The sequence below is a fragment of the Coregonus clupeaformis genome, chromosome 14 (genome assembly GCF_020615455.1).
Source record: "Coregonus clupeaformis isolate EN_2021a chromosome 14, ASM2061545v1, whole genome shotgun sequence".
Lineage (NCBI taxonomy): Eukaryota > Metazoa > Chordata > Actinopteri > Salmoniformes > Salmonidae > Coregonus > Coregonus clupeaformis.
Genome location: NC_059205.1, coordinates 9,562,793 through 9,634,881, shown reverse-complemented (window position 1 = coordinate 9,634,881; position 72,089 = coordinate 9,562,793). Strand labels below are relative to the sequence as shown.

At 43.2% G+C, this 72,089-nt stretch overlaps 2 protein-coding genes across 2 annotated transcripts; both read right to left on the bottom strand.

Moving 5' to 3' along the window:
* Positions 1–5,498: 5,498 nt before the first annotated feature.
* On the bottom strand, positions 5,499–12,183 carry LOC121581679 (dentin sialophosphoprotein-like). Its single transcript, XM_041897162.1, has 2 exons — positions 12,158–12,183; positions 5,499–8,431 (listed from the first exon to the last, which is right to left on the bottom strand). The coding sequence occupies exons 1-2, from the start codon at positions 12,181–12,183 to the stop codon at positions 6,595–6,597; spliced, it is 1,863 nt and encodes a 620-aa protein (XP_041753096.1). The 3' UTR covers positions 5,499–6,594.
* A 5,895-nt stretch (positions 12,184–18,078) lies between these two features.
* LOC121580696 (ephrin type-B receptor 3-like) lies at positions 18,079–65,915 on the bottom strand. Its single transcript, XM_045224665.1, has 15 exons — positions 65,276–65,915; positions 57,497–57,561; positions 54,693–55,365; positions 51,530–51,685; positions 49,765–50,100; positions 49,170–49,294; positions 44,452–44,608; positions 43,355–43,463; positions 43,013–43,065; positions 41,736–41,858; positions 38,014–38,261; positions 28,408–28,623; positions 27,745–27,894; positions 26,238–26,431; positions 18,079–20,068 (listed from the first exon to the last, which is right to left on the bottom strand). The coding sequence occupies exons 1-15, from the start codon at positions 65,331–65,333 to the stop codon at positions 19,954–19,956; spliced, it is 2,778 nt and encodes a 925-aa protein (XP_045080600.1). The 5' UTR covers positions 65,334–65,915; the 3' UTR covers positions 18,079–19,953.
* Positions 65,916–72,089: the final 6,174 nt, after the last annotated feature.

Below are 72,089 nucleotides of genomic sequence, written 5' to 3'. Positions count from 1 at the left end.
TTTTAAAGCACTATAATAGCGATACAATGCAATTATTTATGCAGCATTACAAAGAAACTATTACCATGGTATTTCTTTCACCCACTAAAGCAGTATTGTCAGTATGAATGAGGAAGAGAGAGAAAAATAGGAAACAATCTAAAGGATGAATATGACCCCTCCCCCCTATATGTTCTAAATAGGCCTCAATGTGTTTGTTACTCCCTAATCTACAGGTAAGGCCTCAATGTGTTTGTTAATCCTTAATCTACAGGTAAGACCCATGGGGCGGCGCACAATTGGCCCAGCATTGTCCAGGGTAGGGGAGGGAATGGCCGGCAGGGATGTAGCTCAGTTGGTAGAGCATGGCGTTTGCAACGCCAGGGTTGTGGGTTCGATTCCCACGTGGGGCCAGTATGAAAAAAATAAAAAAATAATGTATGCACTCACTAACTGTAAGTCGCTCTGGATAAGAGCGTCTGCTAAATGACTCAAATGTAAAAGGCCTCAATGTGTTTGTTAATCATTAGTCTACAGGTAACTGCCAAAATAAAATAAACACTTCAGTAAATGTGGGATACAAAGTATATTGAAAGCAGGTGCTTCCACACAGGTGTGGATCCTGAGTTATTTAAGCAATTAACATCTCATTAAGCTTAGGGTTATGCATAAAAATGCCCAGTTGCCCATTATTTTGGCTACCCATGGCTAGAAGAAGAGATTTCAGTGACTTTGAAAGAGGGGTCTCAAAGGAGCATAGAGGGTTTAAAGAGAGTTTGTGTGTGTGTCTGTGTGTGTGTGTCAAAGTCACCAGATCTCAATCCAATTCAACACTTATGGGAGATTCTGGAACGGCGCCACCATCAACAAAATACCAAATGATGGAATTTCTCATGGAAGAATGGTGTCGCATCCCTCCAATAGAGTTCCAGACACTTGTAGAATCTATACCAACACCTATTAAGACACATTATGTTGGTGTTTCCTTTATTTTGACAGTTACCTGTACCTGCATCTATTTAGGAATAGTTATGTGGTTAAAAGTTTCAAACATTCATCAAAGTTAAGATAGTAATATTAAGTTAAAATAGTACACACAGTCAGTCTTCTTTTTATAGTTAAATTGTGTGTTTCTACCATAAGTTTTTGCAGCGCCTATCCCATAACATTTTATGAATTTAAGATACAGGTCCTCGTAAAATCCATCTCCACCCTCCTCTCAGCCCAAAACCCCTTCCTGGACTGTCTCTTAGGCTACGTCCCAAATGGCACCCCTATTCCCTACATAGTGCACTATATAGGGACTAGTGTGCCATTTGGGGCATGGATCTCTTTACTGTCGAGGGCTTTGTTTACACCAACTCCTGCAAAGGCTTCTTTGTGGCTCTAACTACAAAATCAGATTAGAGAGGATTCTAGAACACGCCAACACCTTGATGACAAAGATACAAGAGATGCAAAGAAAATGTCATCTTCCAAGAACCCCAGCGCCAACCGATTTAACTTGTGGGGGTTCAGTGGAAATGTCAGTTTTTGACATCTGTTTTCTGTGAAATGTGGGAGAAGCGCATGCTATCTTCTGTCAGCCCTAAGAAGCTGTGTAGATGCATCCTTTGAAAATGAAGCATTGAATCATTCATAGTTTTGTTACTCAAGTTCAACCCACCAGTAATCCAAAGCATCTAATCATCTCCCTCTTTAGCAAACATGAAAGTTATTTTAAGTATGCTATTTAAATATGTATATTTAAAGGCCCAGTGCAGTCAAAAACATGATTTTCCTGTGTTTTATATATATTTCCACAATATGAGGTTGGAATAATACTGTGAAATTATGAAAATGATGATAACCCACTGGACACAGAAGTCAATTCATTGTCTATTCCACGTTGGGTCAACGTCATTTCATTGAAATGACGTGAAAACAGTTGATTTAACCTCCCACTAGGCACAAACTGGTTTAATCAACGTTGTTTCAATGTAATTTGTCAATGTATTGTGACATGGAATCGACACAAGAAGCTGTTGTTTTGAGGGTTGAATTTCAACCACAGGATTATTCCATCATTGTAACCAATTTTCAACATAGACAAATCTTGTATAAAATATGTTGAATTTGTAACTTTGAAACAATGTCAGATCTTCAACGTTATATCCACTATCAGAAAATAAACAATAGGCTGGGTAGCACTTCCTACTACTAGAGAGTTGATCTATCTACAGCTATCCATTTGGTCTCCCATCCAGGGTTTTAATCAAGCCCAGCCCTGCTTAGCTTTGATATTTGTCACTGACTACTACCAATGTGCTATCGTGAGAATGATTATTGAGAGATCTCTTAATAACTAAATAGATTCACTGTTGCTATTGAAGTCATTCCTAAGGGGAAGTTTAACAGAGCAAATTAAATGTACTTTATAAGTCATACATTATATCATCAATTATACTATTAAGGCCTACAGTGGGGAGAACAAGTATTTGATACACTGCCGATTTTACAGGATTTCCTACTTACAAAGCATGTAGAGGTCTGTAATTTTTATCATAGGTACACTTCAACTGTGAGAGACAAAAACAAAAATCCAGAAAATCACATTGTATGATTTTTAAGTAATTATTTTGCATTTTATTGCATGACATAAGTATTTTATCACCTACCAACCAGTAAGAATTCCGGCTCTCACAGACCTGTTCGTTTTTCTTTAAGAAGCCCTCCTGTTCTCCACTCATTACCTGTATTAACTGCACCTGTTTGAACTCGGTACCTGTATAAAAGACACCTGTCCACACACTCAATCAAACAGACTCCAACCTCTCCACAATGGCCAAGACCAGAGAGCTGTGTAAGGACATCAGGGATAAAATTGTAGACCTGCACAAGGCTGGGATGGGCTACAGGACAATAGGCAAGCAGCTTGGTGAGAAGGCAACAACTGTTGGCGCAATTATTAGAAAATGGAAGAAGTTCAAGATGACGGTCAATCACTCTCGGTCTGGGGCTCCATGCAAGATCTCACCTCGTGGGGCATCAATGATCATGAGGAAGGTGAGGGATCAGCCCAGAACTACACGGCAGGACCTGGTCAATGACCTGAAGAGAGCTGGGACCACAGTCTCAAAGAAAACCATTAGTAACACACTACGCCGTCATGGATTAAAATCCTGCAGCGCACGCAAGGTCCCCCTGCTCAAGCCAGCGCATGTCCAGGCCCATCTGAAGTTTGCCAATGACCATCTGGATGATCCAGAGGAGGAATGGGAGAAGGTCATGTGGTCTGATGAGACAAAAATATAGCTTTTTGGTCTAAACTCCACTCGCCGTGTTTGGAGGAAGAAGAAGGATGAGTACAACCCCAAGAACACCATCCCAACCGTGAAGCATGGAGGTGGAAACATCATTCTTTGGGGATGCTTTTCTGCAAAGGGGACAGGACGACTGCACCGTATTGAGGGGAGGATGGATGGGGCCATGTATCGCGAGATCTTGGCCAACAACCTCCTTCCCTCAGTAAGAGCATTGAAGATGGGGTCGTGGCTGGGTCTTCCAGCATGACAACGACCCGAAACACACAGCCAGGGCAACTAAGGGAGTGGCTCAGTAAGAAGCATCTCAAGGTCCTGGAGTGGCCTAGTCAGTCTCCAGACCTGAACCCAATAGAAAATCTTTGGAGGGAGCTGAAAGTCTGTATTGCCCAGCGACAGCCCCGAAACCTGAAGGATCTGGAGAAGGTCTGTATGGAGGAGTGGGCCAAAATCCCTGCTGCAGTGTGTGCAAACCTGGTCAAGACCTACAGGAAACGTATGATCTCTGTAATTGCAAACAAAGGTTTCTGTACCAAATATTAAGTTCTGCTTTTCTGATGTATCAAATACTTATGTCATGCAATAAAATGCAAATTAATTACTTAAAAATCATACAATGTGATTTTCTGGATTTTTGTTTTAGATTCCGCCTCTCACAGTTGAAGTGTACCTATGAAAACAATTACAGACCTCCACATGCTTTGTAAGTAGGAAAACCTGCAAAATCGGCAGTGTATCAAATACTTGTTCTCCCCACTGTATATATCATTTGCGATGTCATGAAAAGCTATTGTTTCAACTCAACCCAGGGTTCAAGTAAAAATAGGCAATACATATAGGCCTATGGTTTCAAGCTTTGGTTGATTTCAAACGTAATATTCAAGTTAATAATTAATATGTTGGATTCACCTCTCCATCTCAACCAAAAATCAAAATTAAAGAATAGAACTAAATCAAAACTAACTGTATTTAAAGTGCATTTAAAGTTTTGTCCTATTTTTTTTATTTTTGGTTTGTAGACAAACTGGAATTAAAGCCAGACTAAGTCAGTGGCACAAAAGATACATCTCCTTCAAATGTTGATATTTGGTTGCGTTGACAACCAAACACAAATCAATATCTCTTCCACAATACAGTAAGTAGCCAAACTTGTCGACGAGTTAACAAATTATATGTTGGATTCACTTCTCCAAATAAACCAAAAATAAAAGTTCAAGAATAGGATTAAGCCCGTGGCTCAGATGAAACTATCCAAGCATTAGATACATCTCCTTTAAATGTTGATATTTGGTTGTGTTGTCAACCAAACACAATTCAATATGCCTTTTGTAATACAGTAAATAGCCTAAAGTTAAGGCTATCTTACAAACTAATGTGACAGTATTTATTCAACCTTAACATGAGTCACACATCCATGGCCACATTGAGGTTAGTGTAACTATAAATGTCTTCTTATGTAATCATATAAAGCATGCATGTTAAAGATAGCATGCGCTGGTCATCGCATGTCTGTGGAGATCTTCACAATCGCTGTAATAATATGCTCAGAATCTCAAACAGCATTTATAACTTGCACCATGTACTTTTAATGTAATCTCAACTGCAATCCAGGTCATTTGGTTGTGCTATTAGATGAAGCACAGTGATAACCCATTAAGTTGTTGTATAAATACCAAATATCTGACATTTTATTCCCATTTGAACTTTGTTTTGCTTTTAAATGATTGAAAGCACAGTGATAACACATTTAGATGACAACTAAACCAAAAATCAGACATTGTTTTTACATTGGAATATGGTTGTGCTTCTAGATGGTTGAAAGCATAGTGATAACACATTGGGAATTCAACAAACTTCTGGCTGTCTTTTTGAGTGTGCGAATAAAGGTTGAAATCTCATTGATCAACATCTCAACCAAATATTATCCACATTTCCACGTTAAAATGACATGGTGTGCCCAGTGTGAATGCCCTTTTAGTGTAAGAGCTGTTTGAAAAGACAGCTTGAAATTTCAGCCTGTTTTGGTGGGATGGTGTTTAGGCCTGCCTGGTAACATCACCAGCCGCTAAATTAGTTAATAGACCAAAAGGAAGAGTTCCAAACCTCTCTGCCAATAACAGCTACTTTTCAGTTTTCCCCTCCCCACTCAGACCACTCCCAGACAGTCCTAGCAAAAGTATTGCTTGAGAAATTGCTCTTTGCTAAGAAGCTATTTTTGTTTCTTTTTGACAATTTTTATTGAAAACAAGCACAGTACCGTACTGTATTGTTATCCAGAAATGAATTCCTATTGAGATTTAAAAAATGGTTGCATTGGACCTTTAATATAGCCATGTTTTAAAATAATCCCTTCTTCATTTCTATAACAAATATTTTATTCAAATGGGAGTTTTCAGGGCAGAAACTCGCAGAGTAGCAAAATATACTTGCAGCACTGAGTTGTTCAAGCGAATAGCAAACCCCAAAGTACAGTATCCCTCCCTACTGTACTCCAGTCTATTCCCCAGCACTCATTATTCGTACAAATCTCTCACGGTGCTAACAAGAGGAATAGAAGAATAGAGGATGAGTCTCGGAGCTCGTAGTGTTTTGGGGAAGTACTCACATCTCGTTACATACAGCTGGAGCTCAATTAGCCATTTTGCCTAGTTAGGCACACTCAGCCCGATCCACTGCTGCGAAAACAAATGTTGTTTGTCCAATCACGCCCCACATCTGTCAAGCTGCCTCTGAGGCAGCCTTTAGGCCTGACTAAATACTGAAGGATACAGGCAGCTTCTTTGGCAGTGTGAATACTAAAATAAAGAAGTGAGGAGCTATAAGAATTCCAGAGGCTTCTAAGCCAAGGTAGTTTTGATTTTGAGTTTAAAAGTTTTTGGTATACCCACATTTCCCTCACTATTTTGTTGTTGTTACTGTTTATGAACTGCAATTATACCAAGAGGAGTGAGTCGTATCATGTAAAGTAGGTTGGCTTGCAAAGAGTGTTTCTAATAGTGCGTGAGCGAAAAACAAAGTAGTGGCAACTTCACTCTCAATTAGTAAAGTGAGAAAGACGCACCGAGAGAGACTTGTGTTAATTGCCTCAGAAGTGTCTGTATAGTTAACGAACTTGAAACACTGTGTAGTTAACAATCTTGTCTCATGATATGTGTTAAATTGCCCCCCGAGGGAGTTTGGGGACACAAACTGTCCAGCTCTATACTCCAACTGCATTCGGCATTAATTTACCAGATGAGACAGGTCCTCGGCAGAAGGGTCAGTCTTCTCCAAACGATCTGTCCACCCCTTCATCCCCTTCTCTCATCCCTTATCATGGGCACTCTTTCCTCCATCTAGCTGTTGCCATGGCTACTGGTCGCAGGGACGAAGGAATTAGAAGCACACTGGCGTTTAGAGAAGAATAACTACTATCACTGAAGTTTAGAGAAGAAGAACTACTATCACTGGAGTTTAGAGAAGAAGAACTACTATCACTGGAGATTAGAGAAGAAGAACTACTATCACTGGAGTTTAGAGAAGAATAACTACTATCACTGAAGTTTAGAGAAGAAGAACTACTATCACTGGAGTTTAGAGAATAATAACTACTATCACTGGAGATTAGAGAAGAAGAACTACTATCACTGGAGTTTAGAGAATAATAACTACTATCACTGGCGATTAGAGAAGAAGAACTACTATCACTGGAGTTTAGAGAAGAATAACTACTATCACTGGAGTTTAGAGCAGAATAACTACTATCACTGGAGTTTAGAGAAGAATAACTCCTATCACTGGAGTTTAGAGAATAATAACTATCACTGGAGTTTAGAGAAGAAGAACTACTATCACTGGAGTTTAGAGCAGAATAACTACTATCACTGGAGTTTAGAGAAGAAGAACTACTATCACTGGAGTTTAGAGAAGAAGAACTATCACTGGAGTTTAGAGAAGAAGAACTACTATCACTGGAGTTTAGAGAATAATAACTACTATCACTGGAGTTTAGAGAAGAATAACTACTATAACTGGAGTTTAGAGCATAATAACTACTATCACTGGAGTTTAGAGAAGAATAACTCCTATCACTGGAGTTTAGAGAAGAATAACTATCACTGGAGTTTAGAGAAGAAGAACTACTATCACTGGAGTTTAGAGCAGAATAACTACTATCACTGGAGTTTAGAGAAGAAGAACTACTATCACTGGAGTTTAGAAATAAATAACTACTATCACTGGAGTTTAGAGAAGAAGAACTCCTATCACTGGAGTTTAGAGAAGAAGAACTATCACTGGAGTTTAGAGAAGAATAACTATCACTGGAGTTTAGAGCAGAATAACTACTATCACTGGAGTTTAGAGCAGAATAACTACTATCACTGGCGATTAGAGAAGAAGAACTACTATCACTGGAGTTTAGAGAAGAATAACTACTATCACTGGAGTTTAGAGCAGAATAACTACTATCACTGGAGTTTAGAGAAGAAGAACTCCTATCACTGGAGTTTAGAGAAGAATAACTATCACTGGAGTTTAGAGAAGAAGAACTACTATCACTGGAGTTTAGAGCAGAATAACTACTATCACTGGAGTTTAGAGAAGAAGAACTACTATCACTGGAGTTTAGAGAAGAAGAACTATCACTGGAGTTTAGAGAAGAAGAACTACTATCACTGGAGTTTAGAGAATAATAACTACTATCACTGGAGTTTAGAGAAGAATAACTACTATAACTGGAGTTTAGAGCATAATAACTACTATCACTGGAGTTTAGAGAAGAATAACTCCTATCACTGGAGTTTAGAGAAGAATAACTATCACTGGAGTTTAGAGAAGAAGAACTACTATCACTGGAGTTTAGAGCAGAATAACTACTATCACTGGAGTTTAGAGAAGAAGAACTACTATCACTGGAGTTTAGAAATAAATAACTACTATCACTGGAGTTTAGAGAAGAAGAACTCCTATCACTGGAGTTTAGAGAAGAAGAACTATCACTGGAGTTTAGAGAAGAATAACTATCACTGGAGTTTAGAGCAGAATAACTACTATCACTGGAGTTTAGAGCAGAATAACTACTATCACTGGAGTTTAGAGAAGAACTATCACTGGAGTTTAGAGCAGAATAACTACTATCACTGGAGTTTAGAGCAGAATAACTACTATCACTGGAGTTTAGAGAAGAAGTACTATCACTGGAATTTAGAGAAGAATAACTCCTATCACTGGAGTTTAGAGAAGAAGAACTATCACTGGAGTTTAGAGCAGAATAACTACTATCACTGGAGTTTAGAGCAGAATAACTACTATCACTGGAGTTTAGAGAAGAACTATCACTGGAGTTTAGAGCAGAATAACTACTATCACTGGAGTTTAGAGCAGAATAACTACTATCACTGGAGTTTAGAGAAGAAGTACTATCACTGGAATTTAGAGAAGAATAACTCCTATCACTGGAGTTTAGAGAATAAGAACTATCACTGGAGTTTAGAGAAGAATAACTATCACTGGAGTTTAGAGAAGAACTACTATCACTGGAGTTTAGAGAGAAATAACTACTATCACTGGGGTTTAGAGAAGAAGAACTCCTATCACTGGAGTTTAGAAAAGAAGAACTCCTATCACTGGAGTTTAGAAAATAAGAACTATCACTGGAGTTTAGAGAAGAAGAACTCCTATCCACACACACCCTCTGTTATTCCGGACTAAATCCCTTATTTTGATCCTCCTTTGATGGAGCCATTAAGGATGTACCTTGTGTACAATTTGACTAGCTGAGGTATTCAGCTCAGAATGTTGTAGGCAGGTCTATATCCAATGGTTATTACTCCCTCATTTTCCACACTTTGTGAATGGGTACATCCATATGCAATTTTTTAAGTTAGGGCGGCAGGTAGCCTAGCGATTAGAGTGTTGGGCCAGTAACTGAAAGGTCGCTAGTTCGAATACCTGAGCCAACAAGGTGAAAAATCTGTTGATGTGCCCGTGAGCAAGGCACCTAATATCCCTAATTGCTCCATGGTGGCAGTTGATAATAGTAGACCCTGGCAGTGATCCCACTCTCATAGGGTGTCTCAGGGAGAGTGGGGAATGCAAAAAACACATTTCCAATTCATACTTGTACATGTGTGAAATAGGACAAATATAAGCACCCACCAAATCATTATTATTATTACACACACTGGGGACAACGAACTCTGCAGAGGTCTATGAGAGAGCGTTGTGCACTACTCACTGCTACTACTCTTACAAAGAACAAGCTCAATTCAATTACAGAGGTTAGCATCAACATATATTGCACTTCAAAACTGACAAATATAGTTTACGAAGGTTGAATCAGGAAGGCTGGTCTGAATGGCTTGTCACTTTTAAATTAATCTAGTAAACACAATATAATTCACATCGCTTCCTATCGCACGGGCATAGCAGGTATCCATACGGTAGTGTTTATAATGTTACCTCATCAGCATAGCAGGTATTTACATGTATATAGGGGTTCGATGCCAGCTGCCCAGCATAGGACAACCTGTCATCAGCATCTGGCTCTGAGGAGCAATCCTCGGAGAAGAGGCCATACCCCAAACTATTCAATAAAATGCCATATTGCATTCTGTCCTTGTTGTCATTCAGTTAAGCCTGTACTTGATTGAACAGAACTGAATGGTCGTCATGGGTAACAGTACACTAGAAAATCAAGAGAGGACATTCATATTCATCACATGCCTCCTGGCACAATCATTTATAACCGCTCATGTCTATCATACGCAAACTAGCTGACACGTTAACAAGGTCGTTGTGATTTGATTGGACTAAGCCGTATGCATCGTTATACTCCCGTGAAGTCATTTGTCAGCTAAGGGTTATAAAAGTTAAAACAGGTGTCGTGTTGTGTATATGCTAGCTGGAGTTTTATGGTGTGTGTGATAAATCGTTGGTGTCAGGTGTTTCCAAGGGGATGATTACTTGAGAGTAAGACAAGGCAGTATAAGCATGTGGGATTTGGAGCCAGCCTATCAAACGCTCGACAGGCCCATCTATTTCACATATACCAGGTAGTTTCAGATAAGACTCTGCCACGGTATGCCTTTATGTTTATTCGTTTCGGACCAAATGTTCAGAATATGCCGAAGGTTGCCTATAAATACCTGTCAGAACCAAACAACAACAAAAAAAGTAATTTGAGGTGGTTTTGTTGCTATGGTAAACGCGTTTCTACATCAATACTTTTTTGTTGGTTCGGTAAATCTGTTTGCCTGTCTCTCCTCGTATTTTTAATATAAATCTTGTTGAAATGGTTCCCAAAGCCATGCCAGTCTGTTCACCATGCCCTCTGGCCACAACAAGCCCACTCTTGAAATAACCTTTAAGATCTACGACTGCCTGCTACGACTACATTGTAAAGATATTTTTTTTTGTGTGAAAGATTCCCAGGCTTTAGATCTAGCAGTCTCTTTCACTTTCTCTCTTTCTTCCTCAATTTTCACCATCTGTTCAGAGACCTCATCACCCCAGCATCAAACAAAGTTTGCTCAAAGGCCTATGTTGCCCATCTATCTCTCTTTTTTTCTTTGTTCTATCCTTCTCTTTCCCCTCTTTCTTTTTTCGGGGTTTGTAATGCAAGCAGGAGGTTTGTGAGACCTTCCAATCCCATCAGCAAACACACAAACGCATAATCTGGCTAAATCTGCCATGTCTCCCTCACCCATTCACATGCAAGCTAATTGTCTCGGTAGGCTCTTCTCTTGAACCAATGTCCATCACTGTGATTGGATGACTGCTGGGCACCACAAGCCAGGAATCAGGACTTCTTTGCTAGGATGTATATTGGTTAACACTTAAAGCTGACAGGTATAATGGGTTATTACTAATTTGGTGGGTGCTTATATTTGTCCTGTTACACACTTGTGTGTAATGGAAATGTGTTTCTTGCATTTCCCAACGTAATAGGTTATTATTTGTTACATAAGCATGTACTGTATGTTCAAAATGGCTATTATAGTTATGAGATGATATAGGACTGTATAATGGGTTCATACATGCTTATGACTTGTCCTAAAATGCATTATAATGGCACAATACATTATACCTATCGGGTTTAAGTAAAGTGGTACTGTATATGCAAGAGCATATTTTGTGGAGTGAAATGTAGAAATCACCACAGAAATATATTTGCGGAACATTATCAGAATGAGAGTGAAAAACAGAGATTATGATATTTTACTTTGTATTCAAGGGTTCAGACCTGTACTTTGAAAGCCGAAGACATGGACAGTACAGTATTTGAAGAGTAAAATAAAATAACGGAAATTCAGTGAAATATACAATATTTTTGACTGTCGCCAGTAGCTTTGAGGGCTTTGAGCTTGCATGACTCCAATTAAAGGGCATATTTTCGTTGAGTGTTGTCAGACTCAATAATCTCAAACTCACATCAGTGGATTGGCATAATTATGATTCAGCTCCACGTGGTGATGTGCAGATCAGTGAATTAGTGTCATCCCCCGAGCCATGATGAGCAACCGTAAATTAACAAACCACATAGGTTCAATTAGAATTACAGACTAACGACTTCAGATTGATCTATGTTAGAATACAAATTCACACACACACACACAGCTGTGGGTGGCACAGACAGACAGACAGGCAGACAGACAGACAGGCAGGCAGGCAGGCAGGCAGGCAGGCCTTGGGTAGTTGAGCAGCGTATTGGAAGAGCGAGGCTCTCTGTTTGTGAATGTAGCCAGGCCCATTCTGATGCGCATCCTGCCCATCAGACTCAGGCCCTCGGGTATTGACACCCATTTAATCAATGGCAGGCTTTAGGCCTTTTAGTGGATCGCACCACACTGATCTATACAAAACAGACACACAGGCCTTAACCTCCTCAGCCTCACCAGCCGCACACAAAGTGCACTGTCATGCTAATCTCCAAAACACTGGAAACTAAAGACATTAATGACAAAGACTGCTGGGAGTTGCAGAGTTGACTTGGAGACAGGGAAATGTTTAGCTGCGTTGCTTTGATTATTTTTGTTAGTCTTAATTATATAATTGTAAGAATTATTTGAATGAATATTGGGGTATTTCTAATAATAAATAGCCTACTAAACTTTTACACTGTCAGGACACAAACCGTGACTCTTGTAAATTAGTCTGCAGTATGTTGGCTCACCTAAACATTGTGATGCCTTCACTATAACAGCATTACGTAGATCATTGATTGCACAACATCATTTTGTCATTTCCCAACATCTTCGCCTGTCAGCTTTTCCCATCCTCCTTGATAAACCCTTCAATCTGTTGACGTTTCCTCCGATCGAGAGATAGCAGGCACAGTTGAAAGGCAGATCTTTTTGTGACTAGCCCAGCAGTTTTCAGCCCAACAGCCTTTCCTTTTCTACATGAAGGGGGTCGTTTTCCACTGATGAGGACAGACAGCATCGGCTGTCTCACCGGCAGCAAATCATTACTCTGTTAAAATGCCCTGATGCATAACAAACTGCCAAGCCTCGCTTCAAATCTGCCTTCTAGCACAGCCTCCAGTAATTGGAGGCATTCCACTAGCTTTGGACAGAATAGCAAATGAGAGCTATGAGCTTAGGCAGAAACCGTACCGATGGAATCATAAGAGTGTACTGAGATATAGAGGGGGTGGAATCAGAAGAGGGTACTGAGATATAGAGGGGGAGGAATCAGAAGAGGGTACTGAGATATAGAGGGGGTGGAATCAGAAGAGGGTACTGAGATATAGTGGGGGTGGAATCATAAGAGTGTACTGAGATATAGAGGGGGTGGAATCATAAGAGTGTACTGAGATATAGAGGGGTGGAATCAGAAGAGGGTACTGAGATATAGAGGGGGTGGAATCAGAAGAGTGTACTGAGATATAGAGGGGGTGGAATCAGAAGAGTGTACTGAGATATAGAGGGGGTGGAATCAGAAGAGGGTACTGAGATATAGGGGGTGGAATCAGAAGAGGGTACTGAGATATAGGGGGGTGGAATCAGAAGAGGGTACTGAGATATAGAGGGGGTGGAATCAGAAGAGGGTACTGAGATATAGAGGGGGTGGAATCAGAAGAGGGTACTGAGATATAGAGGGGGTGGAATCAGAAGAGGGTACTGAGATGTAGAGGGGGTGGAATCAGAAGAGGGTACTGAGATATAGAGGGGGTGGAATCAGAAGAGGGTACTGAGATATGGGGGGGTGGAATCATAAGAGTGTACTCAGATATGGGGGGGTGGAATCATAAGAGTGTACTCAGATATGGGGGGGTTAGGGGATGTATCAGTGTGAATAGTGTGAATAGTGTGTGGCATGTGTGTTTTGTGTGTGTGTGTGTGTGTGTGTGGCTGTGTGGGGGGGAAGGGAGTGTGTGTGTGTGGCTGTGTGGGGGGAGGGAGTGTGTGTGTGTGGCTGTGTGGGGGGGAAGGGAGTGTGTGTGTGTGTGTCTGTGTGGGGGGGAAGGGAGTGTGTGTGTGTGTGGCTGTGTGGGGGGGAAGGGAGTGTGTGTGTGTGTGGCTGTGTGGGGGGGAGGGAGTGTATGTGTGTGGCTGTGTGGGGGGGAAGGGAGTGTGTGTGTGTGTGTGGCTGTGTGGGGGGGAAGGGAGTGTGTGTGTGTGTGTGGCTGTGTGGGGGGGAAGGGAGTGTGTGTGTGCGTGTGTAAGCAAATGTGCATGTGTACACGTCGGATGTTTACATACACTTAGGTTGATTTTTCAACCACTCCACAAATTTCTTGTTAACAAACTATAGTTTTGGCAAGTCAGTTAGGACATCTACTTTGTGCATGACACAAGTAATTTTTCCAACAATTGTTTACAGACAGATTATTTCACTTATAATTCACTGTATCACAATTCCAGTGGGTCAGATGTTTACATACACTAAGTTGACTGTGCCTTTAAACAGCTTGGAAAATTCCAGAAAATGATGTCATGGCTTTAGAAGCTTCTGATAGGCTAATTGACATAATTTGAGTCAATTGGAGGTGTACCTGTGGATGTATTTCAAGGCCTACCTTCAAACTCAGTGCCTCTTTGCTTGACATTATGGGAAAATCAAAAGAAATCAGCCAAGACCTCAGAAAAAAAAATGTAGACCTCCACAAGTCTGGTTCATCCTTGGGAGCAATTTCCAAACGCCTGAAGGTACCACATTCATCTGTACAAACAATAGTACACAAGTATAAACAACATGGGACCACGCAGCCGTCATACCGCTCAGGAAGGAGACGCGTTCTGTCTCCTAGAGATGAACGTACTTTGGTGCAAAAAGTGCAAATAAATCCCAGAACAACAGCAAAGGACCTTGTGAAGATGCTGGAGGAAACAGGTACAAAAGTATCAATATCCACAGTAAAACGAGTCCTATATCGACATAACCTGAAAGGCCGCTCAGCAAGGAAGAAGCCACTGCTCCAAAACTGCCATAAAAAAGCCAGACTACGGTTTGCATCTGCACATGGGACAAAGATCGTACTTTTTGGAGAAATGTCCTCTGGTCTGATGAAACAAAAATATAACTGTTTGGCCATAATGACCATTGTTATGTTTGGAGGAAAAAGGGGGTGCCTTGCAAGCCAAAGAACACCATCCCAACCGTGAAGCACGGGGGTGGCAGCATCATGCTGTGGGGGTGCTTTGCTGCAGGAGGGACTGGTGCATTTCACAAAATAGATGGCATCATGAGGAAGGAAAATTATGTGGATATATTGAAGCAACATCTCAAGACATCAGTCAGGAAGTTAAAGCTTGGTCGCAAATGGGTCTTCCAAATGGACAATGACCCCAAGCATACTTCCAGAGTTGTGGCAAAATGGCTTAAGGACAACAAAGTCGAGGTATTGGAGTGGCCATTACAAAGCCCTGACCTCAATCCTATAGAAAATGTGTGGGCAGAACTGAAAAAGCGTGTGCGAGCAAGGAGGCCTACAAACCTGACTCAGTTACACCAGCTCTGTCAGTAGGAATGGGCCAAAATTCACCCAACTTATTGTGGGAAGCTTGTGGAAGGCTACTCGAAACTTTTGACCCAAGTTAAACAATTTAAAGGTAATGCTACCAAATACTAATTGAATGTATGTAAACTTCTGACCCACTGGGAATGTGATGAAATAAATAAAAGCTGAAATAAATCATTCTCTCTACTATTATTCTGACATTTCACATTCTTAAAATAAAGTGGTGATACTAACTGACCTAAGACAGGGAATTTTTACTAGGATTAAATGTCAGGAATTGTGAAAAACTGAGTTTAAATGTATTTGGCTAAGGTGTATGTACACTTCCGACTTCAACTGTATTAGTCTGTGTGTATGTATGTGTACATGCTGGCATGTGTGTGTGGGTGGATGATTATCCTTCCCCACACACACTCTCATGTACACACAGTGGTAAGTACAAGAGCTTGTCTGTTGTTAATCTCCCAGTAATCACAAGGCTCACTCTGGAGATTTCACGTTCTACTGCACGAGTGTCTGGCCATCGAAAGGCATACGACAAGCAAGCAGGAAATTACCCTGAAATTGACTGTCATCTGTGCGCCGCGTCCTCCGTTCTTACTCCATCAAGCACACTCATTAAAATCTACGGATGAACTGTCTCCGTTGATTTGTCATTACCTAATAGGCTGTAATATTGGGATGGTGTCACATCCTTTCCTGAGAGCTTGCTGTCGTCTCGCATTAAATTGAAGGATAAAAAATGAGTTCCGAGACAGTCTTATTGAGATTAAGTGAGCGATGGAAGATTTCTCATTTCTAGTCCGTGGTGGTCCTGAGAGATATTGTGTTGGATCAACATTGATTTCACTGTGAAAAATAGAAGGCGAAATCCCACTCCTGACACAACGTGTCAATGGTGCTACACACATCGAGCATACACTCTGGCTGAAGAAGGCATAAGTTAATCAAGGCCTTTCCCGACCTAATGCACTGAAGGCTCAACACAGCAAAAACCTACAATAATATTCTTCTTCTTTAATCCATCCTTTACTTGACCCATTGACATAAAAAATCCCATTGAAATATATAAACTCTTCTCCAAGGGAGACCTGGTCAAGATGGCAGCTTCAGTATCTATATGAATAGGTTCTCCCATCTACGTCTAGTGCTGTGTGTTACTATGTCACCTATACTGAGGGCTCTAGTACAATAAGAATATCTATAACAAGACCCACTATAGCCCAGATATACTCTATTATACACAAGAAGGAAATGATGCCAGATCTGACCCATAAATCTCAAAGACCTATCTCCATGTTCTTCATGAACTGGGACACAGTAGCAGTTCCTGTATAACTTCACTATATGGTGTGGGGGGGCAGTATGTCTATCTTCTCAAGGACATATCGGAGGAGGACGGACATGTCACCACCGATCTCTCCTCAGGGAGATTATCATACGCCTGCTGGCTCAGAATCAAGTCCAAAAAACTATAGATATCTGCATTAGCCTTCCAGACCATCCACAAGGGTCGGTTTCAACACAGTCAATAAAAACAGAACATCAGTGTTTGTGCCAGGTGACAACACCGCTCATCAATATTGGCAAGACAAGACCGATGTGGTTGTGTACAGGTTGTGTACAGGTTGCCAAAAATGCACATACAGCGCCTTCAGAAAGTATTCAGACCCCTTGACTTTTTCCACATTTTGTTACATTACAGCCTTATTCTAAAATGTATTAAATACATATAAATCCTCAGCAATCTACACACAATACCCCATAATGACAACGCGAAAACAGGTTTTTAGAAATGTTTGCACATTTATTAAACATAAAAAACAGATACCTTCCAGAAGGACAACCATCTCAGGCCTTTATGGTAGAGTGGCCAGACGGCAGCCACAGTAAAAGCATGGTGGTGGCAGCATCATGCTGTGGGGATGTTTTTCAGCGGCAGGGACTGGGAGACTAGTCAGGATCGAGGGAAAGATGAACGGAGCAAAGTACAGAGAGATCCTTGAGGAAAACCTGCTATAGAGAGCTCAGGATCTCAGACTGGGGAGAAGGTTCACCTTCCCACAGGACAACGACCCTAAGCACACAGCCAAGACAATGCAGGAGTGGCTTCGGGACAAGTCTCTGAATGTCCTTGAGTGGCCCAGCCAGAGCCTGGACTTGAACCCGATCAAACATCTCTGGAGAGACCTGAAAATAGCTTTGCAGCAACGCTCCCCATCCAACCTGACAGAGCTCGAGAGGATCTGCAGAGAAGAATGGGAGAAAAAGGTGTGCCAAATACAGATGTGCCAAGCTTGTAGCGTCATACCCAAGAAGACTCGATGCTGTAATTGCTGCCAAAGGTGCTTCAACAAAGTACTGAGTAAAGGGTCTGAACACTTATGTAAATGTAATATTTCCGTTTTTTATTTTTAATAAATTAGCAAAAAAATCTAAAAACCAGTTTTTGCTTTGTCATTATGGGGTATTGTGTGTAGATTGAAAAGGGAAAAAGAATTTAATCAATTTTAGAATAAAGCTGTAACGGAACAAAATGTGGAAAAAGTCAAGGGGTCTGAATACTTTCCGAATGCACTGTAGATCCAGTACCAGCGTTGGAATGATGCCAGGGTATCTTGCTTCCTTGAAGCCTCTCCAATGACGGAGGACGAATCTATAGTCATGCTTTCTCACTAATTAATGAGCTGTGTGGACTGGTCTTTGATTAAGCTTAAAAGTTAATGAGTTTCATAACTAATATGATATTCTGAAAGAAAAACGTACTTGCTATTCCCTCTGTTCGTCCTACGACTGGAAGAAGAGAAGACCTGGAATTACTTTGTGCTGGACCCGCAGAGAAATAAAAGAGAATACCATAGATCACTTTAATAATTGATTTGCATATGATTATTGTAAAAATACTGATAATAGAGAAATGCGTATTTTGTTCTAGTTTTTCTTTTACAATTCCATACACCTTAGTCTTACAGAAAGAAGTCTGCCCTGACGGACATACATTTTCTTGTTTTTCTTATTTCACATAGATTTTTTATCCTGGTACATGGCCCCTTCAAACTGTAATTTTCCTTTTGATGTTGTTTATCCTGGTACATGGCCCTTTTAAACTGTAATTTTCCTTTTGATATTGCCTCTCGCCAACAACAAACAAACATACAAACGAGGGTTCACATGGAGGTCAGAGGGGTGAAATGAAGATGAACTCTGAGCGGATTGGTTTAGTAGGGATGAGGAGATCATATAACGTGGCAGATGCTGACAGCTGGCTAACTTTTTTTTTTTTAACATGTCAAGAGTATTTCACTGAATAATTCAAACTTTTTGTGGGTCAGGTTGATATTGAAGTCACATAGTTATCATCTTAATGGTGACATCTTTCATTTGCGTTGATCCTTGACACATTTTACTAAAGAAAATATCCGACACATCAACATAGATATCAGTTAGCCTGGTACCATATTCTATGTGCTTTAGCCAACTTCCCTGACTATCGGTGTCATGCCAAACATGTTAGGCATGACAATGGAAAAACACAGAGACAACTTGGTTAAAGCACAAACAGACTGGAGCCCCAGGCTAAGATATCAGAAGCTTGTCCAGAATAATGGAATTGACAACTGTACTGACAGGTTGACAATGTGGGCAAGCAATGGTGACTACAAGTAGCTATCGTTCATCATTAACCCTTTCCTATGAGCAACAGCTGCCGCAAAATCTTTGATTCTTGTTTAAATCATTAAATTCACTGTCTAGTGTATTGAGTTAATGTGTGAAAGAAATCAAACAATGTAAAAAAAACTAAAAACAAAAAGATATCCCTCAATTACCGTAGAAAACGCAATACTATTTTCAACTATAAGTAATAACTTAGCATCCAAAACAAGACATAGTTGAATAAAATAAGAGTAGGAAAAGAGTTCTGCGGAACCATCGTCTCTTGTTCACATGACGTTCATCCACAACAGTTCCACTTTGGCATGCACATGATGGTGAGTCCTGTACTGTGTTAGAGTCAAATAAGTCTTTCTCAGTCAGCCCTTTTATCCAGGGAAGGTGAATGGGACACGCAAAGACACATACAGTTTCATGAGTTCAAAACCTCCCACTAACATGAAATACCACAATAAAAAATAAAAAAAACTGCAATTCTTATAGAAGTCTGCAATCAAGTTCTCTGACCAAGGGCATTGGGATACAATCTTTTCAGGTGTCCGCATTCCTTCAGAATCCATAGAATCCATCCTCAAAGACTCATCATTTTAACAAACACTTTTGTATCATCATTGCGACTGTATCTTTCCAGTACATAGTATCCATATACGTTCCCATCCGTGGTCAGAGTCAATGATAAAGACAGGGAAGACATGGGAATCACTTCGGCAAAAGGACGCTTCCCAGGCAGCAGAAAACACATGCAGACATGCAAACATAACCTGAGGGGGACGGTTCACGAATCCACAAATGTCAATACTGAGTGCGAACACACAACAACGGAGTTCTCCACAAGCTTCTCAAGAGTCTATTCTCAATGGAGCTCCACTGAAGCTGTCCAAAGTCAAGATGTCCTTTTCCATGTTAGTTCTGTCTAGGTACAGTAGACCATGTTTGTCTTGTCTAGGAATTTGTCATTCATTCATACATTGGGCTCTGCAAGTAGAGCTCCTAGGTAGTTTCTAGTGGGTCCAGTTTCCCCTGTTGGTTTGTTGTTTTGTGGTCCAGATCCAAACCTTAGACCCTTATGGGGAGAGTCGCGCTCATCTGTTGTTGAATGATGTCATTCTGACTGCTGTCCAGGCTCTTCCTGTGGTGGCCAGGCAACGTCCCCCCGATCCGCATCAGATCCCTGTCAACAGAGGCAACAGGTCAGTCACGTGTGTTTTTTTCAAGAGTACAAACTGTTACACCAGTTTTATTAGATTTCTGGTTCTGGAGCGGAGACCCATAGGGTGTGCAGGGTTTTGTTACAGCCCAGTGCTAGCACAACACGTTCAACTTATCAACTAATCATCAAGTCCTTGATATGTTCAATTTGGTGTGTTAGTGCTACGCTGGAACCATTTGTATGTTTTATCTATTTGAACCTTTATTTAACCAGGAACAGGACTGAATAACTCTGCTGTGTATCGTATTATTCTGTCAACAACATTGAGGAAGGGAGACAGCACAGCACACGTAGCAGCACACAGTGAGAATCCATCAAATATGTGTTGATACCGATCATGGAAAAGACAACCTAGAAGCCAGTTCCACCACTTACAAAATCCAATTGAACCTCTGAGCAGAATAAATTAATCATGTTGGGGCTGTAATAAAAACTAGTATCCGTCATCTCCCTTCTGAGGATACTACAGTATCAGTAGAGTATTGATAGGTCTCTCTCACACACACACACACACACACACACACACTTCCCCATTTGGCCCATCACAGCAATGGGTCTGGTCTCCCTTAGCAACCTAATTAAACACATTCCTCTCCTTTAGCTTCTCCTCAATCTGTCTTATTACCCACACTCTATCACCTCAGCTGTCCGTTAGTCTGTTCCTCCATCACCTCAGCTGTCCGTTAGTCTGTTCCTCCATCACCTCAGCTGTCCGTTAGTCTGTTTCTACATCCTCCATCACCTTAGCTGTCCGTTAGTCTGTTTCTACATCCTCCATCACCTCAGCTGTCCGTTAGTCTGTTTCTACATCCTCCATCACCTCAGCTGTCCGTTAGTCTGTTCCTACATCCTCCATCACATCAGCTGTCCGTTAGTCTGTTCCTCCATCACCTCAGCTGTCCGTTAGTCTGTTCCTCCATCACCTCAGCTGTCCGTTAGTCTGTTTCTACATCCTCCATCACCTTAGCTGTCCGTTAGTCTGTTTCTACATCCTCCATCACCTCAGCTGTCCGTTAGTCTGTTTCTACATCCTCCATCACCTCAGCTGTCCGTTAGTCTGTTCCTACATCCTCCATCACATCAGCTGTCCGTTAGTCTGTTTCTACATCCTCCATCACCTCAGCTGTCCGTTAGTCTGTTTCTACATCCTCCATCACTTCAGCTGTCCGTTAGTCTGTTTCTACATCCTCCATCACCTCAGCTGTCCGTTAGTCTGTTTCTACATCCTCCATCACCTCAGCTGTCCGTTAGTCTGTTTCTACATCCTCCATCACCTCAGCTGTCCGTTAGTCTGTTTCTACATCCTCCATCACCTCAGCTGTCCGTTAGTCTGTTCCTACATCCTCCATCACCTCAGCTGTCCGTTAGTCTGTTTCTACATCCTCCATCACCTCAGCTGTCCGTTAGTTTGTTTCTACATCCTCCATCACCTCAGCTGTCCGTTAGTCTGTTCCTACATCCTCCATCACCTCAGCTGTCCGTTAGTCTGTTCCTACATCACCTCAGCTGTCCGTTAGTCTGTTTCTACATCCTCCATCACCTCAGCTGTCCGTTAGTCTGTTTCTACATCCTCCATCACCTCAGCTGTCCGTTAGTCTGTTTCTACATCCTCCATCACCTCAGCTGTCCGTTAGTCTGTTTCTACATCCTCCATCACCTTAGCTGTCCATTAGTCTGTTCCTACATCACCTCAGCTGTCCGTTAGTCTGTTTCTACATCCTCCATCACCTCAGCTGTCCGTTAGTCTGTTTCTACATCCTCCATCACCTCAGCTGTTCGTTAGTCTGTTTCTACATCCTCCATCACCTCAGCTGTCCGTTAGTCTGTTCCTACATCCTCCATCACCTCAGCTGTCCGTTAGTCTGTTTCTACATCCTCCATCACCTCAGCTGTCCGTTAGTCTGTTTCTACATCCTCCATCACCTCAGCTGTCCGTTAGTCTGTTCCTACATCCTCCATCACCACAGCTGTCCGTTAGTCTGTTTATACATCCTCCATCACCTTAGCTGTCCGTTAGTCTGTTCCTACATCACCTCAGCTGTCCGTTAGTCTGTTTCTACATCCTCCATCACCTCAGCTGTCCGTTAGTCTGTTTCTACATCCTCCATCACCTCAGCTGTCCGTTAGTCTGTTCCTACATCCTCCATCACCTCAGCTGTCCGTTAGTCTGTTTCTACATCCTCCATCACCTCAGCTGTCCGTTAGTCTGTTTCTACATCCTCCAACACTTCAGCTGTCCGTTAGTCTGTTTCTACATCCTCCATCACCTCAGCTGTCCGTTAGTCTGTTTCTACATCCTCCATCACCTCAGCTGTCCGTTAGTCTGTTCCCTACATCCTCCATCACCTCAGCTGTCCGTTAGTCTGTTTCTACATCCTCCATCACCTCAGCTGTCCGTTAGTCTGTTTCCTACATCCTCCATCACCTCAGCTGTCCGTTAGTCTGTTTTCTACATCCTCCATCACCTCAGCTGTCCGTTAGTCTGTTTCTACATCCTCCATCACCTCAGCTGTCCGTTAGTCTGTTCCTACATCCTCCATCACCTCAGCTGTCCGTTAGTCTGTTTCTACATCCTCCATCACCTTAGCTGTCCGTTAGTCTGTTCCTACATCACCTCAGCTGTCCGTTAGTCTGTTTCTACATCCTCCATCACCTCAGCTGTCCGTTAGTCTGTTTCTACATCCTCCATCACCTCAGCTGTCCGTTAGTCTGTTTCTACATCCTCCATCACCTCAGCTGTCCGTTAGTCTGTTTCTACATCCTCCATCACCTTAGCTGTCCGTTAGTCTGTTCCTACATTCCTTAGCTGTCCGTTAGTCTGTTTCTACATCCTCCATCACCTCAGCTGTCCGTTAGTATGTTTCTACATCCTCCATCACCTCAGCTGTCCGTTAGTCTGTTTCTACATCCTCCATCACCTCAGCTGTCCGTTAGTCTGTTTCTACATCCTCCATCACCTCAGCTGTCCGTTAGTCTGTTCCTACATCCTCCATCACCTCAGCTGTCCGTTAGTCTGTTTCTACATCCTCCATCACCTCAGCTGTCCGTTAGTCTGTTTCTACATCCTCCATCACCTCAGCTGTCCGTTAGTCTGTTTCTACATCCTCCATCACCTCAGCTGTCCGTTAGTCTGTTTCTACATCCTCCATCACCTCAGCTGTCCGTTAGTCTGTTTCTACATCCTCCATCACCTCAGCTGTCCGTTAGTCTGTTTCTACATCCTCCATCACCTCAGCTGTCCGTTAGTCTGTTTCTACATCCTCCATCACCTCAGCTGTCCGTTAGTCTGTTCCTACATCACCTCAGCTGTCCGTTAGTCTGTTCCTACATCACCTCAGCTGTCCGTTAGTCTGTTTCTACATCCTCCATCACCTCAGCTGTCCGTTAGTCTGTTCCTACATCCTCCATCACCTCAGCTGTCCGTTAGTCTGCTTCTACATCCTCCATCACCTCAGCTGTCCGTTAGTCTGTTTCTACATCCTCCATCACCTCGGCTGTCCGTTAGTCTGTTTCTACATCCTCCATCACCTCAGCTGTCCGTTAGTCTGTTTCTACATCCTCCATCACCTCAGCTGTCCGTTAGTCTGTTTCTACATCCTCCATCACCTCAGCTGTCCGTTAGTCTGTTTCTACATCCTCCATCACCTCAGCTGTCCGTTAGTCTGTTCCTACATCACCTCAGCTGTCCGTTAGTCTGTTCCTACATCCTCCATCACCTCAGCTGTCCGTTAGTCTGTTTCTACATCCTCCATCACCTCAGCTGTCCGTTAGTCTGTTTCTACATCCTCCATCACCTCAGCTGTCCGTTAGTCTGTTTCTACATCCTCCATCACCTCAGCTGTCCGTTAGTCTGTTTCTACATCCTCCATCACCTCAGCTGTCCGTTAGTCTGTTTCTACATCCTCCATCACCTCAGCTGTCCGTTAGTCTGTTTCTACATCCTCCATCACCTTAGCTGTCCGTTAGTCTGTTCCCACATCACCTCAGCTGTCCGTCAGTATGTTTCTACATCCTCCATCACCTCAGCTGTCCGTTAGTTTGTTTCTACATCCTCCATCACCTCAGCTGTCCGTTAGTCTGTTCCTACATCCTCCATCACCTCAGCTGTCCGTTAGTCTGTTCCACATCCTCCATCACCTCAGCTGTCCGTTAGTCTGTTTCTACATCCTCCATCACCTCAGCTGTCCGTTAGTCTGTTTCTACATCCTCCATCACCTCAGCTGTCCATTAGTTTGTTTCTACATCCTCCATCACCTCAGCTGTCCGTTAGTCTGTTCCTACATCCTCCATCACCTCAGCTGTCCGTTAGTCTGTTCCTACATCCTCCATCACCTCAGCTGTCCGTTAGTCTGTTTCTACATCCTCCATCACCTCAGCTGTCCGTTAGTCTGTTTCTACATCCTCCATCACCTCAGCTGTCCGTTAGTCTGTTTCTACATCCTCCATCACCTCAGCTGTCCGTTAGTCTGTTTCTACATCCTCCATCACCTCAGCTGTCCGTTAGTCTGTTTCTACATCCTCCATCACCTCAGCTGTCCGTTAGTCTGTTTCTACATCCTCCATCACCTCAGCTGTCCGTTAGTCTGTTTCTACATCCTCCATCACCTCAGCTGTCCGTTAGTCTGTTCCTACATCACCTCAGCTGTCCGTTAGTCTGTTCCTACATCACCTCAGCTGTCCGTTAGTCTGTTTCTACATCCTCCATCACCTCAGCTGTCCGTTAGTCTGTTCCTACATCCTCCATCACCTCAGCTGTCCGTTAGTCTGTTTCTACATCCTCCATCACCTCAGCTGTCCGTTAGTCTGTTTCTACATCCTCCATCACCTCAGCTGTCCGTTAGTCTGTTTCTACATCCTCCATCACCTCAGCTGTCCGTTAGTCTGTTTCTACATCCTCCATCACCTCAGCTGTCCATTAGTCTGTTTCTACATCCTCCATCACCTTAGCTGTCCTTTAGTCTGTTCCTACATCACCTCAGCTGTCCGTCAGTATGTTCCTACATCCTCCATCACCTCAGCTGTCCGTTAGTTTGTTTCTACATCCTCCATCACCTCAGCTGTCCGTTAGTCTGTTCCTACATCCTCCATCACCTCAGCTGTCCGTTAGTCTGTTCCTACATCCTCCATCACCTCAGCTGTCCGTTAGTCTGTTTCTACATCCTCCATCACCTCAGCTGTCCGTTAGTCTGTTTCTACATCCTCCATCACCTCAGCTGTCCATTAGTTTGTTTCTACATCCTCCATCACCTCAGCTGTCCGTTAGTCTGTTCCTACATCCTCCATCACCTCAGCTGTCCGTTAGTCTGTTCCTACATCCTCCATCACCTCAGCTGTCCGTTAGTCTGTTTCTACATCCTCCATCACCTCAGCTGTCCGTTAGTCTGTTTCTACATCCTCCATCACCTCAGCTGTCCGTTAGTCTGTTCCTACATCAGCAGCCCTGGCTCTGTCTGCACCATCTCTTTCTCTGTCCTATCACCTACATTCAGGAGGCAGCCAAGAGCACGGGGAATTAAACCTAGGTCAGACATTACATTTCCAACACAATTAGCTTCACAGAGGCCCACTCCTGGCAATTGGAATCACCCTTGGGTTAATGCAGCAACAGTGAAACTGGGAGACTGTGAGACATTGAGGCTCAAGCGAGAAACTGGTAAGTGAAATATGATAATTTTGCAGTTTTGTTTGGTGGGGTACAAAGAGCTGAACCGGTGCTTCATGCACTATATATCTGTTTTATGCTGTTGATATTGTTGATCGCACACCAAAACAAAAACAAAAAATACATGACCGTGTCTGTAAAAACCACTAAATGTGTAGGTTGGTGTTTCGATAATTATTACTATTGACAGTATACTTTGAATGTCTGTTCATTATCATGGGAGAGGTTTTAGTACAACTCTGTAGGTTTCTCGCCTGCAGATGCATGTATACTTATTTTGAAACTGTTGCCATGTTACTTTGTCTTTACACCGGTCTTGTTGTGCATATAAAAATGTAGATATATATATATAACAAAATATATGAATAACAAAATAAAATACATAATAATAATATAAACAAATATAATCATAATAATAATAAATAAATAAATAAATACATGATAAATAAATAATTCCTCTCCACTCACCCTGAGTATGTGCTGGTGACCACTTTGAGTGTGGCGGCATTGCGGAGCAGCTTGTCCAGGGTGCTGACGATCTGGCAGAATTTGGGCCTCAGGTTCCTCTCCTTCACCCAGCACTCCAACATGAGCTGGTGGAGCACCATGGGGCAGTCCATGGGAGGGGGCAGACGGTAGTCCTGTTCCACCGCAGTCATCACCTAAGGAAAGGGTTAATACAATATGATACTATGCGATATGATACAATGCGGGACGATACAATATGATACCACAGGATACAATACCATATGATATGATAGAATAGGTTCAGGGATCAATTCCATTCTCAATTCCTGTCAATTTAAAAAGAGTATTGCAATTCTAATTCACAAGGAAGAACAGAAAAGAAAGTTCAGCTGATTCAGTTGATTACTGTTGATTACTGTTGATTACTGTTGTTACGACGTGTTATTTTCTGTTCTACTTTCTATACACTTCACATGTTTTTGACTACTTGCTACAAAGCAAATTGACCTTTGTGGAAGATGAAGAATGTCTCTACTGCACTCCTTGTTTCCTCATTTATTTGTCACGACGTGTTTGTATTCTCCACAAAGCTATTTATATCCATATGCTGTCGTTATGTCATTTGGTTACTTCTTGCTGCAATGCAAATTTGACTTTGGGATCATACAACATCTGTACCGTTCCTACTCCAATTTTTTTGCTGCTCCCAAATGTAATGATTGTATTGAAACTGTGATACAACATGTTGGATGCCACGTTTGGATGAGTATAATTGCGCTCGAATCATTAATAAGGTAGAAGCCCAGTGAGATGGTAAGATGTGTTGTGGGGATAGAGAGTGGGTGTTTGTGCGTGTGCGTGCGTGTGGTAGTTAACTACTCTGCCGTAGTAAATATCTGTGGAGTGAAGATACAGGTGGAGACGTGGGTAGCAGGAGACCGTATAGTAAAAACGTCAACTCAAGCACTAACCACCTGCACAGTGAAGAGAACACTCTCAAGCATAACTATCAAGCTCAAACTAAAAGTGCAGCTGCAATGTACCTCAGTGTAAACTGGCCCTTCAACACTATGAATCTGAAATAAAACAGTGGCTCCATTGCAACATCCATACTAGCATCCTACTTTAAATTCCTGCCCAATAAATGAATTCATTCTAAGTAATTCATTCAGGGAATATGGACGAACATTTGCTTTGTTGCTAAACGGGAACTTTTACATTGATGTTGAAACTGAAATGTTTAATTCAATGACTAATGTGCACTGTCCCTATCAAATAAATTCCCTGAATAAATAAATAAGTAGTATGCTAGTGTGGGTACTGGAACAGAACCATGTTCCACACTCTGTGTCGATCTGTCAGACGCAACGGGAGCTAGGAACTAACTAACTGACATCTAGGTCACATGCTAGTGTATATTCTAGTCTGCTACAGTAGATATTGGAACCCTTCTTCTGGTAGTATGAGCCTATTAGACACAACGGGAGCTAGGAACTAACTAACTCACATCCTGGTTGCCCATGTCCCAGTAGGGCCTCTCTCCGTAGGACACCACCTCCCACATGACGATGCCGTAGCTCCACACATCACTGGCCGAGGTGAACTTCCTGAAGGCAATGGCCTCAGGGGCGGTCCAGCGGATGGGAATCTTCCCTCCCTGCAGAGACACAGGGGGAGGCGGGGTTGATACAGTGGAGCATGCTGGGCGATGGAGTCATTATAAATACTCACACAGGGAGAGGAAGGTAGACACACACAGACACACGCAGGCAGAGACAAACACATACGCAGAGACACACACACATGCGCAGAGACACACACACATACGCAGAGACACACACACATACACAGAGACACACACACATACGCAGAGACACACACACGCAGAGACACACACGCAGGCAGAGACACACACACACATGCAGAGACACACACAGGCAACCAGTCTCACAAACATGGTCACAGAATGCAGAGACACAAAGTCATACATGAGTGAGCACACACACACACGCACACACACACACACACACACAATTGCAAACAAAGAAAGAAAGCAAACAAACAAGCAATCTCACATATAAACACACACAGACAAAAATAGAAAGTCAGAATAAACACAGACCAAACAAGATCCATACCCACAACCCCCCTCTCCATCCAGGTCACTCACCAGACAGCTAGTGTAAGTGGGGTCAGCTGTTGAGTCGTCCAGGAAACGGGACAGGCCGAAGTCGGACACCTTACACACCAGATTGGTGTTGACCAGGATATTGCGGGCAGCCAGGTCCCGGTGAACGTAGTTCATGTCTGAGAGGTACTTCATGCCTGCCGCGATGCCACGCAGTATGCCCACCAACTGGGTCACCGTGAAGCGCCCGTCATTCAGCTGTGAGGGAGGGGAGGGGTAATGGGGAGAGGTTTGGGGGTTGGGGGGGTAGATAGATGGTTAATGCAGATAGAGGGAGGGGTAGATAGAGGGGGATGGGAGAGGAAGAGAGGGAGAGAAAGAGAGAGCGAGAGAGAGAGAGTGAGCGAGAGGACACCACCTCAGCACACAGGGGGACAAACACCTACCTGGAGGTGACAGCATTCCCTCCCCCATATGCCCCCCTAGACACAACTACGACAACATAACCAACAAAAACGAGTCACAACTCCTGCAGCTTTGTCGCATGCTGTGTATATACATAGTCAATGGTAGGCTTCGAGGGGACTCCTATGGTAGGTACACCTATAGCTCATCTCTTGGCAGTAGTACCGTAGACTACTTTATCACCTACCTCAACCCAGAGTCTCTCAGAGCGTTCACAGTCAGCCCACTGACACCCCTATCAGATCACAGCAATATCACAGTCTACTTGAACAGAGCATTACTCAATCATGAGGCATCAAAGCCAAAGGAACTGAATACTATTAAGAAATGCTATAGATGGAAGGAAACAATAAATTCAATCCCTTTTAGACAACTTCCTGGACAAAATGTTTCAACTTCCTGGACAAAACGTTTCAACTTCCTGGACAAAACGTTTCAACTTCCTGGACAAAACGTTCCACTGTAATAGGAAAGGTGTAAACTTGGTAGTAAAAAGCCTAAACAGTATATCTGACCTCTCAGCTTCCATATCAAATCTAAAAATTGCAAGCAGACAACCTAAGAAAATTAACAAAATGTCAAATGGTTTGATGAAGAATGCAAAAACCTAAGAAAGAAATTGAGAAACCTATCCAACCAAAAACATAGAGACCCAGAAAACCTGAGCCTACACCTTCACTATGGTGAATCACTAAAACAATACAGAAATACACTACGGAAAAATAAGGAACAGCACGTCAGAAATCATCTCAATGTAATTGAAGAATCCATAGAATCTAACCACTTCTGGGAAAATAGGAAGATACTAAACAAACAACACCACCAAGAGCTCCCAAAATGGAGATGTATACATGATCAAATACAAATCTTAGAATCAACTACTAAAGACTACCAGAACCCACTGGATTCTCCAATTACATTGAATGAACTACAGGACAAAATACAAACCCTCCAACCTAAAAGCCTTACAGTGTTGATGGTATCCTAAATGAAATGATAAAATATACAGACCACAAATTCCAATTGGCTATACTTACACTCGTACATTTCCTCAGTGAAAACAATGTACTGAGCAAATGTCCAATTGGCTTTTTACCAAACTACCGACAGACCACGTATTCACCCTGCACACCCTAATTGACAAACAAACAAACCAAAACAAAATCAAAGTCTTCTCATGCTTTGTTGATTTCAAAAAAGTTTTTGACTGAATTTGGCATGAGGGTCTGCTATAAAAATTGATGGAAAGCGGTGTTGGGGGAAAAACATACAACATTATAAATTCCATGTACACAACCAAGTGTGCGGTTAAAATTGGCAAAAACACACACATTTCTTTCCACAGGGCCGTGGGGTGAGACAGGGATGCAGTTTAAGCCCCATCCTCTTCAACATATATATCAACGAATTGGCAAGGGCACTAGAACAGTTTGCAGCACCCGGCCTCACCCTACTAGAATCTGAAGTCAAATGTCTACTGATGATCTGGTGCTTCTGTCACCAACCAAGGAGGGAAAAAAGTATTTGATCCCCTGCTGATTTTGTACGTTTGCCCACTGACAAAGACATGATCAGTCTATAATTTTTATGGTAGGTTTATTTGAACAGTGAGAGACAGAATAACAACAAAAAAATCCAGAAAAATGCATGTCAAAAATGTTATTAATTAATGTGCATTTTAATGAGGGAAATACGTATTTGACCCCTCTGCAAAACGTGACTTAGTACTTGGTGGCAAAACCCTTGTTGGCAATCACAGAGGTCAGACGTTTCTTGTAATTGGCCACCAGGTTTGCACACATCACAGGAGAGATTTTGTCCCACTCCTCTTTGCAGATCTTCTCCAAGTCATTAAGGTTACGAGGCTGACGTTTGGCAACTCAAACCTTCAGCTCCCTCCACAGATTTTCTATGGGATTAAGGTCTGGAGACTGGCTAGGCCACTCCAGGACCTTAATGTGCTTCTTCTTGAGCCACTCCTTTGTTGCCTTGGCCGTGTGATTTGGGTCATTGTCATGCTGGAATACCCATTCACAACCCATTTTCAATGCCCTGGCTGAAGGAAGGAGGTTCTCACCCAAGATTTGACGGTACATGGCCCGTCCATCGTCCCTTTGATGCGGTGAAGTTGTCCTGTCCCTTTAGCAGAAAAACACCCCCAAAGCATAATGTTTCCACCTCCATGTTTGACGGTGGGGATGGTGTTCTTGGGGTCATAGGCAGCATTCCTCCTCCTCCAAACACGGCGAGTTGAGTTGATGCCAAAGAGCTCGATTTTGGTCTCAACTGACCACAACACTTTCACCCAGTTCTCCTCTGAATCATTCAGATGTTCATTGGCAAACTTCAGACGGCCCTGTATATGTGCTTTCTTGAGCAGGGGGACCTTGCGGGCGCTGCAGGATTTCAGTCCTTCACGGCGTAGTGTGTTACCAATTGTTTTATTGGTGACTATGGTCCCAGCTGCCTTGAGATCATTGACCAGATCCTCCCGTGTAGTTCTGGGCTGATTCCTCACCGTTCTCATGATCATTGCAACTCCACGAGGTGAGATCTTGCATGGAGCCCCAGGCCAAGGGAGATTGACAGTTCTTTTGTGTTTCTTCCATTTGCGAATAATCGCACCAACTGTTGTCACCTTCTCACCAAGCTTTTTGGCGATGGTCTTTTAGCCCATTCCAGCCTTGTGTACGTCTACAATCTTGTCCCTGACATCCTTGGAGAGCTCTTTGGTCTTGGCCATGGTGGAGAGTTTGGAATCTGATTGATTGATTGCTTCTGTGGACAGGTGTCTTTTATACAGGTAACAAGCTGAGATTAGGAGCACTCCCTTTAAGAGTGTGCTCCTAATCTCAGCTCGTTACCTGTATAAAACACACCTGGGAGCCAGAAATCTTTCTGATTGAGAGGGGGTCAAATACTTATTTCCCTCATTAAAATGCAAATCAATTTATAACATTTTTGACATGCGTTTTTTGTTGTTATTCTGTCTCTCACTGTTCAAATAAACCTATCATTAAAATCATAGACTGATCATGTCTTTGTCAGTGGGCAAACGTACAAAATCAGCAGGGGATCAAATACTTTTTTCCCTCACTGTAAGCCTACATAAACCTACATACAGTGGGGAAAAAAAGTATTTAGTCAGCCACCAATTGTGCAAGTTCTCCCACTTAAGAAGATGAGAGAGGCCTGTAATTTTCATCATAGGTACACGTCAACTATGACAGACAAAATGAGAGAAAAAAAATCCAGAAAATCACATTGTAGGATTTTTAATGAATTTATTGGCATATGATGGTGGAAAATAAGTATTTGGTCAATAACAAAAGTTTCTCAATACTTTGTTATATACCCTTTGTTGGCAATGACACAGGTCAAACGTTTTCTGTAAGTCTTCACAAGGTTTTCACACACTGTTGCTGGTATTTTGGCCCATTCCTCCATGCAGATCTCCTCTAGAGCAGTGATGTTTTGAGGCTGTCGCTGGGCAACACAGACTTTCAACTCCCTCCAAAGATTTTCTATGGGGTTGAGATCTGGAGACTGGCTAGGCCACTCCAGGACCTTGAAATGCTTCTTACGAAGCCACTCCTTCGTTGCCCGGGCGGTGTGTTTGGGATCATTGTCATGCTGAAAGACCCAGCCACGTTTCATCTTCAATGCCCTTGCTGATGGAAGGAGGGTTTCACTCAAAATCTCACGATACATGGCCCCATTCATTCTTTCCTTTACACGGATCAGTCGTCCTGGTCCCTTTGCAGAAAAACAGCCCCAAAGCATGATGTTTCCAACCCCATGCTTCACAGTAGGTATGGTGTTCTTTGGATGCAACTCAGCATTCTTTGTCCTCCAAACATGACGAGTTTTTACCAAAAAGTTATATTTTGGTTTCATCTGACCATATGACATTCTCCCAATCCTCTTCTGGATCATCCAAATGCACTTCAGACGGGCCTGGACATGTACTGGCTTAAGCAGGGGGACACGTCTCGCACTGCAGGATTTGAGTCCCTGGCGGCGTAGTGTGTTACTGATGGTTGGCTTTGTTAGTTTGGTCCCAGCTCTCTGCAGGTCATTCACTAGGTCCCCCTGTGTGGTTCTGGAATTTTTGCTCACTGTTCTTGTGATCATTTTGACCCCACGGGGTGAGATCTTGCGTGGAGCCCCAGATCGAGGGAGATTATCAGTGGTCTTGTATGTCTTCCATTTCCTAATAATTGCTCCCAAAGTTGATTTCTTCAAACCAAGCTGCTTACCTATTGCAGATTCAGTCTTCCCAGCCTGGTGCAGGTCTACAATTTTGTTTTTTGGTGTCCTTTGACAGCTCTTTGGTCTTGGCCATTGTGAAGTTTGGAGTGTGACTGTTTGAGGTTGTGGACAGGTGTCTATTATACTGATAACAAGTTCAAACAGGTGCCATTAATACAGGTAACGAGTGGAGGACAGAGGAGCCTCTTAAAGAAGAAGTTACAGGTCTGTGAGAGCCAGAAATCTTGCTTGTGTGTAGGTGACCAAATACTTATTTTCCACCATAATTTGCAAATAAATTCATTAAAAATCCTACAATGGGATTTTCTGGAATTTTTTTTCTCAATTTGTCTGTCATCGTTGACGTGTACCTATGATGAAAATTACAGGCCTCTCTCATCTTTTTAAGTGGGAGAACTTGCACAATTGGTGGCTGACTAAATACTTTTTTTCCCCACTGTAAGTCTACATAAACATAAACCTACATAAACCTACATAAACTTACATAAACATATGCCATAACTATCCATAACTGGTTCTGTCAGTCTGCAACAGATTACCCTTTGTCTGATCCCCTCTGAGTCATTTAAATATTTAATAGTTAGAGGGTGTGTGTGTGTGTGTGTGTGTGTGTGTGTGTGTGTGTGTGTGTGTATGTGTGTGTTGCTACAGCATGAAAGTGAATAGGAAAGTCCACTGACAATTAGTTACAGTTAGAATTGCTGGAATGGTGCTTCTACCATGTTGTGCTTCTACCATGTTGTGCTGCTACCATGTTGTTGTCATGTTGTGTTGCTACCAGGCTATGTTGTCATGTGTTGCTGCCATGCTAAGTTGTTGTCTTAGGTCTCTCTTTATGTAGTGTTGTGGTGTCGCTCTTGTTGTGATGTGTGTTTTGTCCTATGTTTTTATTTTTAATCCCAGCCCCGTCCCAGCAGGAGGCCTTTTTGCCTTTTGGTAGGCCGTCATTGTAAATAAGAATTTGTTCTTAACTGACTTGCCTAGTTAAATAAAGGTTAAATAAATTAAATAAATAATTCAATTATCTTTTCACAGAATGACAAGAGGTTCAATCTTTCTTTGCTTGATCCAGTCTTGACTGAAATGAATTAAGCATTGAGTTGATGGAACCATGCTGCCCCTCACAACAACTCCATAGAATTAGAATAACTAGAATGGAAAATCATGTCTCCTTGACATGAAGCAGGTTGACGTTTATTGTCATGAATCTTTCCTTGGAGGCAGAACTGAGCGATTTCCGCTAGATGGGCCACCTGCAAAGTCAAAATGGGCTATATCGTAAAAATTAATGCAAAACAAAAATGTGCTTTGTGGCTGTGCCAGCTAGTGACCACTCTGCAGAGCTGCCCCCAGTACATGAGTCATCCCAGTAAATGCCAACCTTCTGACTTGAATGGGGATGTTCGTTCTAACGATTCTATTTTTATGAATAGCTCCATAAATCAGTCCCATTTCTCATTAGTATTGTGATGCCATACTTCCACGTCTCAAGAAAGAGCCTGGAAATCAAGGTTCATTTGTCATGAATTCAGGAGGGTTACATTCCCAACGTGCCAAGTAAGTAAACATACTGCTTTGTTCTCTACACTCGAATGGAGTTTGACATGAAAACACGTTTGGATGGGTATGTTAACAACATGATTCATCAGGGGGGAAACTTTCACTGGGGACGGGGGACGGGGGACATATTCTGAAATAGCATTTTGTCCCCCCCAGTTTTATCATTTGAATGTGATACAAAACAAGGCGACGGTGTGCTTTAGGACCATGCAGATGCCTCAGAGCGGTCGGGTAGGCTGTTTGGAGTGTTTATCCGACTGGATTAAAAAATAAATAAATGTCCCCCCTCCACTTCTAAAACCAAAGTTGCGCCCCTGTGATTTATAACAGGGCTGGGTGGTAAGGAAACAAAACCCGAAGCAGATGTAACTTCTATAGGAAAACAGCCCTAATGTTGGAAACAAACATCATTATGTTGTCATCCAGAATCACATTTATTTATTTTTCAAGCTATAGCACAACATTTTTTACATACAGCAGGTTTTTAAAGGACCAAAGAGTTTGGTCTGCTTTGTGTTTTCATTTTTGACATGGAAAATATATCACGATGCTGGTATCGTCAGAGCCCTAATTCACAAGAGGCATAGATAGATAGGACTCTCCTGCTTGGGAGTTTGTGTGTTTGTGTTTATCCTTGAGTACAAATGTGTTTCTTCTTGTTGTGAGTTGACATGTGTGTAGTTCTGCCTGCATCCCAGAGCCAGGCACAGTAGTTTGACGGGACATCATTAGATCACTGCAGTGTGTATCTATGAGTCACACACACACACACACACTCACACTCACACTCACACTCACACTCACACTCACACTCACACTCACACTCACACTCACACACACACACACACACACACACACACACACACACACACACACACACACACACACACACACACACACACACACACACACACTCACACTCACACACACTCACACACACACACACACTCACACACACAAATGTAGCTGGATGGACATCTGACTGACAGGAGTGTGTGAGAAGGAGTGAGAGGCTGAGCTTGAGTCACGAGACGAGACGAGATGAGATGAACCAAGGACGTTATGGACATTGCTCTGTACTTTATGGTCGTAAGTTTATCCAGTAAGAGAGATGATTTGTATTTATTAACATTATACAACATTGGACTGTAAGATCTGGGTTAACTGTTATAGAAAGGAGATGGACTACTGCATAGATAGCTATACCTAGAGTCAACTATTCCATATTATAAACTGGGTGGTTCCAGCCCTGAATGCTGATTGGCTGACAGCCGTGCTATATCAGACCGTATACCACGGGTATGACAAAACATTTATTTTTACTGCTCTAATTACGTTGGTAACCAGTTTATAATAGCAATAAGGCACCTTGTGGGTTTGTGGTATACGGCCAATATACCACACCCAATTATTGCTTAAGTATGACCACGAACAGTAGGCCTCGTAAGAGCTCATCAAGGTTAATTAACTCTTAGTGAGAGAGAGAGCATTACTGTGTGTGTCCACCGTCTACTACCTACTGTAGAAGTTCTGTAATTCCCCCATCAGCGTCCACTGGATGTGTAGGAGGTGTTGTATGTCATTGTCCTTCTAGACCTGTCTGCTGCCTTTGATACTGTGAACCATCAGATCCTCCTCTCCACCCTCTCCGAGCTGGGCATCTCCGGCGCGGCTCACTCTTGGATTGCGTCCTACCTGACCGGTTGCTCCTACCAAGTGGCGTGGCGAGAAGCTGTCTCCGCACCACGTGCTCTCACCACTGGTGTCCCCCAGGGCTCAGTTCTGGGCCCTCTCCTATTCTCGCTATACACCAAGTCACTTGGCTCTGTCATATCCTCACATGGCCTCTCCTATCATTGCTACGCAGACGACACACAACTAATCTTCTCCTTTCCCCCTTCTGATAACCAGGTGGCGAATCGCATCTCTGCATGTCTGGCAGACATATCAGTATGGATGACGGATCACCACCTCAAGCTGAACCTTGGCAAGACGGCGCTGCTCTTCCTCCCGGGGAAGGACTGCCCGTTCCATGACCTCGCCATCACGGTTGACAACTCCGTTGTGTCCTCCTCCCAGAGTGCGAAGAGCCTTGGCGTGACCCTGGACAACACCCTGTCGTTCTCCGCTAACATCAAGGCGGTGACCCGATCCTGTAGGTTCATGCTCTACAACATTCGGAGAGTATGACCCTGCCTTACACAGGAAGCGGCACAGGTCCTAATCCAGGCACTTGTCATCTCCCGTCTGGATTACTGCAACTCGCTGTTGGCTGGGCTCCCTGCCTGTGCCATTAAACCCCTACAACTCATCCAGAATGCCGCAGCCTGTCTGGTGTTCAACCTTCCCAAGTTCTCTCACGTCACCCCGCTCCTCCGCACACTACACTGGCTTCCAGTTGAAGCTCGCATCTGCTACAAGACCATGGTGCTTGCCTACGGAGCTGTGAGGGGAACGGCACCTCCGTACCTTCAGGCTCTGATCAGTCCCTACACCCAAACGAGGGCATTGCGTTCATCCACCTCTGGCCTGCTGGCTCCCCTACCTCTGCTGAAGCACAGTTCCCGCTCAGCCCAGTCAAAACTGTTCGCTGCTCTGGCACCCCAATGTTGGAACAAGCTCCCTCACGACGCCAGGACAGCGGAGTCACTCACCACCTTCCGGAGACATTTGAAACCCCACCTCTTTAAGGAACACCTGGGATAGGATAAAGTAATCCTTCTAACCCCCCCCCCCCCCCACCCCAAAATAAATAAATAATAATAATAATAATAATAATAATAATAATTGTAAAGTGGTTATCCCACTGGCTATAAGGTGAATGCACCAATTTGTAAGTCGCTCTGGATAAGAGCGTCTGCTAAATGACGTAAATGTAAATAACAATATATATTTTACGCCATTTAGCAGACATTTTTATCCAAAGCGATTTACAGGCACGCGTGCATACATTTTATGTATGGTTGGTCGCGGGAATCGAACCCACTATCCTGACATTGCAAACACCATGCCCTACCCACTGAGCTACAGAGGACCACATGTAGTCCAGTAAAATATGTTTTGTACAGTCGAAATCCTATCAGTCAGCGATGTTGTGTCTGACTATGCATGTCTCTGGATTTTCAACAGCACAACCTCTGTCACTATTGGTCGGAGGTGTCATGAACGGTTCCGCGTATCGCCACAACTGGTGTGTGTTCGGTACGCCTTTAAGCATCACTGGTGTGTAGGTGGTGGTATGTGTGATTATGCGTGACTCCATGCTGTTATGTAGTATGGTAGACTCCATATCAATTAGAGGTACCATGTACAATTCCGCACATCGCCACAACTGGTGTCAGCCTCACTCACCCTGAGGAAGGAGTCCAGCGCTCCGTTCTCCATGAACTCGGTGATGATGAGCACGGGGCAGCTGCGGGTCAGCACGCCCTCCAGCCGGATTACATTGGGGTGGTCAAACTGGCCCATGATTGACGCTTCGCCAAGGAAGTCCCGCCTCTGGCGCTCCGTGTAGCCCGCCTTCAGCGTCTTAATGGCCACCACCGCCTCGCGGCGCCCGGGCTGCTTCAGGCGCCCGCGGCACACCTCCCCGAATTCACCTGGGTGGAGGGTTGGGTGGAAGGGGTTGGGAGAGGAGGGGAGTGGGGGTTGTAAGGAAGGGAGGGGGGAGTGGAGGAAGAGGGAGGAGGGAGAGGAGGAGGAGTGAGGGAGCATTACTGGTTGAACCGAAGAGGAGGAAGAGGAGGAGGAGTGAGGGAGCATTACTGGTTGGGATGTGGGTTTAGCTGTGAAGGAGAAAGAGTGAATGAGGAAGGTAGGAAAAGAGAGAGACAGGAAACTTAGGGGTCTGAGAGGTTGGGGAGGGATGGAGAGAAGGAAAGATCGACCTGCGACCGGGAGTGGAGCCTGGGACCGGAAGAGGGGGAGAGGGAATGGATGAGGAGCCTGGGACCGGTGGAGGGGGAGAGGGAACGGATGAGGAGCCTGGGGGTTTTGGTACCTTGGTGAAAAGTTGTTTGTTTATAAAGGAAAAAGAGAGAACAAAAACGGGTCACAACTCCTGCAGCTCTGTCGCACGCTGGGTAAGTACATAGTCAATGGTAGGCTTCGAGGGGACTCCTATGGTAGGTACAACTATAGCTCATCTCTTGGCAGTAGTACTGTAGACTACTTTATCACTGACCTCAACCCAGAGTCTCTCAGAGCGTTCACAGTCAGCCCACTGACACCCCTATCAGACCACAGCAAAATCACAGTCTACTTGAACAGAGTAATACTCAATCATGAGGCATCAAAGCCAAAGGAACTGAATAATATTAAGAAATGCTATAGATGGAAGTAAAGTAGTGTCGAAACCTACCAAAAAACAATTAGGCAACAACAAATTAAATCAATTTTAGACAATTTCCTGGACAAAACGTTCCACTGTAATAGTGAAGGTGTAAACTTGGCAGTAGAAAACCTAAACAGTATATTTGACCTCTCAGCTCCCCCATCAAATCTAAAAATCTCTAACAGAAAAACGAAGAAAAGTAACAACAGTGACAAATGGTTTGATGAAAAATGCAAAAACCTAAGAAAGAAATTGAGAAACCTATCCAACCAAAAACATAGAGACCCAGAAAACCTGAGCCTACACCTTCACTATGGTGAATCACTAAAACAATACAGAAATACACTACGGAAAAAGAAAGAACAGCATGTCAGAAATCAGCTCAATGTAATTGAAGAATCCATAGACTCTAACCACTTCTGGGAAAATAGGAAAACACTAAACAAACAACAACACCAAGAGCTATCTTTCCCAACATGGAGATGTATGGGTAAACCACTTCTCCAATCTTTTTGGCCCTATAACAAAGAACAAACAGCAAAAACATTTACATGAACAAATGCAAATCTTATAAATTTGTTGATTTCAAAAAAGCTTTTGACTCAATTTGGCATTGGGGTCTGCTATACAAATTGATGGAAAGTGGGGTTGGGGGAAAAACATACGACATTATAAAATCCATGTACACAAACAACAAGTGTGCGGTTAAAATTCGTAAAAACACACACATTTCTTTCCACAGGGCTGTGGGTTGAGACAGGGATGCAGTTTAAGCCCTACCCTCTTCAACATATATATCAACGAATTGGCGAGGGCACTAGAACAGTCTGCAGCACCCGGCCTCACCCTACTAGAATCTGAAGTCAAATGTCTGTTTGCTGATGATCTGGTGCTTCTGTCACCAACCAAGGAGGGCCTACAGCAGCACCTAGATCTTCTGCACAGATTATGTCAGACCTGGGCCCTGACAGTAAATCTCAGTAAGACAAAAATAATGGTGTTCCAAAAAAGGTCCAGTTGCCAGGACCACAAATACAAATTCCATCTAGACACCGTTGCCCTAGAGCACACAAAAAACTATACATACCTCGGCCTAAACATCAGCGCCACAGGTAACTTCCACAAAGCTGTGAACAATCTGAGAGACAAGGCAAGAAGGGCCTTCTATGCCATCAAAAGGAACATAAAATTCGACATACCAATTAGGATCTGGCTAAAAATACTTGAATCAGTTATATAACCCATTGCCCTTTATGGTTGTGAGGTCTGGGGTCCGCTCACCGACCAAGAATTCACAAAATGGGACAAACACCAAATTGAGACTCTGCATGCAGAATTCAGCAAAAATATCCACAGTGTACAACGAAAAACACCAAATAATGCATGCAGAGCAGAATTAGGCCGATACCCGCTAATGATCAAAATCCAGAAAAGAGCCGTTAAATTCTATAACCACTTAAAAGGAAGCGATTCCCAAACCTTCCATAACAAAGCCATCACCTACAGAGAGATGAACTTGGAGAAGAGTCCCCTAGGTAAACTGGTCCTGGGGCTCTGTTCACAAACACAAACAGACCCCACAGAGCCCCAGGACAACAACAACACAATTTGACCCAACCAAATCATGAGAAAACAAAAAGAGAATTACTTGACACATTGGAAAGAATTAACAAAAAAACAGAGCAAACTAGAATGCTATTTGGCCCTAAACAGAGAGTACACAGTGGCAGAATACCTGACCACTGTGACTGACCCAAACTTAAGGAAAGCTTTGACTATGTACAGACTCAGTGAGCATTGCTATTGAGAAAGGCCGCCGTAGGCAGACCTGGCTCTCAAGAGAAGACAGGCTATGTGCACACTGCCCACAAAATGAGGTGGAAACTGAGCTGCACTTCCTAACCTCCTGCCAAATGTATGACCATATTAGAGACACATATTTCCCTCAGATTACAGAGATCCACAAAGAATTAGAAAACAAACCCAATTTTGATAAACTCCCTTATCTACTGGGTGAAAAACCACAGTGTGCCATCACAGCAGCAAGATTTGTGACCTGTTGCCACAAGAAAAGGTCAACCAGTGAAGAACAAACACCATTGTAAATACAACCCATATTTATGTTTATTTATTTTCCCATTTGTACTTTAACTATTTGCACATTGTTACAACACTGTTTATATACATAATATGACATTTGAAATGTCTTTATTCTTTTGGAACTTCTGAGTGTAATGTTTACTGTTAATATTTATTGTTTATTTCACTTTTGTTTACTATCTACTTCACATGCTTTAGCAATGTTAACATACGTTTCCCATGACAATAAAGCCCTAAAATTGAATTGAATTGAAAGAAAGAAAGGAGCAGATGGTTCAAGGTGAAGTTAGGAGAAAGACCACATGTTCTCGGAGAAGAAACAGCAGATTTGGTGGATAACAGAAGCGAAGGAGAAGTTGTTTCACTGACGCCTCCCCACACATCCCCCCTCAACAACCCCCTCAACAACCCCTGCCCCTACTCTGAAAACACACACTGCCCCCTCAACACACACTCCTCCCACCCAACACACATCCTGTTCAACCAACATCCCCCCATCCCCAATATCCCCTATCCCCCCCAACATCCCCCCCTCCCCCCAGCACCCCCCCTCCCCCAACATCCCCCTCCCCCAGCACCACTCCCTCCCAAAACCCTGCCCTCTGAACACCCCACTTCAACACCTAGCATTGTTGGTTACCTGCACCAATGACCTCCTCAATCTTCACACACGAGATGTCAATCTCCTTGGCAAACTCATGGACTGCCTCATTGGGGTCCTCATAAGTGAACGGATCAATGTACACTTTCACCCCCGGAGAAACTAGAGAGATAGACCCAAAGAGATGGAGACCAAATGAAGAGGGGACTGCATCAGATATTCTTGAATACACACATTCATCAGATATGCATGACACTGGCAGTTTATTGTTGTTGTGTTCCAATGCGGCATTATTAACTAATACAGTATGAATGTAATCAAATTTGATGCATGAACAGCAGTTGGAAATATCTATCACACAGTTCTTTGAGTCTTGAAGAGCGAAGAGCCAGGGAGTCTGCTGCACTTTGGGGTTTCATAAACCACCCAATCTAGATAATCATGGTTTCATTGAGCAAATGCAGTTTCCTGCTTTGGTCAGGTGATTGGATAATTGATTAAATCAGGTGGTTTACTGTCCTGTTTTTAACAAAGGACCACAGAAAGGCGCAGCTCTCCAAGTCTGCACGCACGCACAACATGCACTCACACACGCGCAGGCACACACACGTACACACACACACACACACACAACCCCCTCCCCCAACACACACACACATACACACACACAACCCCCTCCCCAACACACACACACACACACACAACCCCAACACACATATACACACACACACACACACACACAACCCCCCTCCCCCAACACACACACACACAACCCCAACACACATATACACACACATACACACACACACACACACAACCCCTCCCCCAACACACACACACAACACACATATACACACACACACACAACCCCCCTCCCCCAACACACACACACACAACACACATATACACACACACACACAACCCCCCTCCCCCAACACACACACACACAACACACATATACACACACACACACAACCCCCTCCCCCAACACACACACACAACCCCAACACACACACACACACACACACACACACACACACAACCCCAACACACACACACACACACACACACACACCCCCCTCCCCCAACACACATATACACACACACACACACACACACACACACACAACACCCTCCCCCACACACACACACACACACACACACACACACACACACACAACCCCCTCCCCCAACACACATATACACACACACACACACACACACACACACACACACACACACACACACACCCTCCCCTCCCCCTCCCCCCCCTCCCCCCCCCCCCCTCCCTCCCCTCCCCTCCCCCCAGGACTCACCGTACTGCTGTAGTTTCTCTGTGTACTCCAGCTCCGAACCGCTGTGTTGCTTCCTGCAAACAAGGACCACACACGCACAATCACATTCACATGATCAATCCTCTGTCTTGGCAGGTACTCCACAGTAGATACACAGGCTGCTTTCAAATAACAAGCAGAAGATAGTAGATTGTCTGCAGACAGTCGGGACTGGAAGAATGGAACAATGCTCAGGGTGGCTTAAGCCTTTCTAAGGTCCTTTTGAGGATTCAAGTACCCAAGATACCAAACAATGACCAAACATTAGAAAATAATGACTAAAAAGGCCTGTTGGATAAATAGATATATAAGTCAAACACTTACCGAGAGCAGACTATGGCAATGACCACAAGGGCGACGATGACTACGAGACCGGCGGACGCTGAGCCCACGATGAGAGGCAGCTGGTCCTGCACCGACTTCTGAGGGTCACCTAAAGGTAATCGGAGAAATAATAAACAAAGAATAACACCTGGAATGTCTCTGAATAAATTCTTAAAGAAACAGCTAGTGAAATATGGAGGCAGATTCATGGCAAAACAAATAATGGGATGTGCATTGTATTCCAGTCTGTGTATTGTTTTTTTATTTAAACACAATAAATACATGTCATTACGAAAAGCAATGCACAGTAAAAAAATATATAAAAAAATAACATGGATATTGAAAAACAATACTCCAATATTAATTTGACTTCAATGTTTTTATTTGTATTCATCTGCTACCATAATATGCTACCCTGTGTATATAGCCAAGTTGTGTATTTATTCCTTGTGTTATTCTTCCCCCCCCAAAAAATTTTTTTTCATTTATTTTCTGCATTGCTGGGAAGAGCCCGTAAAAAAAAAGCACAGCTCCTTGAAATAGCTTGTTCAGTGTTCTTTCACTGCTTGGAAGGATTGTACTGATTAAAGATAACATAGAAAAGATTTGAAACACTGGTGAATAAAAAGATGAGGCATTAGCAACGGTGAAGGACAATGATAAACAGTGAAGGGACAGAAGGGAAGAGAGAGAGACAATGAATTAGTGAAGGAGGAAAAGGAGAGAGAAGGAGAGAGAGAGGGAAAGAGAGAGAGCGAGACAGACACAGATCACAGAGAGATAGAGAAAGAGAGAGACAATGAATTAGTGAAGGCAGAGGAGGAGGAGGAGGAGAGAGAGGGAGAGAGAGAGATAATTAATTAGTGAAGGCGGAGGAGGAGGAGGAGAGAGAGGGAAAGAGAGAGAGAGAGAGAAAGAGAGAGAGAGAGAGAAAGACAGAGAGAGAAAGAGAGAGAGAGAGAGAGAGAGAGAGAGAGAGAGAGAGAGAGAGAGAGAGAGAGAAAGACAGAGAGAGAGACACAGAACACATATGAACACAGAGAGATAGAAAGAGAGTGACAATTAAGTAGCGAAAGTGGAGAAACAAAATACCGTACTGTGTATTGAGGTGCTGAAGTCCATAGGGATGCTGTAGCGGCCGTAGCCGGCCACGGTGCGAGCCCGGACCTGGACCACGTAGGGAGTGGCGACCCTCAATCCCTCCACACGGACTGAGCTGTGCTGGGCCGTCACCGTGTGAGACATGGCCTGGCCCTGTGGAACACATCAATCAATCACATGTATTTATGAAGCCCTTTTTACATCAGCAGTTGTCACATGCTTTTACAGTAACACAGCTTAGACCAGTGGTTTTTCAAAGTTGGAGGTCCCCAGAAATTCTGGCGGAAAAAATGGGGTCCCCTGGCTTAGACTTGTTGGATTCTAGCTTGAAATATACTTATTCATGTTACCATACTATAACTTGTTGATTACTTTATATGTATAAGGAATGTGTATGTTGGGGGTCAAGGAAGGGTAAAGAGGAACTTTTATCTGTTCTATTTATATCTGTAAATTAACCAATGAAATCAAGCCACACCCGGCCATGATTACAGACACCTGTGTGTCCTTTGAAACTATATAAACTAATGACCTGCAGTGTTTGTCATTATACCCTGATGAAGACGTAGATTATTAAATTATTGCATCTGAGCTCCTAGAGTGTGAGGCTCTCCTTTTCTTTTTAAAGGGTCATGACAATACCACTAAGAGGAACCTACTGTGTTTCTGCCTAACAACAGAGAAGGAGTGTCTAGCTTAGACATGCAAGGAGATGACTCCGCCTAGTTGGAAGGTATAAATATGTGCTTGTGTGACTTGTACAGTGAGGGAAAAAAGTACTTGATCCCCTGCTGATTTTGTAAGTTTGCCCACTGACAAAGACATGATCAGTCTATAATTGTAATGGTAGGTTTATTTGAACAGTGAGAGACAGAATAACAACAACAAAAATCCAGAAAAACGCATGTCAAAAATGTTATAAATTGATTTGCATTTTAATGAGGGAAATAAGTATTTGACCCCTCTGCAAAACATGACTTAGTACTTGGTGGCAAAACCCTTGTTGGCAATTACAGAGGTCAGACGTTTCTTGTAGTTGGCCACCAGGTTTGCACACATCTCAGGAGGGATTTTGTCCCACTCCTCTTTGCAGATTTTCTCCAAGTCATTAAGGTTTCGAGGCTGACGTTTGGCAACTCGAACCTTCAGCTCCCTCCACAGATTTTCTATGGGATTAAGATCTGGAGACTGGCTAGGCCACTCCAGGACCTTAATGTGCTTCTTCTTGAGCCACTCCTTTGTTGCCTTGGCCGTGTGTTTTGGGTCATTGTCATGCTGGAACACCCATCCACGACCCATTTTCAATGCCCTGGCTGAGGGAAGGAGGTTCTAACCCAAGATTTGACGGCACATGGCCCCGTCCATCGTCCCTTTGATGCGATGAAGTTGTCCTGTCCCCTTAGCAGAAAAACACCCCCAAAGCATAATGTTTCCACCTCCATGTTTGACGGTTGGGATGGTGTTCTAGGCAGCATTCCTCCTCCTCCAAACATGGCGAGTTGAGTTGATGCCAAAGAGCTCCATTTTGGTCTCATCTGACCACAACACTTTCACCCAGTTCTCCTCTGAATCATTCAGATGTTCATTGGCAAACTTCAGACGGGCCTGTATATGTGCTTTCTTGAGCAGGGGGACCTTGCGGGCGCTGCAGGATTTCAGTCCTTCACGGCGTAGTGTGTTACCAATTGTTTTCTTGGTGACTATGGTCAAGGCTGCCTTGAGATCATTGACAAGATCCTCCCGTGTAGTTCTGGGCTGATTCCTCACCGTTCTCATGATCATTGCAACTCCACGAGGTGAGATCTTGCATGGAGCCCCAGGCCAAGGGAGATTGACAGTTCTTTTGTGTTTCTTCCATTTGTGAATAATCGCACCAACTGTTGTCACCTTCTCACCAAGCTGCTTGGCGATGGTCTTGTAGCCCATTCCAGCCTTGTGTAGGTCTACAATCTTGTCCCATGGCATCCTTGGAGAGCTCTTTGGTCTTGGCCATGGTGGAGAGTTTGGAATCTGATTGATTGATTGCTTCTGTGGACAGGTGTCTTTTATACAGGTAACAAGCTGAGATTAGGAGCACTCCCTTTAAGAGTGTGCTCCTAATCTCAGCTCGTTACCTGTATAAAAGACACCTGGGAGCCAGAAATCTTTCTGATTGAGAGGGGGTCAAATACTTATTTCCCTCATTAAAATGCAAATCAATTTATAACATCTTTGACATGCGTTTTTCTGGATTTTTGTTGTTGCTATTCTGTCTCTCACCGTTCAAATAAACCTACCATTAAAATTATAGACTGATCATTTCTTTGTCAGTGGGCAAACTTACAAAATCAGCAGGGGATCAAATAGTTTTTTCCCTCACTGTATGTTGTCTTTGCAGCTGTATGACCCTGTGGGTGAATAAACTTGGTTTGAGCTTTTCCTAGTCGTCCGTTTGAGTTTTTACTCTGTTTGTTCAGAACCTAACAGACTGAAATCAGAAGCAGAGGCTAAGAAAAACTCCCCAGATGGAAAAAACACATCAAGGAACTCAGCAACACATCTATTACAATAGAAAACATGGTAAACACTTTGTTCTTTTTTTAAGGGACAGCGCTCACTTGATGTACACTACCAGTCAAAGGTTTGGACACACCTACTCATTCAAGGGTTTTTCTTTATTTTTGCAATTTTCTACATTGTAGAATAATAGTGAAGCCATCAAAACTATGAAATAACACATATGGAATCATGTAGTAACCAAAAAAGTGTTAAACAAATCAAAATATATTTTAGATTTTAGATTCTTCAAAGTAGCCACCCTTTGCCTTGATGACAGCTTTGCACACTCTTGGCATTCTCTCAACCAGCTTCATGAGGAATGCTTTTCCAACAGTCTTGAAGGAGTTCCCACATATGCTGAGCACTTGTTGGCTGCTTTTCCTTCACTCTGCGATCCAACTCATCCCAAACCATCTCAATTGGGTTGAGGTCGGGTGATTGTGGAGGCCAGGTCATCTGATGCACCACTCCATCACTCTCCTGCTTGGTCAAATAGCCCTTACACAGCCTGGAGGTGTGTTTTGGGTCATTGTCCTGTTGAAAAACAAATAATAGTCCCACTAAGCGCAAACCAGATGGGATGGCGTATCGCTGCATAATGCTGTGGTAGCCATGCTGGTTAAGTGTGCCTTGAATTCTAAATAAATCACAGACAGTGTCACCAGCAAAGCACCCCCACACCATCTCCTCCATTCTTCACTGTGGGAACCACACATGCGGAGATCATCCGTTCACCTACTCTGCGTCTCACAAAGACACGGCGGTTGGAACCAAAAATCTCACATTTGGACTCATCAGACCAAAGGACAGATTTCCACTGGTCTAATGTCCATTGCTCGTGTTTCTTGGCCCAAGCAAGTCTCTTCTTCTTATTGGTGTCCTTTAGTAGTGGTTTCTTTGCAGCAATTCGACAATGAAGGCCTGATTCACACAGTCTCCTCTGAACAGTTGATGTTGAGACGTGTCTGTTACTTGAACTCTGTGAAGCATTTATTTGGGCTGCAATCTGAGGCTGGTAGCTCTAATGAACTTGTCCTCTGCAGCAGAGGTAACTCTGGGTCTTCCTTTCCTGTGGCGGTCCTCATGAGAGCCAGTTTCATCATAGCGCTTGATGGTTTTTGTGACTGCACCTGAAGAAACTTTCAAAGTTCTTGAAATTTTCCAGATTGACTGACCTTCATGTCTTAAAGTAATGATGGACTGTCGTTTCTCTTTGCTTATTTGAGCTGTTCTTGACATAATATGGACTTGGTCTTTTACCGAATAGGGCTATCTTCTGTATACCACTCCTTACCTTGTCACAACACAACTGATTGGCTCAAATGCATTAAGAAGGAACAAAATTCCACAAATTAACAAGGCACACCTGTTAATTGAAATGCATTCCAGGTGACTACGTCATGAAGGTGGTTGAGAGAATGCCAAGAGTGTGCAAAGCTGTCATCAAGGCAAAGGGTGGCTACTTTGAAGAATCTCAAATATAAAATATATTTTGATGTGTTTAACACTTTTTTGGTTACTCCGTGATTCCATTTGTGTTATTTTATTGTTTTAACGTCTTCACTATTATTCTACAATCTAGAAAATAGTACAAATAAAGAAAAACCCTGGAATTAATAGGTGTGTCCAAACTTTTGACTGGTACTGTAGTCGAGTGTATTTGGTTCATATTATTTTTTATAGGAGCAGCATGCCTATGTCCATGCTGACATGATGCTGTTGAAGAAAACACTACACAGCTGCATCAAGTGAGTGCTAACCTGTGGAATGCCAAACAACTCTTCCACCCATCTCCATCAGACAGGACACATATGCCATATTCATTTTCAAACATATTTCGTACAAGGGTTTTCTCTCCAGTGGCTCGTCAAAATGAAGGTACTGAGTAAATGTTTACTTCAGTGAATCATGGTTGAATTAGAGAACAGGAGGAGTGGGCTCCACACCATAGACAGATCTGGGACCAGGCTAGATAATTCTGACAATGGCAATAGGAGTGGGCTACACACCATAAACAGATCTGGGACCAGGCTAGATAATTCTGACAATGGCAATAGGAGTGGGCTACACACCATAAACAGATCTGGGACCAGGCTAGATAATTCTGACAATGGCAATAGGAGTGGGCTATACACCATAAACAGATCTGGGACCAGGCTATAAAACAGTGCCTTACCCTTTCGTAGTACTTAATCTCGTAATCTAGGATAACCCCGTTGGGTTTCTCTGGGGGCAGCCAGGACAGGCTGAGTGTGTCTGATGTGGACTTCATCAGGTGCACTGTGGGTATTGCTGACGGTGCTGTGATTGGACAATAAAAATGGGTGACGTTAATACAAATAAAAAATTAAGCTTTCATGTTGAATATGTTAAGAGTATTTTTGTTACACTGTATAAATGAAATAAGTGTACACGCTCTTAATCTAGCATTGTTTATGATTATCTCACTTCTTACCATGACATTTATCTGTGACATTTCAGTTTATTGATTTGGTACTAAGCTGAAATGACACATACTGAGTCCATAAACTGAGGCAAAGCATCAGTACTGATCACAAGATGAGGCAGTAAAAGTAACTGCCATTGTAAGATGCAGCTAGCCTGAGTTGAGTGGTAAAGTTGAGTGGTGATGTTAAGTGGTAGCTAGCTATTGTACTTACAGTGGTGACCTTGAGTGTCGTGGAGTGAGGTGATAGTGAGTGACGATATCAAGTATTAATGTTGAGTGCAGCTAACGTTAAGTGCTAGCAAAGTGCTATGGAGATACCCACCGGCCTGGTTGGTGGTGATGTTAACGGTGGCGTAGCGTGGCGCGCCGGGGCTCTTCCCAGAGACGCCGTTGACCGCCTGGATCTCGAAGCTGTAGCGGGTATGAGCCTGCAGGTTCCTCATCACCACCTTCTTCTGGGTCAGGCCCAGTCGTCGCGGCGATATGTCCACGTTGTCATCGCAGCGCGTGCACGGGCTCCGGTCTCGCAGACACTTCTTGCACACAACGTTGTAGATGACGTCATCCCGCCCGCCGGCGTCCAGCGGCTCTTCCCATTCCAGGGAGATGGAAGTCTCGTTCACGGTGGAGATGACATTCTGAGGTGGTGAGGGCACGGCTGGACAGAAACACCACAGACGGGTTAGTGACGTCCTCTGAACACTGTTTATAGAGGCTAATACTGTAGAACCTCACTGTTAAAACCATACTCTTAGAACCCCACTCTTAGAACCCCACTCTTAGAACCCCACTCTTAGAACCCCACTATTGAAGGGGTAAATTATTGAGTTTATGATTAGCTTACGAAGATCCCCATTAGTCCATTAGTGCTTATCTTCCTGGGTCCATACAGTTCACAGAATTGTTCTGTTTCTGCTGGAGAGATATGACCTCCAGCACACAATTAAACAAATAGACTTCATCCATATTTTATATAACATGTTCATTCCATGCATGACTTCAACATTATAATTAATGGAACTTAAATCAGTATCCATGAAATACCAATGGGAGTTAATTCCATAAAGTAGAAATAGGTTATGTTATACATGACAACATAAATAGCAGTATTCATATAGAGAATATAAACCACATCCATGCCACGCATGACTTAATCATTACTAATCAGGACTTAAACATTACTATTCATGAAACATTGATTCATTACCCATAAAATAGAAAATATCTGAATTTCAATGCTTGTATCTATGGCACAGTGGTGCATGATACTGTATATCATCCAATTACAGAGGCTGAGGGGTAATCTAACCCCAACCCCTCTCTAAGCAGATCCAGACAACAACACTTCTGCAGCAACACACTTCAAGGAAATGCTTTCAGCGTGTCTCAGTTCACACATCTCAACCAGCTCAGTTCAGCTCCTCTGCCTGTTCACCCTGAGTGGAGTGTGTTTTCCCCCATGCTCTGTCCTATCCAATTAGACTGACACAGTTTGGAGTATGGCCTCATCTAATTGGGCACACAGTCTGAAATGCTGGGCTCCCACAGAGAGCCCGAGCTGGCCCGAGCCGAGCTTTCTAGTACAACACCCTCGGTCCCTTGCAAAACATGAGCTGCCTGGACCGGCACAAGCTCTGACAGGCTACAGGGGAAGTATGGAGCCCAGATGTTCTATGAGGATAATGGCACACAGAATTCTGGACAAGGAGAGTCGGTTGATAGTCATATAGGCTTGGTCACAGTCCATGTATGTCATGTCAGTGAAAAAAGGTATTGGTTGTTAGGCTATGTCACAATTATCTGAGGTCAGCAAAGCGTTGTCTGTAGAAACAACCATGTAGGCATTCAGTTGAACACTATACCTACCTGTACTGACACTTACACCCTAGTGGCTCTTGACACATATGGGCTGGTTTCCCAGACACAGATTAAGTGTAGCCATAGACGAAATAGCATGCTCAATGGGGAATCTCCATTCAGCGTACACTTCAGTCCACGATTTGGCCCAGTCTGAGTCCAGTAAACCATCCCAATGAATATCTACAGCCAATGACAACTGCTGAGAAAAAGCTACGCGCTTGACTTACTGGTGCAGGCTGAGTCCGGAGAGTCACTGTCGGCACGGTAGAAGCCATTTTGGCATGGGCAGATGTTGGCCCCCCTGGAGCTGGTGCGACTGTTGGGGGGGCAGGGGTAACATGAGTCCTCCCCATGCTTGTACTTGAATGACCCGGGGGTACACGCTATACGGGAAAGACAGAAACAAAAGGGACAGTCAGAACACTGTCAATGTCAATAAAGCACAAAACCAAACCAAGGTTGGCCACACACTACTATCTCAGTCCGGCTGGGGTTGACATTTGTGACAACAACCTAACTCTTGGAGTTAGAGAGAGAGAGGAGCTAGTCAGTCCAAATCCTTCAAACCATAATGTCACACTAGACTATCTCTGTCTGGGTGGGGTTGAAATATGTGAGGGAGACCTAACTCTGTAGCTCAGCTGGTAGAGCACGGCGCTTGTAACGCCAAGGTAGTGGGTTCGATCCCCGGGACCACCCATACGTAAAAATGTATGCACGCATGACTGTAAGTCGCTTTGGATAAAAGCGTCTGCTAAATGGCATATTATTATAAGGGGTATTTCTAGTGAGTATGTTCATATCCTCTCATTTTCATCACAACATACAAGGGATATCAATCTATCCCAGATAGGTCTAAGGATGACAGATAAATCGAGAGGGAACGATAAAGTTGGAGGGACGACAGTAGATTGCTCCTGTCTGGCTAAGAGGGATGGACGACGCTGTTCAGAGTTAGGATACACCTACATCAATCACACAGTGTCCATTTGGGGCTTAGAAGAACTCACTGTTTCAACACGTCATTCAATAGGTGGGTTGGCATGCATACAAAGCAGCTTGATCATCAATCAAGTGCAACTATAGGGATACTACCATATAAGGTATATTTTGTTTTAGACTGGCATTCTTTTGGGCAGCCTTTATCTTTTTGGGGGGGCCTATCCTCTATCAAGTCAATCTCCAACTTCATTGAAGGAGGTCCGTGTGGCTCAGTTGGTAGAGCATGGCACTTGCAACGCAAGGGTTGTGGGTTCGATTCCCACAGGGAACCAGTACGAAAATGTTTGCACTCCCTACTGTCAATCGCTCTGGGTAAGAGCATCTGCTAAATGATTGTAAATGTAATGTCATAAGAAAAGTTGCCAGATAAACCAACAAAGATCTCAACCTGAAATAGGGTTAAGGAGATTTAAACTAATGGCACATTTACCCAAAAGGCTCAGACTTCTCTGTTTCCATCTACGCCGGCACCCATGGCTCAGGCCAACCTGCTCTCACTTGGGGCCAAAGCCAGGCCACTGATACTTTTCAGCTGGCATTTACATAACAATGGCCAAATGTGAACTTTAAAACCTCACAAAGCAAGGGATTTGATTATGCAGAGGTTGTTGATTCTGTCCTCACTGACAGCCCTAGTTATGGAAACACAATTTCCCTAGTAACATAAGGGTGTATACACTAAATGCAGCATAAAAGGTTGTAAATAGCACTTAGGAGCTAGACTTTACTTTTACCTTTCCCATGTTCTTTAAGTGTGGTGTAAAACCGAGGCTCTGGCTAACATCTGTCTTATCAGTATGAGGGCTCATAAAAACTTAGCTTGCGAGAGGGTGTGATTAACTAGTCAGGCTAAGTGGTTTTCCAGTTTGAACTAGGCCTGTCTTAATTCTCCGGAATGCTACTTGCAGTGACATTAGTGAACTTTAATGCTCCACATTCTAACAAAAAAAAAAACATGCAATAAATAGCCAAGTTAAGATAACACGTAAAATGTGTCGTAACTCAACAAAGACCGCAGGCCCTGAAACACTCTTAAAACACTTTCATCTGATTTATATTTGTCTTATTATACACGCCATCATCGCTTTGTTTTGTTCTAAGTTAGTTTTGTTTCTGGAGGAGAAGGGTTGCATCACCGGAATTGCTTAATTCATTAACCTCTTTGGAGGGCATGCCCTTTTGTCTGTCTCTTCTCTGATACCGGAAAGTTCTGTGGCCCTCACTGGCCTCTCTCTCTCAATTCCAATTAAATTCCATTTCAAGTGGCTTTATTAGCATGGGAAACATATGTTTAGATTGCCAAAGCAAGTGAAATAGATAATAAACAAAAGTGAAATAAACAATAAAAAATTAACAGTAAACATCTCCCTCTCTCCCGCCGTCTCCCGCTTCCTCCCCCTACCTCCCTCCCACTGCCTCCCCTCCCTCCCTCCCTCTCCCTCCCTCTACCTCCCTCCTACTCCTCCCCTCCCCTCCCTCCCTCCCTCTCTCCCACTGCCTCCCTCCCCCTCCCTCCCTGCCTCCCCCTCTCACTCCCTCTACCTCCCTCCCACTGCCTCCCCTTCCCTCCCTCCCTCCCTCCTCTCCCCCTCCCTCCCTCCCTCCCTCTCTCTCGCTCTAGACTGAGGTAAGAGATGAAATGTCCCTGTGATTAATGGTGAGCGGTGGCAGTGTTGGCTCACGGTGGTCCGAGTGGTGTTAATGAGTGCAGCCGCCTGTAGATTAACTAATGGTGGGGAGACCAGAGAGGAAATGACACTTCCTCTTCCTCTTCACCACCACGCCTGAAGCCTCTGGAGAGCCTTTTATCAGACGTCGACGGCAGGCTTTTAACCTTGAGCCGCCAAATGGCGCTAAATGAGCTCTCTGGCTCGTTATTTGCCGTTCTTCACCATTCCTCATGTAAAGAGAGGAGAGCTTCTCTTTCTTTCTCTGACCGCTCCTGATGTTGTCTTGGGCAATTCACGACTCTATCTCTCCGTCCTTCTCTCTCTCTCTCCCTCTGTGTCTCTCACTTTATCTTTCCTTTCCCCTCTCACAATATATCTCTCTCCCCCCCACAATCTCTTTCTCCTTTATAATCCCTCACACAATATTCTCTCTCTCACAATCTCTCTCTCCCTCCCTCCCACTATCTTCCTTTCTCGCCTCACTATCTTGTCCCCTTTCACTATCTCCCTCTCCCTCTGATTGCCCTCTGTCTCGATATTTGTATGCTGCTGCTCTCTGCAACAGCTCATTAATGCAAACTCTCCATCCTCCTTCAGCCTTCATTCATGTGCCACACAATACACACAGACAGGACGGCGTAGACTGTGACTTGCAATGAGCATTAAAAACAGGCTTTAGTTAAAAGTCAAAACAGTCGACTGTAGACTAAAGACTCACCCTGGCACTGTGTGTCTGCCATGGACGGCTCAAACCCTGGTACGCAGGTACAAGACCCCACAGGAACCATCCACTCCCCATCCCCGTTGCAGTACAGCTTCAGAGGGACGGACACCTCCTGCGCATTGGACACGCACGCCCCTGGGGCGATGACCAAGGAGGTGGCCTCGGCCCCTGTGGCCGTTTCAGGGAAGACGGCGAAGTTCGCAATGGTCGTCGAGCACTTCTTGAAGAAAACCTGCACGGATATCAAGGACATACAAGCCCCCAGGTCCTGGAAGGCTAGGTAGAAGCCTGCCTTGGAGAGAGGTCCGAAGCTTCGCACTTTGTTGTTGATCCTGCCCGCCACCAGAAGGGAAAAACTCTCATCGGGAGCGATGGTGTCCACCTTCACGTAAGGGTTCTCCCTCCACAAGGGACTACTTTCCGTGGCGGTATCACCATCGGACTCGTAGTAGAAGAGGTTAAAGGTCTCCTTGCAGGAGCCGGGGATGTTGGGAATACTAGCGCAGTCGCGGACGGAGAACTTGAGCTCCACGTAGACACGTAGCACGCCCTTGCGGGGGATGAAGTCTGTCCTCAGCCAGTTGTTCTGGTTGGGCTCACGCACGTTGCAGACCTGGTACGTCCTTATGGGACTCATGGAGTCGTCGTATCCACTCACCTCCTCCCACTGCAGGAGAACAGAGACAAACACTGTAACTAGTGAATAGAGAGAACTGTACACATTATCAGACATGGGTTCAAATAGTATTTTTCGATCAAAACCTAGCACTTGATTGAGCTTGCCTGGTACAATGGAACCAATGGAATCGTCCCAAAAGGGCAAACCCCACCCAGCTGGCACTCCAGGCAGGTTCCATCTTTCGCTCAAAGTCTTTGAAAGAAAACAAATACTATTTGAACCTAGGTCTGCATATAATCATATTATCATTGCACAGAGAAGGCAGCAATCAGAATGTCGTTCCTATGAAATAAGTCATTTAGCAGGTGCTGCTATTGAGAGCGATTATAGGGCACATTTTCAATGAGAACTACCCTATCTCATCTCAAACAGTGTATTATCTATTGAAGAGGCAATTCAAGCGCAGTCTCATCTTGCTGGTTGCATCACAGAGGTGTTGTGGCTTATATTTTAAGATTCAAGTGCTATGTTTCAAGTGGAACATTTTCCAAGCCTACTCCTCAAGTCACGAGGAGTATTTTTGCATGCTATGAAACGTGGTCCAGTATACACCATTGAGTCGAGCAGTCAATAAATCATTTCACAGCACTTAGCTTCAACAACGGCCTAACGATGATTAAAAAAAACATTTATACCAGTTCATATCACCAGATCTTCTACACCAAAGACATTTTACATTATTACAATATAGGCATGACTACCTAAAGGAAATAGTCAAAGATCCATCTATTACAGGATTATATCTATAATTAACCATGATCCTAATTAACTGGGTTATTAACAGATTTTTGCCCAAGGAAATAATCATCTCCTCCAAGAAGTTAATCTTTTGATTCTAACAACTCAACCTGAATAATACATTTCCATTCTTAATGAGGGCTCCAAACATTGATCAATTCAACAGGAGGAACAGAATGCATAATTCAATATGGTGGAGCACGCATGCATACAATTTATTCCAAAACGATGGGTCCAGGAGTCAGCATCGTACACCATAAATCAAGGGCAGCACATTGCCGTAATACCTCACAAATATGATAATTGCACCCGGACAGAACGTATGGGCTTGTCACACATTTTGAAAGGGCCGTCTTGCCCTTATGACGTATGACTTGTAGGGGTGCAAAGACATTTGGTGTGAGCCTGCAGAAAGGCTTGAAAAAGCTGGACTGCCTAAGATTGTTGCCATAGTAACCCATCGTTTCCATTGACTGACTTTGCGCTCACGTACCAAAGACAAATCACACTGCCCTAGAGTGGGGGAGGTCTGTCAAGCTGTTAGCCTGGGGGTCAAATTCATGTCGTTTTGTTTTCTCATCATTCCTACGGGGGAGATCATCATCTGAAACATTCATTCCTACGGGGGAGATCATCATCTGAAACATTCATTCCTACGGGGGAGATCATCATCTGAAACATTCATTCCTACGGGGGAGATCATCATCTGAAACATTCATTCCTACGGGGGAGATCATCATCTGAAACATTCATTCCTACGGGGGAGATCATCATCTGAAACATTCATTCCTACGGGGGAGATCATCATCTGAAACATTCATTCCTACGGGGGAGATCATCATCTGAAACATTCATTCCTACGGGGGAGATCATCATCTGAAACGTTCATTCCTACGGGGGAGATCATCATCTGAAACATTCATTCCACGGGGGAGATCATCATCTGAAACATTCATTCCCAGCTGTAATTTGCTTATGGGCTTCTTCCACCTTAAGATATATATTTCCAAACTCTTCAGCTGGTGTTGCTTGCAGCTGTTTGGGACTGTGTACCCAATATGACTATGCAGCTGAGTTTCGTCTTTTTGGACTATTTTGGAGATTTGTGTTGTGGACTATTTCAGAATTTTATGTTTTGGGGATCCTGATTTGAGAGAAACTTCGCTTAAATGTCAAACTTAAACTGCTTAAAGGTGTATGTTTCTCATTTGTTTTTAGCAACCAAGAAAACAAACAGAGTTATAAAACAGTGGGAGGTATGTCCGGGGGAGCGCTGTTAACTAGCAAATGGAACAAATGCTGTGGAATACTGCAGGAACACAAGACAAGGTTTAAATTCTCTAACAAAAATACACGCACGCACACAAACACACACACTCACCCCACTCTCCGGAAACGTGGTCCAGGCCAGTTCTGTGGTTGCCCACTTGCTGTCCATTAGTGTTTCTGTACAACAAGAACAGGAGGGTTAGTTAAACCAAGTATTAAGTGGTGGTTTATAGGAAATAAAATATAGGCCAAACAAAATAGCCCACACAGATTTCTATTATTAACTTAATGAAGTCATTCTATTCTGTGGAGTTGACATCAATTCCACACACACAGACACAGAAAAGGACTGAATACATAAATCATCTGTCATCATGACACAACTGTTATCGCACATAAAGCTCCATCAAATAAAAATAAGACAATGGAAGATGAAACCTGTCAGCCTTCGATAGAATTGGAAATATAGAAATGGGCGAAAATGCCCCATACTCTGGGAGGGAGAAATCACCTTGATCGGATTTCAAAGCTTTACTGTTAAGCGATATCGCAATCAATCACAAAGCACTCCGAGACCCAGCCATGGTGGAGTATTGACCTTGTATTATACAGGTCATTGTGAGAGAGTCCGGGGAATTAAAGTCAGTTTGTTCCTGCCTAGCAACAGGTGATCCTAGTATATTTTTTTCTTTACACCTCTGTGTTTACGAGGTCGGAACGAGAGATAAGGAGGTTAAACAAATACAGGAAAAGAAAGCGGAAATAAAAGGATCAATAGACACTGTTGTCACCTGTCGAGCCGTGTGATGGATGAGTGTAGCTCATTAAACCACACAAAAGGCCCAGTTAAAAGGCTATCTTCCTGATTATGAAGATTCAATTGTTTACTCAAATGCACCTCCAATTTACAGTTGTGTCAATGACTTTGAATAGAAGCTCAAGCATGAGGACTCTCTTATTTTCATGGTAGTTTGGACCTAGATTAGCTATAAATTGTAAAAGTTTATCTTCTTCATTCTAAGAGTCAATCTAAAAAATGTTATTCTTTACTCAAATCCACCTCCAATTTACAGATGTGTAAAGACTCACCCATTACTATATTGTGGTGAGCATCTGCATGTTGGTACAACTTTATAATAACTTACATGAATAACATTATAGAAATTATTATAAATGTTATAAATGATTATGAATTGTAAAGCTTATAATGATTATAAAAAAGGTATTTAGAGTTATTTTTTATTAAAACTGCGCATGTTTGAGTGTTCACCATTGTGTGTGTTGGATTACCCCTGCTTGACAAAGAGGAGAGTGTAGTGATGCAACAGTGGTACAGCTATGGATTCTGCACCACACATGATCAAATTACCATAGATGTGAGCTGACCAGTGGCGGAAGCTTGAACACAACGAGTATCGAAATAAATGCCAATAACAGTTCATCATTCATGAGACAGCGAGAACATTGACTAGCTGTCTTCACGTTCAACAAGCCCAAGCCCATCCATCTCAGGTTCCAGGTTATTTCTTGGATGTTAGAGCCTTTTGCTCTGTGTGCCTTGAGGCAACATAAACTCTTCTCCAACTGAACTCGTCATAGACCTCAGTGAGCCTTGCTATGGCTTACTTAACAGGGCTTCACCTGAGAATTCCACCGCTCCACGCACTAGCACTCAAAGAACATTTGTGTAGATAAGAGGTACTTTATCCACAGGCTTACCACATTCAGATTCCGAAGGTTTGACAGAAGGCTCAATACTAATTCAAACATGCTTCAGCTGCGCAGGAAGTCTTATTTTGTATTTATTTTTTTACTTAACCCCGAAAGCCAGACAGCTTTTAATTTAATAGCGTCCCAAGTGTAAAACTCTACCTACACCTTCGCCCTCCATGTACCATTTGAAAGTGTCACTTTGCTGATTTAACTCAAATCCGACAATATACTCCCCCATAAAACGACAGGCGGTGGTGATGCCTCCCCCATGGCAAAAAAACAATGGAACTTACAGGATCTCCATCACCGCCGTGGTGTTTACTGTTTTTGATCACTTGAGCAAAATGTGCCGGTAACTCCTTACTCACTGCTGCTATGGGAGCACACATGCTAATGTTTAATTTATTTTGTTGAGTTGGGAGGCTATGGCCTCTCCTCGTATTAAATTAATTTGACACGCACTTCCACAAATAGATGAAATATTTAAAAGGCCTAACATCTCTCCACTGATTCTGTGCATGATCAGGTACATATGGAGTGGCAAATTCGGAGTGCATAGGCCTACTGTTTGACTAGTTTCGCTATTTTGCGTGTGATTGCATCTTCTATCTCCATTCATCAATCAATCAATCAATCAATCAATCAAATGTATTTATAAAGCCCTTTTAACATCAGCAGATGTCACAAAGTGCTATACAGAAACCCAGCCTAAAACCCCAAACGGCAAGCAATGCAGATGTAGAAGCACGGTGGCTAGGGAAAAACTCCCTAGAAAGGCAGGAACCTATGAAGAAACCTAGAGAGGAACCAGGCTCTGAGGGGTGGCCAGTCCCCTTCTGGCTGTGCTGAGATGTTGAGATGTTATGTTTGATGCTTGATGAACCGCTTTAATCAACTCAAGCTGAGCCTAATTCAACGTTCTCCTTCAGGCTATTTGCATCCGCGCATATGGTTCGATTCCGAATGATGCATATTTACCTCTAATGTCCAGACAAGAGATAAGAAAAGTGTGCGCTGATATGGAGATGTTCCTTATGTCCGTGCTGAAAAAACAGACTTAGTGTGTTCTTCAGCAGTCATGCATAACCAGTCAGCTATTTTAGTAGAATGTTAAGGTTTTCTGAGCAATTACGTAATTCCATTTACGTTCCAATACCACGCGACTCTGAAAATAGCACAAGTACACAACATTACTGTTAGAGGGGTTAGTTTTAAAGAAGATGCCAGGGTCAGTGAGTCACATTTCCATTCTATGGGTGACTAGCAGGCCTGAGCTTACTCCACGTAGTCCCGTGTAGCTCAGTTGGTAGAGCATGGCGTTTGCAACGCCAGGGTTGTGGGTTCGATTCCCACGGGGGGGCCAGTATGAAAATGTATGCACTCACTAACTGTAAGTCGCTCTGGATAAGAGCGTCTGCTAAATGACTAAAAATGTCAAATGTAATAAACTCATGGACAGACCCAAGGATGCAGTTGGACACTGCACTCAAATCCACAAAACAAATCGAATTTCAAATGACATACAATATTAGGGTAAGAAAATCCTAATGGAAACCAATGCGAAACTGCCAATTCAATTGTTCCATTAATTCCAATTCATCTCTTGGAATTAACTAAAACGGCACTAAACTTAACTCAAATTAATTGTATTAATTCTATGGATGGAACTAATGGAAACCAAATTCCAAGAGACCCCAACAGCCCTAAAACCCATAATACACTAACCTCCACCCATCCCCAGAGGACAGACATTAGTTAACAACCAAGTGTTGAGTAACTGAAGTTGTTGGTCGGGGGAGAAACTTGCTGATGAAAGGCCCAGTGGGACCAGCTAGGGAGGCTGCTGCTGCCGCTGCATTGATTTAGATGCTGACACCAGAATTAATGAGGGATAATACTGGCTGTCGTCCAGGAGAAGCAGATTGTACTCGGAGAAGGAAAGGCAGGCAGGCAGGGAAGGACGGGGGATTTGGAGAGAAATATATAAAGGAGCTGGTATAGCCTAAATGAATTTGCCTTGGCTTACGTTGGCTGGGCTCCACCCTGTAGAAATAGCCTGGTCTCAGATCGGTTTGTGCTGCCTTGCCAACTTGCGTGACAATGTCTGACCATAGGAGTTGGCAAGACAGCACAAACAGATCTGGGACCAGGCTATTGATTGGCAAGCAACTGGGTTAGTTTTGTTTTAGTGTCTGAAAGGACTACATATCAGTGAAGCATTTTGAAAGGAAGCTTCAGAATACTAGAGGATTGGTTTCTTCCTTCCTCTTTAAATAGTTAGATATTGGCTTTTATATTGGAAAGGAAATGTACGGACTGGCGCTAAAGCTTGTTACACTAAGCATGTAATGTGAGGCACCTATTTTGGAGTTATGCCAATTGAAGATACAGATGTAGGATCTTCATTTGATCAATCTTTTGTTGCTGACAATGCAAATTTGCAGTTTATTCAAGGTTTAAAAACACTTCTAAAGTATATAATTTCCACTTTAAAATGTCAGACTTGATTTGCCCTAACGAAACATTTATCAACCCCCCCCCCCCCCAAATGTCCATTAATTACAATCCACATAATTCACATTTCCTGTTGTTGCAGGATTATTTTCCTGCTGTAACAAACTAGCTTAAATTAAGATTCTACATCTGTATATGAAAACTACAACCTCCCCATCAGTGTAATGCCTTGTTTACTTTGTGAGAACCAATTACACCATATATATATATATATATATACACACACACACACACACACTACCAGTCAAATGTTTGGACACACCTACTCATTCAAGGGTTTTTCTTTATTTTTTACTATTTTTTACATTGTAGAATAATAGTGAAGACATCAAAACGATGAAATAACACATATGGAATCATGTAGTAACCAAAAAAGTGTTAAACAAATCAATATATATTTTATATTTGAGATTCTTCAAATAGCCACCCTTTGCCTTGACGACAGCTTTGCACACTCTTGGCATTCTCTCAACCAGCTTCATGAGGTAGTCATCTGGAATGCATTTCAATTAACAGGTGTGCCTTCTTAAAAGTTAATTTGTGGAATTTATTTCCTTGTTAATGTGTTTGAGCCAATCAGTTGTGTTGTGACAAGGTAGGGGGGTATACAGAAGATAGACCTATTTGGTAAAACACAAAGTCCATATTATGTCAAGAACAGCTTAAATAAGCAAAGAGAAACAAAAGTCCATCATTACTTTAAGACATGAAGGTCAGTCAATACGGAAAACATCAAGAACTTTGAAAGTTTCTTCAAGTGCAGTTGCAAAAACCATCATGCGCTATGATGAAACTGGCTCTCATGAGGACCGCCACAGGAAAGGAAGACCCAGAGTTACCTCTGCTGCAGAGGATAAGTTCATTAGAGTGATCAGCCTCAGAAATTGCAGCCCAAATAAATGTTTCAGAGTTCAAGTAACAGACACATCTCAACATCAACTGTTCAGAGGAGACTGTGTGAATCAGGCTTTCATGGTCGAATTGCTGCAAAGAAACCACTACTAAAGGCCACCAATAAGAAGAAGAGACTTCCTTGGGCCAAGAAACACGATCAATGGTGTAATTGAGGACTTGGTGGACTGTATATTCTGTAGGGTTAGGTTTTACTTAGCACTATGTGTTCTCTCCCAGGTGCTTGTAAAGGCACAGATGACAGATCAGTATGATTCCAGTTGAGGTTGTTTAATGACGCCGATTCACAGAGCAGTAATGGCACAGCACAGTGTATGGCCTGACAATTGTGTTAACCAAGAGTTTGTGTGTGGTTCTGAAAAGGGGAAAATTAAATACAATAGTAAATGGCAGGTATAGGCTTAATACAACCTCCAATTACATAAGCTATACATAATATGTCTACAATAGGTTATCTGCTGCACAGGGCAATACAACCTAACAACATGGCTGTGACTTCACTAATGAATGATCAGAGGAGTGCAACTACACAGCACTACTGAGCAGCACCATCATCCTCATCCTCCTCACACAACAAAAATGCATCCACAAGGCTCATTGCTAACAAAATACCCACATAATCTATACAGAATACATCCATATAACCACAGTCCATAAGACTAGACACTGAAATGATAAATGTCTGAAATGAGATGACAAACATGGTTAGCAAGCTTACAGTTGCTGGCTCGTGGTAAAAACGCTAATTAGCATAACCAAAGGAGTGCGTCCACAACACATGAATTGTAAGAAATATGAACTCACGTTTCTGAAGGACGTACACTGGCCTTGGCTAAAACAAAGAATGCTAACTAAAGGTAATCATAGGAGATGGCTGGAACTTATCACGGCTTGTGTACTTTCTCTAATTACTTCCTTCTCCTCAGTTAGAGATCGCCCATCATGCTGTACTTCACGTCACTGGTGGGCGGAGCTACAGCTCTCCTATGATTAACTGATATTTACTCTCAATAGTCTTTCGTACAAATGGACATTAGACCGGTGGAAATGTGTCCTTTGGTCTGGAGTTCAAATTGGAGATTTTTGGTTCCAACCGCCGTGTCTTTGTGAGACGCGGTGTGGGTGAACGGATGATCTCCGCATGTGTATTTCCCACCGTAAAGCATGGAGGAGGAGGGGTTATGGTGTGGGGGTGCTTTGCTGGTGACACTGTCTGTGATTTATTTAGAATTCAAGGCACACTTAACCAGCATGGCTACCACAGTATTCTGCAGCGATACGCCATCCCATCTGGTTTGGGCTTAGTGGGACTCTCATTTATTTTTCAACAGGACAATGACCCAACACACCTCCAGGCTGTGTAAGGGCTATTTGACCAAGAAGGAGAGTGATGGAGTGCTGCATCAGATGACCTGGCCTCCACAATCCCCCGACCTAAACCAAATTGAGATGGTTTGGGATGAGTCGGAACGCAGAGTGAAGAAAAAGCAGCCAACAAGTGCTCAGCATATGTGGGAACTCATTCAAGACTGTTGGAAAAGCATTCCAGGTGAAGCTGGTTCAGAGAATGCCAAGCGTGTGCAAAGCTGTCATCAAGGCAAAGGGTGGCTATTTGAAGAATGTCAAATATAAAATATATTTTGATTTGTTTAACACTTTTTGGGTTACTACATGATTCCATGTGTTATTTCATAGTTTTGATGTCTTCACTATTATTCTACAATGTAGAAAATAGTAAAAAATAAAGAAAAACCCTGGAATGAGTAGGTGTCCAAACTTTTGACTGGTAGTGTATATAAATTATATACTGTATATGGTGTAATTGGTTATATATATTCCCGGACTCTGACATTGCTGGTTCTGATATTTTTTCATTTCTTAATTACATTTACATTTTAATTCTTTGGATTTGTGTGTTTTGTTTTACTGCACTGTTGGAGCTAGAAACATAAGCATTTCGTTGCACATTCAATAACATTTGTAAAATATGTGTACGTGATACAATTTGATTTGGGTGTATTATACAGGATTCATCCTGTTTGTCAAACGGAGCTGTTTTATGGGTTTGGTCAAGCAACCAAGCATAAGGACAGAAGGGCATCCTTAGCTTGTGGGTGTGACAACAGAGCAAAGGGTACTTGACAATAGCTACAGGGATGCAGCTGCAATGATAGCATATGAGTGTGACACATCAAGGACTGAGAATGCAGGGCATCCCTTTCCTTTGTGGGGAAAGCTATACCAAGGAACTGTTGTTTTTTGTAGTGTGTGTGTGTGTGTGTGTGTGTGTGTCTGTCATTGATCAGTTTCATAGAACAATAATCATCAAATGTGTGGCTCAACCACAACACAATACAATGGTGTGATACGAAACAGGCAGTATTGAATAGTATTTGAATGGTATGAACATAAATGGTAACTTTGTATCCTGAACAATCGATGTACTCTATCCATTTTAAACGGTGGAACATTACAAGCGTTTTAACAACCTTTTTTTTGGTTATGTTTGGCTACTACTACAGGTAACCTACAACCTGCAATCAAAATAATGCATTTTTTTAAATGAGCCATGCAATTGCCAAAATAAACCTGCGCTTCATGTTATTGTACAATTAATATTCATATTATTCTAACATAATTGCCTTCTTGGCAGTTCATCAAGGCTTGCAAACACACCTTATTTGGAACATCTACATACGTGAAAGAAAAGTCGTATAAAAGAGTGTAGTATATGAACATCATTTTGACATACCTTCAACAGCTAATACCACGGGAAGCACAAAGCTGCATATCCACAACAAGTAATCCATTGTTATAAACTAGGATCTTGCAACATGAATAAAGGCTTTGACTGGACCCTTCGGATGGTGCCACACAACACACACCACCTCAAGCTCCGGAGTCGTAGAACGTTTTACACGTTTCTTGAATTAATATGATGAATAAAACCATACCATTCCACTACATCCAGTCGAAAGTAGTAGTAATCAATTTTTGTTTTTCATTCAAATCATCGGGCAAATCCACGAAGAGAACGGGTAACGCTTATGGAGCATTACAATGCGCTCTTTCTCTAACGCCTTTCTCGCGCTTTGCCGATGCCAAATTGTTGTCCACACGCACATCTATGCCCTTGCACATTGCTCCAAAAATACTGCAAATGTTTTATTTCTAAAAACTCGGTAATCCACTTCACTAACTCCGTTGTAGCTGTTGGTCCTCAAGGAGTGTGCATTGGAATGGCAACTGGGACAGACGGGGGGGGTTCTGCCTCGCTCTGCGAACATGCAAGTCACACCCCTCCCGAGACGCAAAGAGAATCTCGTGCACTTTGGGGACCAGCATCAGAGATAAGAGAAAACCCTTCTTGGTTTACGTGGTGGTTTTGTTCATTCAAGTCCCATAACCTGACTGAATCAATTTTCAATACAAAACGAACTGTGTATCGGTGACGAATATCAATATCCAAGCCTTGTTTTGAAATGGATAGATAGCGCCTCCTGCAGGTTATTGAGCGTCAAGGCTACTACTATAGGCTAGCATGCTATGATTTTAATTACTGTTGCCCTACTGTGCTTTATTGAACTAATACAACATAACTCGTACAATAGGTAATCTGTTTTTCTTTAAAGCGGCAATCAGCAATTTAAATTATAACAAAGTGTTTTTCCCCGCCCCTCTTTTGTTAAAAAGCTGTAGGATGGGGCTGGAGAAATTTAACCAATCTCAAATTCATAGACAGCGTTGTGGATGCAAAGACTGACCATCCATATTTACCCAAAAAAATATATGGGGGGTTGGAAATGATGCAGACAATTACATTGATGGAAGTCACAATCTATATGTAATATTAACGCTGATCTACCCCCTTAAAAAAAATTTGTACAAATAATAATTGACCATCCATGGTATCAAAATTATAGTTTTAACTATTTAAATGTTTGTTTACATTTAATTTGTTTACAAACATTGGAGTAAAACAAGCTTATATTTTGGGCTCTGATGTGGTACGACAGTTGAACTAAAGCTCATGAGGCATTTACATGTTATATTCTTCAAAATTCAATGGGTACGTATCATTAATTCACAAGTGCAAAAATTGATGTAGCAACTGCAGATTGCCCCTTTAAGAGATATATTTCAAACATAATGATGGTATGGATGAGTCATCATCACCATCATCATCATCATCATCATCACCACCACCATCATCATCATCATCATCATCATCACCATCATCACCACCATCATCACCACCATCATCATCATCACCATCATCATCATCATCACCACAACCATCACCACCACCATCATCATCATCACCACCACCATCACCACAATCATCATCATCACCACCACCATCACCATCATCATCATCATCATCACCACCACCATCATCATCACCACCATCATCACCACCATCATCACCACCATCATCACCACCACCATCACCACCATCATCAACATCATCATCATCACCATCATCATCATACTTCCTCAAATGTTTTCTCCTTCTCATCATCCCTCTCTTCTCACTTTAAAACTCCATTACACTACATTTACATTTACATTTTCGTCATTTAGCAGACGCTCTTATCCAGAGCGACTTACAAATTGGTGCATTCACCTTATAGCCAGTGGGATAACCACTTTACAATATGTGTTTATTTTTTTTATTTTTTTTGCGGGGGTGGGGTAAGGGGGGGTAGAAGGATTACTTTATCCTATCCCAGGTATTCCTTAAAGAGGTGGGGTTTCAAGTGTCTCCAGAAGGTGGTGAGTGACTCCGCTGTCCTGGCGTCGTGAGGGAGCTTGTTCCACCATTGGGGTGCCAGACCAGCGAACAGTTTTGACTGGGCTGAGCGGGAACTGTGCTTCCGCAGAGGTAGAGGGGCCAGTAGGCCAGAGGTGGATGAACGCAATGCCCTCATTTGGGTGTAGGGACTGATCAGAGCCTGAAGGTACGGAGGTGCCGTTCCCCTCACAGCTCCGTAGGCAAGTATCATGGTCTTGTAGTAGATGCGAGCTTCAACTGGAAGCAGGTGGAGTGTGCGGAGGAGCGGGGTGACATGAGAGAACTTGGGAAGGTTGAACACCAGACGGGCTGCGGCTTTCTGGATGAGGCTCGGGGCTCGCTACACCTCTTCTCCTTTGTCTCTCCCCCCAGTGGTGTGTGTAGGCATCAGGGCATGGCACACATTAATCCCTGTAGTGTGTGTAGGCAGTATTCAAAGCCCCTTTAAAACGGCTAATTCATCTGTCTGTATTTGTATTTATTATGGATCCCCATTAGTTCCTGCCAAAGCAGCAGCTGCTCTTCCTGGGGTCCAGCAAAATTAAGGCAGCTATACAATTTTAAAAACAGGACAATACATTCACAACAGATTTCACAACATATTAAGTGTGTGCCCTCAGGCCATTACTCTACTACCTACCACATATCTACAAAACAAAATCCATGTGTACGTGTGTGTATTCAGTAGTGTGTATGTTAGTGTGTGTGTGTATGCATGTGTCTGTGTATGTGCTTGTGTCTCTTTACAGTCCCCGCTGTCTCCTCTCCCCCTGCTAAAGACGCCCGTGTCCCCCTCAACAACTTGATCCCTCCTGCGCCCCCCACCTCCCCACCAGCTTTACTCCAAACCCCATCTCCCCTCCCATCATGGCCAGCTCCCTTTGGCCCCATGTGCCACCCCCCCCTAAATACCCTTGTGTCCCCCCACACTACCAGCTCCCCTTCAGCCCCCCACCACCCTACACACCCTCTCTCTCGCCTAGCTCCCTCCAGCCCCCTCTGGACTCCTTTTGTCCCCCTGTCTTTGTGGTCTAATTACCTACAGTTCAGTCCCCAGCAGGCTTGGGACAGCCCCTCCATTGAAACAGTGATGGACAGGACGGCTCTTTAAACCACATCCCACTACATTGACTGAACCAAAAATGTGACACGGCTGCCTGGCTTCTTCATAGAATCAATGACATCACTGTAAAGGGTGGGGGTCATCTATGTAAATGCTTGGAATGCAGCATGTAGACTCTTATAGAGACATTGAGATACTTGTTGGGTGGTTTGGAATCAACTGGTGTTGTTGTGATGTATGCATCTAGTGATGTATTGGGTGCTTTAATGTAGTTGACAGACTGGAACCGTAGAGTTTTTCTTTTGAGAAGATGAAAAATGTACTGTTTATGCGGGTTGTTTTCTCATTATGCCGATGTCGAGACAAAGAATGCCTTCAGAAAGTATTCACACCCCTTGACTTATTCCACATTTTGTTGTGTTACAGCCTGAATTCAACATTTATTAAATCGATTTTCCCCCTCACCTATCTACACACAATACCCCATTACGAAAAACTGAAAACATGTTTTTAGAAAGGTTTGGAAATGTATTCAAAATGAAATACAGAAATATCTAATTTACATAAGTATTCACACCCCTGAGTCAATACTTTGTAAAGGGCACCTTTGGCAGCGATTACCGCTGCGAGTCTTCTGGATAAGTCTCTAAGCTTTGTACACCTGGATTGTAAAATATTTGCCAATTATTCACTTAAAAATTCTTCAAGCTCTGTCAAGTTGGTTGTTGATCATTTCTAGACAGCCATTTTCAAGTTTTGACACATTTTCAAGCCGATTTAAGTCAAAACTGTAACTAGGCCACTTAAGAACCGTCAATGACATCTTGGTAAGCAACTTCAGTGTATATTTGGCCTTGTCTTTTAGGTTATTGTCCTGCTGAAAAGTGAATTTGTCTCCCAGTGTCTTTTGGAAAGCAGACTGAACCAGGTTTTCCTCTAGGATTTTGCATGTGCTTAGCTCTATTCCGTTTTTTTTTATCCTAAAAAACTCCCTAGTCCTTGCCGATGACAAGCATACCCATAATAACATGACGCAGCCACCACCATGCTTGAAAATATGAAAAGTGGTACTCAGTGATGTGCAATTCAACGGCTCAGACACGAGATGTATGTGGAAGGGTTTACAGACAATCACGGACTACAATAGGAAAACCAGCCACGTTGCGGACACCGACGTCTTGCTGCCAGACAAGCTAAACAAGTTCTTTGCCCGCTTTGAGGATAACACAGTACCACCGACGCGGCCCGCTACCAAGGACTGTGGGCTCTCTTTCTCCGTGGCCGATATGAGTAAGACATTTAAACGTGTTAACCCTCGCAAGGCTGCCGGCACAGACGCCATTCCTAGCCGCGTCCTCAGAGCATGCGCAGACCAGCTGGCTGGTGTGTTTACGGACATATTCAATCTCTCCCTATCCCAGTCTGCTGTCCCCACATTCAAGATGGCCACCATTGTTCCTGTACCCAAGAATGCAAAGGTAACTGAACTAAATGACTATCGCCCCGTAGCACTCACTTCTGTCATTATGAAGTGCTTTGAGAGACTAGTCAAGTATCATATCACCTCTACCTTACCTGTCACCCTAGACCCACTTCAATTTGCTTACCGCCACAATAGGTCCACAGACGATGCAATCGCCATCACACTGCACACTGCCCAATCCCATCTGGACAAGAGGAATACCTGTGTAAGAATGCTGTTCATTGACTATAGCTCAGCATTCAACACCATAGTACCCTCCAAGCTCATCATCAAGCTTGAGGCCCTGGGTCTCAACCCCGCCCTATGCAATTGGGTCCTGGACTTCCTGACGGGCCGCCCCCAGGTGGTGAAGGTAGGAAACAACATCTCCACTTCGCTGATCCTCAACACTGGCGCCCCACAAGGGTGTGTGCTCAGCCCCCTCCTGTACTCCCTGTTCACCCATGACTGCGTAGCCATGCACACCTCCAACTCGATCATCAAGTTTGCAGACGACACAACAGTAGTAGGCTTGATTGCCAACAACGATGAGACAGCCTACAGGGAGGAGGTGAGGGCTCTCGGAGTGTGGTGTCAGGAAAATAACCTCTCACTCAATGTCAAAAACACAAAGGAGATGATCGTGAACTTCAGGAAACAGTAGAGGGAGTACCCCCCCTATCCACATTGACGGGAAAGCAGTGGAGAAGGTGGAAAGTTCCTCTGCGTACATATCACTGACAAACGGAAATGGTCCACCCACACAGACAGTGTGGTGAAGAAGGCGCAACAGCGTCTCTTCAACCTCAGGAGGCTGAAGAAATTTGTCCTGTCACCTAAAATCCTCACAAACTTTTACAGATGCACAATTGAGAGCATCCTGTCAGGCTGTATCACCGCCTGGTACAGCAACTGCACCGGCCACAACCGCAGGGCTCTCCAGAGGGTGGTGCGGTCTGCACAACGCATCACCGGGGGCAAACTACCTGCCCTCCAGGACACCTACAGCACCCGATGTCACAGGAAGGCCAAAAAGATAATCAAGGACAACTACCACCCGAGACACTGCCTGTTCACCCCGCTATCATCCAGAAGGTGAGGTCAGTACAGGTGCATCAAAGCTGGGACCGAGAGACTGAAAAACAGCTTTTATCTCAAGGCAATCAGACTGTAATACAGCCATCACTAGCACAGAGAGGCTGCTGCCTACATACAGACTTGAAAATCACTGGTCACTTTAATAATGTTGACATATATTGCATTACCCATCTCATATGTATATACTGTATTCTATACTATCTTAATAATGTTTACATATCTTGCATTACCCATCTCATATGTATACAGCTCTGGAAAAAATTAAGAGACCACTGCAAAATTATCAGTTCCTCTGGTTTTACTATTTATAGGTATGTGTTTGGGGAAAAAATAATATTTGACAACATTTCTCCCAAATTACTGACAACATTTCTCCCAAATTCCAAATAAAAATATTGTCATTAGAGCATTTATTTTCAGAAAATGACAACTGGTCAAAATAACAAAAAAAGATGCAGTGTTGTCAGACCTCGAATAATGCAAAGAAAATAAGTTAATGTTCATTTTTAAACAACACAATACTAATGTTTTAACTTAGGAAGAGTTCAGAAATCAATATTTGGTGGAATAACCCTGATTTTCAATCACAGCTTTCATGCGTCTTGGCATGCTCTCCACCAGTCTTTCACATTGATGTTTGATGACTTTATGCCACTCCTGGCACAAAAATTCAAGCAGCTCGGCTTTGTTTGATGGCTTGTGACCATCCATCTTCCTCTTGATCACATTCCAGAAGTTTTCAATGGGGTTCAGGTCTGGAGATTGGGCTGGCCATGACAGGGTCTTGATCTGGTGGTCCTCCATCCACACCTTGATTGACCTGGCTGTGTGGCATGGCGCATTGTCCTGCTGGAAAAACCAATCCTCAGAGTTGGGGAACAATGTCAGAGCAAAAGGAAGCAAGTTTTATTCCAGGACAACCTTTTTACGTGGCTTGATTCATGAGTCCTTCACAAAGACAAATCTGCCCAATTCCAGCCTTGCTGAAGCACCCCCAGATCATCACCGATCCTCCACCAAATTTCACAGTGGGGGCGAGACACTGTGGCTTGTTGGCCTCTCCAGGTCTCCGTCTAACCATTAGACGACCAGGTGTTGGGCAAAGCTGAAAATTGGACTCATCAGAGAAGATTACCTTACTCCAGTCC

Excerpts from the sequence above, each read along its gene's own strand:
- LOC121581679 (XM_041897162.1), bottom strand. The coding sequence starts at position 12,183 with ATGACAGTGCACTTTGTGTGCGGCTG. Across the intron at positions 8,432-12,157 it reads GTGCACTTTGTGTGCGGCTG|TGATAGTAGTTATTCTGCTC; the intron begins GTGAGGCTGAGG and ends TCTAAACTCCAG.
- LOC121580696 (XM_045224665.1), bottom strand. The coding sequence starts at position 65,333 with ATGGATTACTTGTTGTGGATATGCAGCTTTGTGCTTCCCGTGGTATTA. Across the intron at positions 55,366-57,496 it reads CCACGTTTCCGGAGAGTGGG|TGGGAGGAGGTGAGTGGATA; the intron begins GTGAGTGTGTGT and ends GTTCTCCTGCAG. Across the intron at positions 38,262-41,735 it reads TGAGGAGGTCATTGGTGCAG|GTGAATTCGGGGAGGTGTGC; the intron begins GTAACCAACAAT and ends CCCTCCACCCAG.